The 72,089-nt window shown below is 34.7% G+C and overlaps 2 protein-coding genes across 2 annotated transcripts; both read right to left on the reverse strand.

Annotated features, from left to right (window-relative positions):
• Window positions 1-11,743: 11,743 nt before the first annotated feature.
• Window positions 11,744-35,810, reverse strand: LOC124353265. Its single transcript, XM_046803198.1, has 12 exons — window positions 35,562-35,810; window positions 32,194-32,290; window positions 26,395-26,508; window positions 26,212-26,358; window positions 26,074-26,175; window positions 25,838-25,990; window positions 23,977-24,112; window positions 19,883-20,010; window positions 17,693-17,815; window positions 13,928-14,092; window positions 13,473-13,703; window positions 11,744-12,486 (listed from the first exon to the last, which is right to left on the reverse strand). The coding sequence occupies exons 1-12, from the start codon at window positions 35,808-35,810 to the stop codon at window positions 12,359-12,361; spliced, it is 1,773 nt and encodes a 590-aa protein (XP_046659154.1). The 3' UTR covers window positions 11,744-12,358.
• Window positions 35,811-50,924: 15,114 nt separating this feature from the next.
• On the reverse strand, window positions 50,925-60,460 carry LOC124372648. The gene is made up of 5 exons (XM_046802221.1): window positions 60,322-60,460; window positions 55,448-55,577; window positions 54,026-54,126; window positions 51,246-51,366; window positions 50,925-51,124 (listed from the first exon to the last, which is right to left on the reverse strand). Exons 1-5 carry the CDS (start codon window positions 60,362-60,364, stop codon window positions 51,004-51,006), a joined length of 516 nt encoding a protein of 171 aa, XP_046658177.1. The 5' UTR covers window positions 60,365-60,460; the 3' UTR covers window positions 50,925-51,003.
• Window positions 60,461-72,089: the final 11,629 nt, after the last annotated feature.

Below are 72,089 nucleotides of genomic sequence, written 5' to 3' on the forward strand. Positions count from 1 at the left end.
TTATAGTGCGTGGTCTTGTTATACTGAATATTCCTTAGCATCAGGTCTGCAGTGCTAATATGTTATCACTGAGTTTAGGACACCTCAGTTATAGTGCGTGGTCTTGTTATACTGAACATTCATTAGCATCAGGTCTGCAGTGCTAATATGTTATCACTGAGTTTAGGACACCTCAGTTATAGTGCGTGGTCTTGTTATACTGAATATTACTTAGCATCAGGTCTGCAGTGCTAATATGTTATCACTGAGTTTAGGACACCTCAGTTATAGTGCGTGGCCTTGTTATACTGAATATTCCTTAGCATCAGGTCTGCAGTGCTAATATGTTATCACTGAGTTTAGGACACCTCAGTTATAGAGCGTGGTCTTGTTATACTGAATATTCCTTAGCATCAGGTCTGCAGTGCTAATATGTTATCACTGAGTTTAGGACACCTCAGTTATAGTGCGTGGTCTTGTTATACTGAATATTCCTTAGCATCAGGTCTGCAGTGCTAATATGTTATCACTGAGTTTAGGACACCTCGGTTATAGTGCGTGGTCTTGTTATACTGAATATTCCTTAGCATCAGGTCTGCAGTGCTAATATGTTATCACTGAGTTTACGACACCTCGGTTATAGTGCGTGGTCTTGTTATACTGAATATTCCTTAGCATCAGGTCTGCAGTGCTAATATGTTATCACTGAGTTTAGGACACCTCAGTTATAGAGCGTGGTCTTGTTATACTGAATATTCCTTAGCATCAGGTCTGCAGTGCTAATATGTTATCACTGAGTTTAGGACACCTCGGTTATAGAGCGTGGTCTTGTTATACTGAATATTCCTTAGCATCAGGTCTGCAGTGCTAATATGTTATCACTGATTTAGGACACCTCAGTTATAGAGCGTGGTCTTGTTATACTGAATATTCCTTAGCATCAGGTCTGCAGTGCTAATATGTTATCACTGAGTTTAGGACACCTCAGTTATAGTGCGTGGTCTTGTTATACTGAATATTCCTTAGCATCAGGTCTGCAGTGCTAATATGTTATCACTGAGTTTAGGACACCTCGGTTATATATAGTGCGTGGTCTTGTTATACTGAATATTCCTTAGCATCAGGTCTGCAGTGCTAATATGTTATCACTGAGTTTAGGACACCTCAGTTATAGTGCGTGGTCTTGTTATACTGAATTTCACCGTGTGCGGCAGTCAAATTGCATTTTAGTCTAGTATTCAAATTTTTGTGTGATACACATGAGATAAATTTTGTTTTATAGATTTTTTTACTGCCTAATAGTAAACAGTTGATTTGTAGTAATACTTGACCAAACATTCCCAGTAATGCATTCACATTGAAATGTATTTTGTAGATAAACGTTAATTTAATAAACCAATATAATAATCCATTTGCAAAAACAGATAATATGTTGTTTCGACGGAATCGAACTAAACATTATTGTACGTTAATAAAGTATTACATTGAATAAAAAATTAATATTTGATATATCAATGCATCGAGTTTTCAGAGGCCAGCACTAATAAAATTATGTTGATGAACAAATTTTTGTCACAAAATTCATATATACAATTTACAAAGAAGATGTATTTTTATCCGTTCATTTGTAGATCGCTCAGTTAATATATACTACTTTTGACTATATAATTATTGTTTATGTTGTGTTAACAGGTGCATGGAATTTATGAATATTTTGTAAGAATCTTCCTTGTATAAACTAGGAATTTATTCGATTTTATCAAATTCCAAAGTACATAGTGATGCTACTGTAACAGTGATTAAAAAAGGATGGAAAATAGAATGAACAATGTTAATATAGACAAACTTTTTTAATAAATATGCGAAATGTAATAGGAAAGCATCTTAAACTTTTGTACGCGATACGACAACAAAATTATTATTGAATAACAAAGTTCTGTGTATTACGCATAATTTTACAAACATACTTCAAAGTGGATCCAAACACGGACTTAAATACCAACGTAACTTGGAACCGTAATCTTACACATAATTAAGTCAACTCTAATAACTTTGGAACAAGAGCTAGATTTTATCATTCCTCAAACAGAACTTGTAGAACAACTTGCGGCCTTCATTGTTATGAAGTTCTGTGGGTGCTACACATGAGGGTATCTACTTACATTTGTCATCTTTATGAGATGCTATTACAAGCTCTAATTACCTTTAGGCCTAATTTTGCAAAGTTTGTTTGAAGGAAGATTAGACCTTCATTATTTCTGAGGAAACGTTTATCACCTGTTGGGCGCGCATCTGAGACTCCGCTTTAAACACGGGACCAAAGTGTAGGAGTGCTACATTGGCTGAGGTTTAGTGAAGTGTGTCACTCGTAGGGCTTCCTGTCTGTCCACGTGATAACTTGAGAACAAACTGACCGATAAACTTAAAATTATGCTTAAACCTTCTTTTCTTAATCACCGAGTTTGGTTATAGTGTCTGTCATTTCATGGGAATTGGCTGAGCGTGAGCAAATATTTTTACATTGGCCTTTGGATAACGTTAGAGAGATCCGAAAAAGCCACAAAATCTCTTTATTAAAATTATATAATATTTTAGTATTTATTTCCTTATAAGCTCTGTATTTTAGTACAGTTTTTCCTAATTAAGTAGTACAATTTTAAGAACTCAGTTTATTTGTGTGTGTGTGTGTGTGTGTGTGTGTGTGTGTGTGTGTGTGTGTGTGTGTGTGTGTGTGTGTGTGTGTGTGTGTGTGTGTGTGTGTGTGTGTGTGTGTGTGTGTGTGTGTGTGTGTGTGTGTGTGTGCTGTCTACCTCAATGTGACGGAACTGATCTTCCACTTGCCACTGTATCAAGCCGCGTACTGTCTAGGAGCTGACATGCAAATGCCTACTGTATGGTCATAGTGTCCATTAAGATCAATAGTCATTACAGAAATTCTCTCTCTTAATTTCTTTAAAATGCTCCTTTTAATTTACCTATATGTACAGCCTACGTGTTTCTCCAACGGCCAGGTGTATGTGACTCTATCTTTGATTCTGTACATGGAAGAAATATTAATGGCAGATACATCTATTACAGTATTCAATATACAGTAACATTAGGCACATAATATAAGTGAAACAATGTTATGTTTTGACGGCTTGCAAATCACGAGTATTCAACTAGTAGAACTATATTTCTAAATATATATTTGGAATATTTATACTTTTGTTATCAAACGATCCCTCTAAGACAGCTAATAGTGGTTTTTAACTAAATTTAGTGAAGTATTGTGGCTGTGATTCTGCGCTAACTTATGTACTATAAGGGTACAGAATCAATTCATCTTGCTACAAATATACTTGTTTGTAAAGTTTGATTGCTATCTTACATTAGGGATCCGCCACAGTTGTAGCGTAACGCCTCTCAGCGATCCTATGTGTAAAGTTCTATGGGCGTTGTTCTAAAACAAAGACACATTTCTACACGGCAACGAATAATTTGTTTTTAATTTTTAACAGTGTTCGGATATAAGACCTCTCGTTGACAAATGAGTTTACTTTCAGTCTGGATACAGTAGGCTAAAATATTATCATTGAAAATATTTATATCTACTTTCATCGTAATTTTTTAGTTTTTAAACGAAAGTATGCATGAAGAATAATTTTAATCGACTAAAGTAGGCCTAGCCTAATTAATGCAATAATATAAATTGTAATTTGGTTTCAGCATTTAACGCATATAAAGCAGTAATTTTACATCTTCCATTTCAGTTAAAAGGTCCTACCCAATGTCACCGTTCATAATGTCAGTTTACGCCAAAATATTCTGAACGTAGCGGAAGTGTCGTTGCGTCTCCATTATTTTACTTTGTGATGGGGATATTTTACTTTGTAATGTTGGTATAATGTATCTTTTAATATCCTCAACGTCTTGCCGAGTTTCGTCTTTTAAACAGACCAAATATACAAGGATTATGCCTTTTCGTTTCACAATTTAGATGTGACTATAGGTACATTTTTAAATATTAAATATTTTAAAATAGAAGCAGAATTATTTTTGTGAATATTAACAAATATTTTGATCAAAATTTATTTATTGTCAAACATAAAGTTATATTCGATTGCAATTTCATAACCATAAAACTTTTTAATCTGTATGTATATTACATGAAGAAATAACTTTTTAAATCATAGCAGTGCTTGAAAATGTTTTTCTTGTAAAGTGTACAACAATCAAATAAAATAAAATGGGCACGTATTAAACAATACAATAAAATAACTTCCTTTTTAAAGTTGTCCACTGTAGATCCGTGATTTTGCACTCATAAGCTTTACATTATTGCATTGAATTTTGTAATAGGTTCAATCAAATATACGAGTATGAAGTTAATATTTTTAAATATGCTAACTGGCTCTTATAGTTTTTAACACACACCATAAACAGGGAAAGAGCAAAACAGGAGAGAATGAGTACAATCGATGTCAGTGCACAGAACCATGAGCCCCAAACATCATATATCACACATACCAAGAACAGGGAAGGAACAGGACTGGAGTGATTGAATAGAATCCATGTCAGTGCACAGAACCATGAGCCCCAAACATCATATATCACACACACCAAGAACAGGGAAGGAACAGGACTGGAGAGAATGAATAGAATCGATGTCAGTGCACAGAACCATGAGCCCCAAACATCATATATCACACACACCAAGAACAGGGAAGGAACAGGACTGGAGAGAATGAATAGAATCGATGTCAGTGCACAGAACCATGAGCCCCAAACATCATATATCACACACACCAAGAACAGGGAAGGAACAGGACTGGAGAGAATGAATAGAATCGATGTCAGTGCACAGAACCATGAGCCCCAAACATCATATATCACACACACCAAGAACAGGGAAGGAGCAAGACTGGAGAGATTGAATAGAATCGATTTCAGTGCACAGAGCCATGAGCCCTAAACATCATATATCACACATATCAAAAACAGGGAAGGAGCAAGACTGGAGAGATTGAATACAAGTGATGTTACTTCACATAGCCGTGAGCACTAAACTTCACATATCACATACAACATGAAAGCAGCTAACGTAGTCCTTCTAACATATAATGATGGTAACTATCTGAAATCATATCATTCTTCAACATTACATACATAAAACTACAAATATAGTAAATACTATTACCATTGTACATTTCGCAAGCTATCGTTATCACAAAGCCTTACCAACGCTGCACTAACCTTGATATAATATCAAACTTTCAGTTGGTAATTGTATTTTTCGTCTGTACTCACTATTCCTATGTTGATTAATATGAATACGCAAAGTAAACTGCGCCTATCATGATTATGAAAAAATCACACTATCAGATAGTTATTGTTGTAGTATTCTATATATTCCGTTCGTATATTGATTGATAATAAATTCACAAAGGTAGCTGCACTCATCCTCATTATATAATATCAAACTGTAATTGTAGTACTATTCTGCACATTACATTCCTATATTGATGAATAATGAATATACAAAGTTAGCTGGGTATAACTTAATTATACAGTACCAAACTAATGAATGGTATTTTTTGTATTGGTGTATACATTCTATCCATATACATATCTAATAAATACACAAAGTCAGCTGCACTTATACTGATTACATAATATCAAACCATGTTTACTGGACAAATAAAAAATAGTGGTTAAACGAGACACAAACATTCCACATGTACACAATTCGACACCGTTTTTCACATGCACACTCCACATGGGATGTAGGTTGTCATAATATTTAACTCACCGTACTTTCAGCTCGTTTTGTTTTAAAAAAAATCTCATTCCATAATCTCGCCCTGGCAACCCGTTTTTGCCAGAGAGGAAAGATTAACATTTTTATTCTTTCCTCCCTAGTTTTACCCCCTTGTGGATTGGAACAATAATAATCTGCATAACAACAAACACCGTATGTCAATTATTTCATAATTCCAATAACCCTAGTCTGAATCGGATGACAACAGTAAGTTGAAGATATTCCATAATTTATATAACTATAAAAACTTTTAAATAAATATATACTGCTTTTACTGGAACCTGAAAGATAAATTCACTCGTAACGGGCTACCTCGTCTGTTACTGTTCGAGACAGTTGCTTTGTTGCTCTGAAATCTGACGTCATCACAGACTTGACTACTGCAAAATGGAGTCATGTTCATTTGAAGAGATATAATATTTCAGTGATGAAAAGTTCAAAACGAACTATTTGCATCGATTCGACATCAGAGGCCCCGAAAATATAGACTTATAGAATAACAAATATAGTGTAATCTAGGTTAAGATGTACTCTTGTCTTATCAGGTGCACAATGAGGATATCTTGTTTTGAGCTTCTTCGTCGCCAACGTTGTGGATTTTTTTCAGACGAACATTACTCCAGTTTCCAGGAGTCCAGACTGTGCAGACGCTTCACTAAGAGGAAGGTGAATTGGGCAACATTGACATTTAAATAATTAATGTAAAACTTAAAGTTCGAACAAATAAGCTGAAAATTTGGTATTTATAGCTACAGTTACATTAATGTAGTTCATAGAGATGAGAACAATAAGTGTACCAGAGACAGGAATTAATGACAAAGCTTATTTTGGTGCATACCATGTGCCTGTAGCTCTCAGGTGGTACTGATTCGATGAAAAGGTTTATCTTTTGGTAATAAGATAAATAAACAATTTCGTTAATTGTTGCAGTATCAAGATTTTGAGCTTAATTCAAACACTCATTTGAAATTTCGCCTAATATACAAAACCTCTTCAAAATATAAACGGTATTAAATAGATCCCAGCACTAACAAAATATATCGATTTTATATTGTTCTGTAGAGAGGCCGTTATTTGTAATACTTGTGTGGTTCACATGTACTGTAAAGTACATCGTTGCTACATTAGTTTTTGTTAGAATTATTACAGATTTTACAATTGAAGCATCGTCTTTTACAAAAGGCTCACCCAGAAAGGAATCGATACACAAAATGGGACACAGATTCATGTCTGGTTTGACCTGTAAATAACATGGATGGGTAAAAAAGTGTATGTACTCCATCATTTCTACAGACTCCCAATATTCAGAGAGACTCTCAGTATATTTCTAATTATAGTAGACTATGTATTTTATAGAAACCAAGCAGTAACTTTTACTAAGAGATCGTAAGTTTACTAAATTGCACTTTCCAACCAAATATCGATAAAATATATAGTTTTCCTACAATCAAAGCAGTCATGTGTACAAACAAAAATATTTGTTTAATTTGTATTGTCTTACATAATTCAATTCCAGTTCTTAAACAATAAAATTCTTTCTTATCTTAAATTTCAATTATGACACAATAAATGAATTTCAATATTCGTAAAGAAACTTTTATGTACAATTAATCACTGACATAAAGCACCTTACAGTAAAAGCGGAACATCATAAAGATTTCAATCTCTTAAATTTATTCCCTCATCAATACTCAGTTTGAGCTATGAGTGACACCCTTGTGCCACGACACGTTTACGTGCAGTAATTAACCACCGTGTGACACACGGCGTGACAAGGACAATGACAAGATGTCACAGTGGAGAGACACAAACAATGTGATTAATCAACACTAATGTCGTACCCTTGTGTCACGACACATTTACGTGCAGTAATTAACCACCGTGTGACACACGGCGTGACAAGGACACGGACAAGATGTCACAGTGGAGAGACACAAACAATGTGATTAATCAACACTAATGTCGTACCCTTGTGCCACGACACGTTTACGTGCAGTAATTAACCTCCGTGTGACACGGCGTGACAAGGACACTGACAAGATGTCACAGTGGAGAGACACAAACAATGTGATTAATCAACACTAATGTCGTACCCTTGTGTCATGACACGTTTACGTGCAGTAATTAACCTCCGTGTGACACGCGGCGTGACAAGGACACTGACAAGATGTCACAGTGGAGAGACACAAACAATGTGATTAATCAACACTAATGTCGTACCCTTGTGTCATGACACGTTTACGTGCAGTAATTAACCTCCGTGTGACACGCGGCGTGACAAGGACACTGACAAGATGTCACAGTGGAGAGACACAAACAATGTGATTAATCAACACTAATGTCGTACCCTTGTGTCATGACACGTTTACGTGCAGTAATTAACCTCCGTGTGACACACGGCGTGACAAGGACACTGACAAGATGTCACAGTGGAGAGACACAAACAATGTGATTAATCAACACTAATGTCGTACCCTTGTGTCATGACACGTTTACGTGCAGTAATTAACCTCCGTGTGACACACGGCGTGACAAGGACACTGACAAGATGTCACAGTGGAGAGACACAAACAATGTGATTAATCAACACTAATGTCGTACCCTTGTGTCATGACACGTTTACGTGCAGTAATTAACCTCCGTGTGACACACGGCGTGACAAGGACACTTACAAGATGTCACAGTGGAGAGACACAAACAATGTGATTAATCAACACTAATGTCGTACCCTTGTGTCATGACACGTTTACGTGCAGTAATTAACCTCCGTGTGACACACGGCGTGACAAGGACACTGACAAGATGTCACAGTGGAGAGACACAAACAATGTGATTAATCAACACTAATGTCGTACCCTTGTGTCACGACACGTTTACGTGCAGTAATTAACCTCCGTGTGACACACGGCGTGACAAGGACACTGACAAGATGTCACAGTGGAGAGACACAAACAATGTGATTAATCAACACTAATGTCGTACCCTTGTGCCACGACACGTTTACGTGCAGTAATTAACCTCCGTGTGACACACGGCGTGACAAGGACACTGACAAGATGTCACAGTGGAGAGACACAAACAATGTGATTAATCAACACTAATGTCGTACCCTTGTGCCACGACACGTTTACGTGCAGTAATTAACCACCGTGTTACACGGCGTGACAAGGACACTGACAAGATGTCACAGTGGAGAGACACAAACAATGTGATTAATCAACACTAATGTCGTACCCTTGTGCCACGACACGTTTACGTGCAGTAATTAACCTCCGTGTGACACACGGCGTGACAAGGACACTGACAAGATGTCACAGTGAAGAGACACAAACAATGTGATTAATCAACACTAATGTCGTACCCTTGTGCCATGACACGTTTACGTGCAGTAATTAACCTCTGTGTGACACACGGCGTGACAAGGACACTGACAAGATGTCACAGTGGAGAGACACAAACAATGTGATTAATCAACACTAATGTCGTAACAGCACCTCCACTGTCAACGCTCCGGTGCAGGACATTTTTGTCCTCATACACTTTTCCTCCATCAAATTCTGTATTTTATTCTAACTGTAGCTTCTAGCAAAGTATATCTTTAACACGTATTGAAGTTAAAATAGATGGATATATCGATGAATCTAAACCTATAAAACTGTAAAGACCTACATACTGAGTGATGTATATAATAATGACTTATTACACAGACTTTAAATTCCTGTTTAAGAAGTGACGATTTCACAATCGCAGACTTATCTAAATACTATCCACTTACCCATTTCAAATATTTACATAAATGGGGATTAAAATATCCATTCATTTGTCTTAAAAACTCATTCGGTTATTATAAAATCACCAACAAAGTTTATATTAGATAATCCTGAATGCAGTATAACGGGATTATTTTCCAAAAACGTACGCTAAAACAAAAAAAAATGGTTAATATGTTTTATAAAAACGAGCTAACACGTTTTATTTTATTGCGCTAGTGATATAGTTACGTCAATAGAATTTAATTTCACTTTTAGCTAGTTACTATGTAGCCTACGCACCGTGAAGTAGTGAGTAAATAAAAACAGTGTTTGACTCTTTACTTCCCTTGTTTGTACAAGTCGCATTAAACACAAAGTGTTTACCTGGTGGTTAATGGACAGATTAAGAGTATTTTTCATTCTAGATACTGTTTTTAGTTTTACATGTTATATTCATTTAGCATGATTGAGGACAAAATATTTAAGTGATAAAATAACGAGAAACAGTTGAAATTTAAAAATATAACTTAAGATAGTACTATAGTATGTAGCCTCAAAATCAAATTGACTAGGAATTACGACGGTCTAAATTTATTTTATTGCATAGCAGTATAAGACATTTCATCACCAATATGTTTAATCTGAATTATAAAATATATAGTTAATAATTTAATTAAAAGCAATCTAATGACATAAAGTACGGTTAACTCAAAATATTTGGAGCTATTATTCGGTTGTGCTCGGTAACAAAATGTACATGACTAGCAGTTACAATTTCACAGGTATTGCATTTGTATGAGCACTTCTGACTCGAGTAAAATTTCCTACGCCAACGTTCAGTTTGCCTTCTTCCCACGATCAAGACAAAAAACGTGTGAACAGAACAGTTGATTACATTTGACAGGCTCAGTCAATTAATAATACACAACTTTAGAGAACAAGATGGGATTTTTCACTATTTTAAAGACCAGTGGAGCGTAGCCCGGAGGGATTTTCGAAATAATAATAGGCCTATATTCATCTCATGAACCTCAAGAATGTCCATGTAAACTTTCTGAACATTCAGTTGATTTGTTTACGCATGCAAACAAAACAAAAAAAATCAAAGGCTCTTTCGCATTTATAACACCATTAGAATATACTCGGAAAATATATAATGTATTCTACTTTCTGCTGAGTTAATACGAGCATTTACTTAAGTTTTTTACAAAACAAGCTTGTAGAAAATCATTGAACTTTGAAAGTCATGGAATTACGTAAATTTTAAAAAAATCATTTATTCTGTTGGAATTTATTCTCAAATTGTGTAAGCGGAGAAACGATTAATCTATTTTAATGAGATAAATATATTCATTCATTAGGCTCCACATAAAAGGGACGCAGATGATACAAGGACTTTGTGACAAGGTGATTGAGAGAGGGTTACCGAATCAGGAGTTTATATTGATAATTAGTTTCAGAATAACAAAGAATCATTTATTGTAGTAAACGTGTTTACAAATAAGTTCTTATAGTAATATACATAATTCAACGACTATAACTTTATATACATAATGATAATAATCCTACGTTCAATTTATTTGTGTTATAGCAGTCCGTTTATTACACTAAGAATATTCAGTTTTAATAATACAAAAATTCAATGAGACAATTATGGGGCAAAATCATAATTCATCTGAAATTCTGAGAAAGATCTAAAAGTGTGTCCTTTTAATTTATAACGAGGTAGTCGAGAGGAGTAAAAGTAAAGGCAGTGCGTAAACAGGTTTATTATTATGTCTCATTTAGGTCGTCTCTAACTCGTAATTTTCACGGAAGACAACTCAGTCTTTCATACCTCATAAATATTTTATTACTGAGAGTTCCAACATCCACGTCTTTAAAAAAAGTTTAGTTGGAAACTGTGAAGGTCTTTGTTTTAAACAGGTGACTCAATTTAAAGTTTTTAATGTTTAAACAATTTTATAAAATACGGAGTTTCCACTAAGAATAAATAAATCTATTCTAAACACGATAATTGTGAAGGGTGTTTTTTTAACGGCATTTTAACATAGGCTGTTACATTTTGTCAGCTTTGTTTTGGTAAGAAGATTGCATACGAACCGAATAAAATCAGATTTATTTAAAACTGATCATCCCAAGTAAAGACAGACTTAATAATTGAAAAATTAACCCGACCATCAGGCCTAGGCCTGTCAGTGCGTGTGTGACACCATCGTGTGGGGGGGGGTGAGGGTCCGTAGCCATTCGAGGTTCAATCCAGACGGATCATAGTTAACAATGTGTGTCACAGGTACGCATTGCTACTCAGAGCGAACAGCCCTTGACTCATTGGCTGTTATCAATCTTTTATATCGTCATGGTACATATTATTAATCCACAAAGTTTCTTTTAGAGATCACGAAAGTTAAGGTTTGGTAACTATAAACCAAAACAAAACAACTCTTTTGTAACTTGGTTTGAAACATAACAACGTTATTGAAAAGTTAGAATAATAAATTCCTGTCTACCGTCTAACTGCAACTCCTATAGGAATTACTGTATTCCAATAAATATCTGTATAGGTAACGGTTGGCTATATTAGTTGGTCTAACGTTGGGCGTCTAGGTAACTACATGGATGACTGGGATTCTAGGAATGGTTGGGAGCATTGGTGCAAGGTTGCTGGGCATAGTCCAGGCAAAACCCTAAGTTTGCAACATCGTTTGGTGATTATGATGCTAGGGTTGCTAGAGAGGGTTGGGCGCATTGGTACAAGGTTGCTGGACATAGTCCAGGCAAAACCCTAAGTTTGCAACATCGTTTGGTGATTATGATGCTAGGGTTGCTAGAGAGGGTTGGGCGCATTGGTGCAAGGTTGCTGGACATAGTCCAGGCAAAATCCCCGGTTTCCCACATCATTAGGTGCCTCCACATTGTTCGTGTGGAAGACAATACGGAATGGCTTCACTGTGCCTGAAATGCAAACAATGCACATTTTAGAACGGATCTGAGATGTTTTAGTTTATATAATATCAAACATAAACAAATTATACAAATATAAAGTTACTCAGATACAAAAGAAAAATGTATTACTTGGAAATTTATAAAACTTGGAATGGTATTTTAATATAAATCAATTATTTGTAATAATAATGAGTGGTACAATTCTAAAACCAAAAATTTGATTAATCATTTCACATTACTTTCTAAACTTACCATAACTTATTAAAATAAATATTTAAACCATGATTCGAGATTGATTTAAATTCTTCAGACACTACATTTTAGGGTGCATTTCATGCAGGCAATAAATTAATAATGATCTAAACAAGTTGCATCAGGATTTATAAACATTAATTATATTGCTACATATCCACCTGCCAAATTATATTATTATATACAAGTTAAAATATTTTCTCTTTTTACTTGCTTTTCTTTGTTCTTCATGTGACATTGTTCTAATGATGGTTTAGTATACGTACTCACACTGAATTGACAAAGAATTCTGCAAAAACTCAAAATTATTTTGTTGATACACGTGTTTTATTACAATAAATATTCAAGGGGCACAAATTTATTTATTTCAACTCGTAGGTCTGGCTTTAGATAAATACGGGTACATTACAGAGGTAAACAAGACGGTAGTTTAAATAACAAGAAGGTAATTTCTTCTGGATCACTAAAACATAATTTAGTTTCAAAAGACTAAAAGTAAAAATTAAAGTAGCCTAAAGATATATTACTTTAACAGGCGAATTAAGGGCTAAAAAGTCTTATCTAACTCTTAACCTGGAGACTAACGGCTTAAAGGTGACTTCCGAACCATCACCAATGGCCGGGCAGACGGGCTGCTTGCAAGGAAAAGATCGTTCAGCGGTCACCCACCTATCTTACGATTACCGTTGTACCAACTACATTGCGCTATTGGCTACACTCTATGAGTAAACCAATATACTAACTGTAGACAGTTGCAGGGAATGTGCTGACTTCACTGTTGAGGGTGCCACCACAAAGTCTATCCACACAGCCAGTAGAGGTTGACGAGGGTACCCTACCCACGTTGCTGGTGCAGGGGATGATCAGCCAGTCAGTGTTGCAGGAGTTCGGCCCAACGCCTCCGATCATGGAAGTTACAGCGTTCTGCCCCAGAGTGTTGCCAGTCAGAGTGAACGAGTGTGTGCGATTGTTCACTGAAACATTCGGATACGGAGAAACTTTCACATGTTCCATAGAAAAATCTGGTGGTGGTGGAACCAGGTATGTTCCAAAATTCTTACTTTTTCTTCCTTTTAAGCCTCAACTTTCAAGTTTTAAGTTCTCTGAAATCTTTTACTTAACACTTACCTTTATGGCATCCCCAGTTATCCATTGAAAACCTGAGCATTATTATTGTACGGAGGAGGACTCTCCTTACCTTCATCAGGACACTGCATGTACTGGATGCCGCAGAAATTGCGCTCCATACGTATACAGATGCTGTAGTCCTGGTTGGACAGATGAAGACCGGTAAGAGGTTCGTAGTTGAAAGACTTGATTTGACCAGAGACTCCCGTAAAGTACTGAAGACAACCGTCTTCAGCTGCAACAGAATGTGAGAAATGGAGTAATATTTAACCTGATTGCCGGTCTGTTAAGTTAGGACATTTTTATTCCACCAAAAGAGTTTTCCAATCATGAAATAGCAGTTGCTGTAAATTCTAGAGAGTTGCATTTCAATAATCTTTTTAATTTAAAAACGCTGCAAGTTTGGGTGGCATATATTTTATACAACTTGAAAAAAACAAGGCAAGAGAGTCAGAAAGGTTCTATTTAAGTGTTGTGATTTTTCTTAACGACATTGGTTAAAACCGTATTCAAATCTACCAAGGATTGTCTATGTTATTACTTGTGTCCTAATTAATATTCCCACTGTACAAGAAGGTTAATGTTCAATGTTTACATTCTATATTTCATATTATTATATTCCATTTTACCTTATCACATAATAGTTTTGTACAGTTAATTACATAATCACAAATGTTTTTGTTACAAATTGTATCCTATAATATTAGCTATATGTGAAAATGCGGATATAGATGACGAAAAGCAAGAACAATATATCGAATATTTAATTACTTTAATGGTGTTTGAAAATGATAATGGTTTTTTATTTTTCTGAGAAGTAATAAACATAGATGTTACATTCGTTTTGCTATAATGGTAACACTTCTAGTTTATTCTTACTACTTCGGTTACTATTTTCTACTCCCACCTTGTGAATATAAACAATACGTGCAAACAGGTCAACGCTTAAATAGAAACTTAATCATCTGTGCGTTGGTAAAACTTGTGCAAGACATTAAATTATATTTTACCTTGTATCGACTTGGATAGTAGATATTAATATTCAGACATCCAAGACGATATAAATTATTTTTTGATTACTAAGCTCTGACTGAATATTCAGTAAAATATATTACTAGATTTTAAATTATTAAATATTATCTGGTTTGTCTTAAATAAAAATCACAGTTCTAAATTAAAATAATGGATTTATATTAAACTTGGAAAAATTAATAAGTTCAATGTTTCAGAATTTTCATCACTCTATTTTCCACAAAGAATTGACAAACCATTTAGTAATTTCAAAAGGTCCTTTGGCAAGATATAAAAATATTAATCAAATATATCAAACTAAAAACCAGAGCTCTCTTCTGAAATAAAATAACAAAGTTTTCAAATAAAAATCACATACCACTTGGAAATAACTAAAATAAAAATGTTCACTTCTAAGTTCACTCAAAATTCAAAAATAAAAATTTAAACTTCTCTTTCCACTAGTTGATCCTTAACTTTCAAGTCTTTGCAATTCAGATTACAACTCTCTCAAACAATTATTAAAGTTCAATTAATTACCAGTTAATAATTCACAATAAAACAGTTCCAATTAAATATTAATAAATTACTAAATTTCCAAATTTCAATTAAATTTATTAACAAAGTTCAATTTTAATTCACTTTTCTTGCAAGTTTGAACCAAATGTAACTTGTATGATTCTATTATGCTCTATGGTTCATCGAGAATTAATCATGCAGATTGCTTTGTAGTTTCTACGAATTAAATTTTTTCCTATAAAAAAGACTAAAAAATTAATTTAATATTAGATCTGGGAGACTATTTCAATATAACGTACAATAAATTTGAAGCTTACCTCAAAATCCCTCGCGGAATAAAATTTAGAAACACGGCGCACTGTAATCAACTTAATTTACGAAAATAACCAAAAGAAAGGCGAAAATTATGAGTTGGCGCTTATATACATCCCCTTCCCACCAATTGTGATGGACATCCGCGGTGTTCTCTCGTTGGCCCAGCTGTGTCCAACTAGGAGAACAATAGTCGTAACAAGACAAGTTCTAATCAATTCAAGGCAGTGAACCGCCTTCCTAACAATTTAAAACTACCAGTACTAACTTGCCAAAGGATTACATATTCGTTTTTATCCTAACTTCTCACAATCTAATTAAAAATAAATCCCAATATTTGTTCCCAAAATTTTCATTTATTTTAAGTTTTAATTAAAAAATTAAATCAATGTAGCCTTAAAAACGCTACATACCTACAACATTTATATCTGATTGTGTGGCAATATATAAATATAATTTTTTTCAACCGTGACTTGTCATGTGAAGTGCACTATATAACAAGAATCGTCGGGAACGTACTTTTACATTTCGATACTTCAAGTCATTATGTATTGCTTTTTAATAAGTACTACTACGCCTATTTCAGTAGGTTAGTTGATACAAGTTCTGCGTAAATACAGTAGAAACATCGTTACCGATTAATTATTCATCATTTCTTATTAATAATGTCTTTACTATGTTTTAGTAAGGAATTGCGGTTTAAACCTATCTTTGTTAATGTATCATTGCTTTATTTTTACTGTGACACATCTTTGATCTTAGTGAACTTAAACTGAATCTGTGCGAGTTAGATATCTTGCAAATTGTGCACTTCACAATCAACTGAAGATTACACACATCTTGAATCAATCTCAAAGCTTTTATGATCTACAGAAGTTGATTGATCTTGCCTCCAGTATAGAACAACTGGTCTTCCCAGCACTATATCTGTGTAAGAACTGAAATATAAATAAATGTTGCACCAGAATGCGTGTCCTCTCAGAAAAGGCTCTTTTGTATTGCCAAGTATTTATATGGTTCCGGAATCTGTTGGAGTGACTGGACTCATATTTTCTCCAGCGGAGTATCGGTGGGGTTTAACCGCTAGTTTATTACAACTAGGGTGGATTTGTTGTGAACTTTACATGAGATCGGTGGGAAATCCCTCAGCCTTATTCCCGGAATCTTCATATCCCAACATCTCGCGTCTTGTTGTAAGTTCGGTCAATTGAAGTAGCCTGCTGATGATACAAGTTTTGTTTGTAAACTACTTCACGAAGTAATGTAAGTTTTTGGAGGTCTGCGCTATTCTAGTAAATTTCAACCATGACTTGCAACTCGGAACACACAATTACTGGAATAAAGTGAACTTACCGGTTATCGTTCTTTCTGTGGCTACTCCATCAATATTTCATGGAGCATATTTGTACTACAAAGAGGATCGTGAAATCATCGTCAGAGATACTATTGGATATACCTTTATAGTTTTTTTATTATTACGAAAAAATTGGTTTATTACTACATTTCCAACAAGTTGCTAATTGCATCTTGAGAGATTTACACATATTAACGACTGGATCACACTGGAAGTGCTCACCCAATGTTTTAAGACTGTGTGTCCCGCAGGAACGAGGTTTCTCTCATGAGCTCCTACCATCTGTTATGAGACGACGTGTACCAAGCCAACGTCTTCTATGGTGATCTACTACTGGTCCACGTATTAAGTTCATTTATTGAAATCGCTGAATCTTTATACTTAATCTTATTCGACATTGGAAAATAATTGGTCATTTGTGATTAGACATCAGAAGTTTTCTGGTAAGGCTCTCCCCAGCCGGTCGGTAAGGTTTTAATAACTACATAGAGTACTCTACCTTTATAAGATGAGCTGCAAGGTATCTGGCAGACTTTGATCTTCCAGTGGCGGGACATGGCAGGGCCACTGGTGACCACTGTAAGAGTGCGGAAACTGTGTTAAGTATGTGGTTTTAGAAACCTACATAGAGTACTCTACCTTTATAAGATGAGCTGCAAGGTATCTGGCAAACTTTGATCTTCCAGTGGCGGGACATGGCAGGGCCACTGGTGACCACTGTAAGAGTGACAGGGCTAGTGCCTAGTCCGGCATCTACATACACTGCAACACGATACGTTTCAAGGTGTAGTAATCCAACAATACATTACCTACTCTAGTAGAATAAATGTTGTTATCAACTAGTTTTTTGTATAATCTGAATATATCGTGTGTGAAAATTCCCTTTCACCCCCCCCCTTCCAACAACAAAACAAACAACAACCGGCCCCCCTTTGTCCGGTTAAAAATATTACATTGTATTTATGAGGTAGATAACATATTGAATGATATGGTTCACTTGAAATACTATAGTTATTAGACACGTTAATATTAATCCTAATGTTATTATAAATACGAAAGTGACTTTGTTTGTTTTTTATTGTTTTCACACGTAATGTAATGAGCTGATTGTACTACTTGCCGAATATTACATGGACATTCTTGCGGTTCCGGTGACGAACGTAGACCCACTCGTATTTCGAAAATTTCTCCAGTCTACGCCTCAACTGTTCTTTTTAATCATTTTTTATTTTTTTCATTTATAGTGATTAAATATATATGTATACTGAGAGAGGAATAACCAGTTTTGAAACACAAAATATTAAGACCGAATTATACTAAAATTACTATAAATATAAACGTTATAACATATTTCCTTAATCGTGGAAAGAAGGCAATCTCAACATTGGCGTAGGAAATATAATTTACTCGAATCAGAAGTGCTCATACAGGTGCCAAACCTGCGAAATTGTGTGCGAAGCCGAAGCCGCGGGTAACTGCTAGTATTTATTTTTAGATAGGCGCGCAATGGCACAAGCTATATTAAACATGTATACCAAAGATTCTTAAATTAAAGGAAAGTCACTGGCTGATCTTTAGCGAAGCCAGAACAGAGAGGGAAATATTTCTGTATGTCTGCCTGCACGATAGGCCTATCTCAAAAGTAAACTGATCTATAGACTTGAATTGTTGTTGGAAGCTTTAATATAATATAGACCACATTGCGTTCGTTGTTTCGTATGCCACAATGAGATTTGGCTGAGAGTTAGGGAATATTTTTATATTGGTCTTATATTTAACCAGGACGGCAACGAGAAAATAATGGAACATGTAAACAAACTGAGAGCAATCTATGACACTTTTATATTTTTTTTATGTTAACACGTGTATCCAACATATAGAACATGGACTTTTGGTAACTTTGTGTTCAGACTTGAATTGTTTAAACACTGCCATTAAGGCCAACTTAATGAATAAAGTGCATGTGGCAAGATATCTCTTTTATACTTTTAGATGTAGGTATGATTTCTAACCTTGGAATTTGGTTTCGTATCATTGATGCCTATAACATAGCAGGCAAAACAAATTCTTCATTTGTTTTCTGGGGGTTAATTCAATGCGAATTTCGAGTTTAGCCTCCTTTTGAGACTCCAAGGTGCTGCTGAAGGGATCCAAATGCTGCACGTAATAAGAAGGTGAACTGGAGCTATACTCAACATTCGCATTCGCATTATAGAAGTATCGTTGTTGGTTAGATTCTATAATAGTGGTTGTGTATCATAACACTTATTAAGTGTAACTCATCCCCAACAAAAGCTTGCCATTTTCATTAGATTTTAAATAATAGAATATCTGAAATTTAGGATGTTCCTTTGTATTATGGTAGTAGAAGGTTTTTTTGTGTACCAATTTTAACAGCTTAGTGTGCTTTACAACATTAACATAAATGGCATTTGTAAATTCTGAACTTTTTAAATACTGAAATAGTGGCAAGTACTAAGTAGTATTGCCGAGATACTCTACTGTTTCGATCTTACTGGATCCTCTCAGACAGCCGTCCACTCCAGATTCCTGGCGTGTGTTGTCTGTGCCAGTGTCAAATCTCAGACAATGCGCTAACAGCCAGATGAAATAACGTTCTTCTATGAGGTTACTGTACATACCACAGGAACCTCATTTAGTGGCGATTAACTATCTTATTTATTAAATCCAATATTGTCTTTCGGAACCTGCTGACAGGTCGTGTATCCAGAACCACTTTAACCAGATGCTTAGTTAAAGATTATCGAAACAGTTTACAATTATTATTTTTAGAGTTTTGTCATATTCTAAGGTAGTACTGAGACTCACTGTGATTTCCAGAGTTAATGCCACAAATCGCAGGAACAGGACTTCCTCCTGACACAAGAAACTGATCGTTGTTACAGATGTGATTCATCGTCTCCGGTCCGTCGAGTACAAAATTGTCAAAATCCAACCTAAACATAATAATCCCTAGAGTAAATGAATGACACAATATCGTATACACAAATTATATACAGATATTTTATGCGAAGAAGTTTCGTTAGCTAAACAAGTCAGTTTTAAAGCGCTGCATCTACACTCATAGAAGATTAAGAGTTTGTATTTGCTTTATTATTAATTAAATCCTTATTACAGTTATTTCAATAAAATTTACACATTCATAAGATAACTTCACAACAAGATAACATTTTGATCTATAGCACTTTTTAAATATTAAGTTATTATAATAAACTTAGTCGAGCAGTTAATATAATGTTTTCTAAAAGATTTACAATGATCAGTATGACATTACTCATGTTTTAAGATTTAACAACTCAAATTGTGTTTATAACTAATTATATTTATGTAATATGCACATGAGACAGCACTGAAAATGGAAACGAATGATAATTATGTTATATAATTTATTTAACTCTTGATACATGTTAACTATACAATCATGGAACTGGATGATACAACGAATATAAAGTGAAAATCTATTTGTTTTACCTCAAATTACTAATGTTTATATATTTTGAAGAATTTAAATTTATTGCTGTACGCTGATATTAGTTACACTAAAACTATCTTCAAATCAAAGGTTTCTTACTTTTAACACAGATATTTATGAACTTATAACTAATGGAAATACACTACACTAAACATAACTTTTTAGTTGATAAAAAACAACCTCTGATATAAAACAACCAAACAAAAAATTATTCGTAATAATAATTAAAGGAAATAATCCGTGTTAAAATTCATGCACATTCAAATAAAATATCGAATAATTTTTTTTTTTTTTTTTTTGCTTTTAAATCAGTTGTTTATTTGTTAAGATATTATGGATAAACTTTTATCCACACACGTATCATCTCCACATGCTGTATCATCTGCAAAAGCAGTAAATCTTTTATTAAAGTAGCCCATTCATAAGTCATTCATATATACCAAAAATAATCGTCTCCAAAACGGATCCTTGGGGTACACCATGTTTTCATTTTCTAGTGGTACTATACGTTTTCCCAATTGTAACACATAGTTTTCTATCACTTAAATAACTTATAAAACACTTATGAGGTAAACCTTGCACTCCTGCCATCCATAGTTTATCCAATAATATTTCATTGCCGTGTCAAAAGTCTATGTTATATCAACAAAGCAGCGCACTTGTTTGCCCATTACAAACATATTCCAAAAAATTAAGTAAAGCATTTTCAGTACTAAGATTTTCTCTAAAACTAAACTGATTTTTACTGAGATAAGTCTGCGATAAAAAATGTATTAGGTGTTATTAACTAGCTTCTCTAATACCTTAGAGAGCACAGATAACAAAGATATAGATCTGTATCAGTTGGTTTGTTATTCATTCTTTCCATGTTTCAAAAGAGTCTTTAAACGGACGTGAAGTTCTACTTCAGTTATACCTTTATTAAATAAATATGTTACAATCTGTACGATTTGTAGTGATATATTTTCAAGACATAACTATTGGTGTTGTCTATTCCAGGCGATTTGTTATTTTGTAGCCTACATATTATTTCTAGCACCCCCTACTCATCTATCAGTAGCATAAAGAATGCACTTGACGAATAATTTGTTGGAAATGTACATCATACTTATTGTTGCCTTTAACACTAGTAATTGCGCTTTGGACTACCTCCGGAGCATTTAAAAAGAAATTATTAAATTCAGTAGCTGTATCAACTATATTTGTCAGAAGTTTCTATCCAAGTTTCAAATACAAGTGTTTCAAAATGTTCTATTGACGTGACAACGTCTTAAATTAGGTTGGGGCTCGGAGTCACTCATGAAAAAGTGTAACGCCCGGAACGTTACGATGCCCGTCCAGTGGGTCCGCCGCACGGAATCCGCACGGGATAAAGCAGATAACTGTGGGTCCGCCGCACGGGATAAAGCAGATAACTATGTTTATTCGTGAAAATGTGGAGTGCTTAGATTCGTCATTTACAACAACTACAACAATAAAGGTAAATAATTGTACACTGATATTTCATTATCGTAAAACTATGATTGATTGATTAATTGTTAGATTGACACAAAAGTTGAGAAACTGAGTTTTTATAGGTTATGTCATACTATTGACAAATGTTGATAGTGTTAAGTAAATTATTAGTTTAAATCACTCTCAAACAATCGTAATTCAGTCGATTGAGAAGAAACAGCGCGTATTGCTAGTCAAACATTTAAAAATAACAAATTATAACCTCTAACCTGTCATAACAGTGCGACCAAACAAACGAACTAAACCGACCAATCACCACACGCGGAGTTAGAATTTAACTGTGTTTAGCAAGAATTTCAAATTCCAATTTTAGTAAATGTTTTATTCAACTTTACCATTTACAATATCAAATTTTAATTAATTTCAAATTATGTACAATGTTTTAGTAAACAAAATATATTTCTATAGTTAAAATTTGTGCAATTCTTATTTTCATTCAATTTCTTGTTCCTATTGTGCAATTTAATAATATTCATATCAATAAATATTCTACCGAGAAAAAGACGTTGTCACGTTAAAATCTTCGCCCGTAAAACCGACTTTACAGGCAACCATAATTTTTTTTCTCTCCAAACAATCCGTTAACTATTTTCCATTGCACTCGGGAATCCCCAGCACAATAATAATAATAATAATACTTTATTTCCACCATTTACAAGACAAATACAAAACAATTTACATTCTTTGGAAATACACTGACGAAAAACCAGTAGCTGGTCGGTCAGCGTAACAAAAACAAAACAATTTACAAAATAAAATAAAAAGAGTTCTTTCCTAATTAAAAACAATACACGAATTGGTTTAGATAATAATTTTCTTTGGTTGCCCTTATATTATATTTTAATTTATTTCTAAATGACTAAACGTGGTAAAGAACCACGTGAGGTGTTTGAACGTGGTGGTCTTGACCTCTCAAACAATTCAAGGAGGCGGTAATTTACATTTGGGCAAAATTTGTATTTTGGGCATAGCCTACCTTAAAAAGAAATAAAAATAGATTTTTCTTGCAATTGTCAACCAACATTTATTCTCATTTATTTTTCTATAATTTTTAAGGTTTCAAGATGGAGGTTTTTAAAGTTGCATAAGTATCCAATTGAACCGTTATAAGTGGATATGTTTACTGACATAATTTTGGATTAACTGTTTCTTGTGTTTGACAGTATTTACAGGTTCTAGGCTTCAAGGTCGTAGAGTATCTAACTGTTCCGAAATTGTTCCGATTGTAACACACTTCTAATATTGAGAGTTGTTCCATTACTGTTGTGCAAATTAAATATATAAACTAGTAATGCATCTCCATTTTGACATTTTTGACAGCCGCATGTGAAACCCATCTTTCTTCCGACTGAGCTGGAAGGTATATTTATTCAAAGAGTAATAAGATAATAAAATAATAGACTGGAAGGTCAATGTTAAATGTAGGTGACAAGATTTCATTTCAGTACACTCTTGCGTTGTAGAACCTTTCTTAGGTCACTGGAGTTATTATTACTGTAATACTACTATGAAACATAAGTTAATAGATAAAATCTTGAATCTATCATTAGGTAAGACAACGTGAGAAATATTTATTCTGTAGACTTAAAATGTTGCATGAAATTTCATTCCTAAATATACAATAATAAGTTTACATGATGGTTCATTTTCAATCATGGAATTTGGCTCAGCGTCATTGAAACCTCTCACTCAGTACGCTACCATAATTTCTCTTTTGTCAACTGCAGGGATGTAAAAATTACCTGTTTTTAATACTGTCTGTCTACAGGATATATTGGGCATGAAATGAGTTGTAGATTTGAAATTTTGCTATCAACCTCAGCGAAGTCTTTTACGCAACTCGTGTTGCAATGAACCCGTAGGCCTACCTAGAATTAACTCTGTAACTTATTATAACTTATTTAGATGATTTTACCTGTATTGACATATGTCAGGATGTGCTTTGTAGATAGTAAGTTGACACGAGCCAGATCCATCGTAGAAGCTCGGATACCCGGGGTTCACGAAGTACGAGCAGTTCTGGTTGGTGGACTGGCCGCACGTCGCCATGACTGTGGAAAATAACACCGTCAGTTATTGTCATATCCAAGAATTTTGGAGGAACTCAGGAATTAACGTATTTTTCTGTTTTAATCATACTTGTGTAAGTAAGAGAGATGAATCAAAAAGCTGTAATAGGCTTAAAAGCTTTTCATATTTAATAATACTCGTACGTAACTGAGATGGAAAGATACTTTAAAGCCAGATGATGAAACCTACAGCTAATTGCTCACTCCAGCTGCTCGATTCCTAATGGACTGCTGACGTAAGCCGACTGAAGTAATTCCGTATAGAGTGCGACAGGCACGCGTGCACTTCCTCCTTAACCCTCTCTAGGCCAGCAGATGATATTTAATCTCACGGATAATCAGCGAACAGCTACAAGAGTGTCTTTATACCCAAAAAATGTAACTTATATATACAAAATTCCAAAATATAAATACTAATCAACTTTAGGTCAACTTTAGTATCAAAATATTTGAATAACTAACTTTTGAACATCCTTAAACTTACTTTGTTTACTGCTGGCAAATCACTGCAGTCAAAGTAGTAAGATAAATGTTGCTAATAAATAAATATAACTGTATAGTGTTTCTTTTTAGTTACTGACAATTTATTAATTTCATCATCAATTAAATTTATTCCCCTATTCAAACTTGTTCGTTAGTTTTTGGTAGTTAAACTTCAAGTTAATTCTTAATAGTTTGAATTTTCTTATTAAAATGTGAGTGAAACTGACTTTTTTATGTTTATTTCTTCTGCAATTTACTTTCTATTAGGAATAATAAAAACTCAAGATCCGAACTAATATGATATCCAACGTATCCATTTTTGTTATATCTTATAATGAGAGGTATATTTTCAAATTATTTTCAAATTCACCATTTTAAAATCTTTCTGAATTATATTAATGTGTTTGAAAACAAAACTCACAACAGCAACCGTATTAAAATTGGTGATTTTTCAACTGTTTTAACGGGAGCTATCCTGGATACTACTTAATCAATTTTGTAAAAATATATACAAAACCTAAGAAATAAGAAAAACAAAGAAGTTTAAAACAATAAAACTCTTTATAGTTATATTTTACGTCTAAAAATTAACTTGATTTCCACCCTCCTAATTATCTGGCATTAATAAATATCCAGATTTTATTTTATACATTCTGATTGTAGACTACTTATAAGCAACATAAAAAGTGCAACATTTTAAAAACTATATAACATACCTCCTGATAGTCTTTTCAGTACTAGTATTTCAAAAAACAAATTCTTTTCTCAATTGATTTTATTATTAGTACCTTAATTTAGTTATAAAAAAACCCTTTGTTTTTATAATTCAATAAATATCAGTCTTTTGATATAATACTGATATTTATGGTTTATAAACAATATATAGATAAATAAAACAATCAATGATAGTAACATTTTGGGATTGTCAAAATAAAAAAATATATAGATTTAAAAGCACGATGTAGTTCAAGCTTCATCATTTTAGCAACTTTCTAGGATACAACATAAAACTATTATTTGCCAGGGAAATAGAGAACAAATAGAGACTTGCTCCCTATGAACAAATGAAGTCTAATTTTTCGCGTACATTCACGCATTTATGAAAATAAAAGATTCGTTAAATAATCTTCTATGATAGTAAAATAAGTTTCCTAACCAGTTTAATCGTAAAAAATTGAAGATTATACTATTAATTATTAAATACTAAAATACATTAACACTGACACAAACAACAGACTCCATAGCTGCTGGCGCAGGGGCCACTAACAACACCACCTCGCTCCAAGCATTCACTCTCGGTCAGACAGGTGCCATTGTCTCCTGATGCCGCCAGGCAGGCCTTGTTGTCGAACTCCACTATTGTGAACAGCGACAGGACTGTAACACATGACATTGTTTAACACTGACACAAACAACAGACACTTTATAGCTGCTGGCGCAGGCGCCACTAACAACACCACCTCGCTCCAAGCATTCACTCTCGGTCAGACAGGTGCCATTGTCTCCTGATCCCGCCAGGCAGGCCTTGTTGTCGAACTCCACTATTGTGAACAGCGACAGGACTGTAACACATGACATTGTTTAACAGTGACACAAACAACAGACTCCATAGCTGCTGGCGCAGGGGCCACTAACAACACCACCTCGCTCCAAGCATTCACTCTCGGTCAGACAGGTGCCATTGTCTCCTGATCCCGCCAGGCAGGCCTTGTTGTCGAACTCCACTATTGTGAACAGCGACAGGACTGTAACACATGACATTGTTTAACAGTGACACAAACAACAGACTCCATAGCTGCTGGCGCAGGGGCCACTAACAACACCACCTCGCTCCAAGACACCAACACCACTCTCGGTCAGACAGGTGCCATCCACTATTGTGAACAGCGCCAGGACTGCAACACGTAAAAGTTTCTCATCAATTGAACTATATGAACTACACTGAAAACCAGATTTGTATTGAATTTCACATAGTAAGTTGTGAGCAATGCTTTTGGTTTATAGTGTAACAAAATCGTTTAGCAGTTCAAAATTTTCACTTTGTTGTTGCATTTAACTCGACTCAAGTTTGTCTATTACCATCCCAAGAAAATATAATGGCAACAAAATATTTTAGGTACCTTATTATAATAATATGTTTACAAAAGAAACCTTAATGAGATATGTAATACACACACACTTTACTATCACTTAAATAGATGTAATCTCTCGAATAGATCCTCAGCTCATTGTAATATTGAAGATTGAAATCTAAATTTAGACACCAAGTCACATTTCGAGGAAATTTCATCAGTGGGAAAGCCGTTCAAAGCGCTTTCGCTGAAGTATTTTAGTAAATAATCAGTTCCAAGCTTCATATTTCCTCCTCTTAAAACTTCTGCTCATGTACAATGGAATCACTGTAAACGATGTCACAAATATATACTTATAATTCCATTGTGAGTAGCCTAAAATTTTCCTTATAATCAAGATACATTTTTCTCACGATCAATATTTATAAAGTATAATACACGTATTTTGATTGGCTTCTTTACAGAAAAGTGAACCTCGTCATTAAATTAATAAAAGATCACAAATTGTTGTAGACATTTTTATACTTTAAGTATAGTTTTTCATTCATACGATGAAGTTTATGCATATTTCTATTTTCAGAATATTAAATATGAATTTGGGTGACTATAACCACTTAAATATATGAATGCCATTTATAAATTATAGGCTCAAGTATTCATTTAGAAATAAAAATTAATATAGCAGAGGTTTAAGTTAGTTTTTATTGTTTAGAGTGTATCACCCAGTTCTAATAATATTAGTCTTACTAAACTACTTGATTCATAAAGTTTAGTGCAATGTCGTAACAAAAAAGTTTTAACATAGGCTAATCGTTCCAATAGAAGCAAAAGATCTTGAATAATATTGTTTTTTTTTTTTAATTTAAAAGTACCAATAGACTTCGTAGCTGCTAGCGCAGGGGCTGCAACAGCTGGTTGAATAACAACAGATGGTTAATTAAAAATTCTAAAAGCGTAAGAAAATGTTGTAAGTTATATTGAAAGCCATATTCATATCGCGTTAAGTAACACGGAGAGTAACATGTAGTATTATCGGTTCGCTCTTACCAACAAATACAACGGCAAATTTTTGTATAGTACGTTTAGTAGCCAAAAAAACTGGGTGATTGTTTAGCAATGATTACAGTTCTTAGTAGTCCGTGCATTACGATAATTGATGACAGAACATATCATGAAAGAGTAAAGTAAATATCCTTAGAATCTTTTAATGCTATGCAATCTCTCAAGATGTAGGTTAATGCATATTGTGTAACCGACAACAACCTGAGATCATTAGATGGTATAAGTAATAAAGATTTATATTATTAATTCACACAAGCTGAATATAAAGCAACATAAGTTATCATACTGTGAGTTTCAACACAATATTTGTATCATTATTAGTGTATTAATATTCCTTATAGTAATCTTTGTTGACAATCTGACAAGGACTTGAAATCGTTTAGATATCTGTCCGTCTGTCCATCTATTTGTCCGTGTGTGAAATAACATTTGATAGGAAAGTCATAGAGACTTGAAAATTGGTATATGTTTCCCTCTGGGACCATGAAAAACTATCGATTCTGGAGTCCAACGGTCAAATGGACCAATAACCCTCGACAGAGAGTTGAGATGCTGTATATAGCTTCATCTCGTCCCGAAGAAAACCCCTATTACCCATATTCAGTTTATGATCCTGAGGGGGACTGTCCGTGTTTGTGTCTGTCTGTTAAATGTTGATTCAATGTGAATGTTGAGTTTAGTTCCAGTTCACCTTCCTCTTAGTGCAGCGTCTGGACTCTGACGCTGTCTCAGAGTTACTGTGTGCACTCTCAGGACCCCAGTGCACTTATGTGCAGCTGGTGAGACAGCGAGTCACCTATTTTACACTATAATTTATAGGCCAGAAAGTTATTTTTCAAGGATGGATATCTCGGACGATATCTCAGCCTTAGTTAGAAGGTCTGTTTTTAAAGATTTGAATATATTTGTTATTATTTATTTATGATAATTTACTATTTATCTTCAATCTCTTGTTTGGTTTATTACATATCGTGGTAAAATTGCCATTTATCGTTTATTTTCTTGTACATACAAAATTATAGCCCTCATTTTTTATTTCTAATTACATATAATTTATAAAAGTAAGATACTTTATAATTTTACGACTAAATTAGCAATTTCATTATATTCATGGACTAAAATATGGATTATAACGAAAAAATAATTATTTTTTATATTGAAGAACAATCAATATGTAATAACATATGTATAGTATACCCTTACACATATCACAGAATACACAACAATATGTATATGTATATACATACATATATATATATATATGTATATGTATATACATATATATATATATATACATACATATTGTGGTGTATTCTGTGATATGTGTATAAAGGGTATAAATAGTATACCCTATTATACGCGCTATATGAGGCATTTGAAACATCTGGAAATTAATTATAATGTAATGATTACAACCCTTTTGAGAAAAGATCCCTTACAAGGCCACAGGCATTTTGTTTGTTTACCAATAGCTCATTTCGATCTTCATGTGTGGTAACCTATAATAATCTTGTTTTTTACAGCAAATGTATGCCAAGGTATTTTCTAATGTTCATTTATCATGAGAAAGAATATTATATAGTATAGTAACTGATGGAAACGTTTAATATATATATATATATATATATATATATATATATATATATATATATACACACATCTAGATATAAACTACTCTCCAGATAACTTTCTAGATATATATATATATATATATATATATATATCCAGAAGTTTTTCTAACTTAATAGGTGCTCTTATATTCTTGATAAGTATGTCCATTCTATTACATGTACCTCTGTGGATACATAGGATACAAGTTTGTCATGGTGGAAATGTTGTTGTCTCTAGGACTCTACACTACGGTTATCATAGAGTGTCCGAGCTAAAGTTATTTTAAAAGGTACTGTATTCGCTAAAATCTATGGAATTTTATGATTCTGCCTCCACTCCATTCCGATAATCGGAATTCATATGCTTTCCTCTGTTAGCATATGTTAAGTGTTTCAAATATTAGTTTAACCTCAAAGTGTCTAAAGCACCTGTGTAAACCCAGCATTAGTTCTGGAGACCCAACTCTTTCGGTCCGGTTACTCCCTCCAAGGAACTTTATCTTCTACTTTAGTTGTAGAATCTCCTTGCCTTTTTCTGTAAATATCGATATTATTACCACAATCTTGATTATAATACGATTGTTTGGGATTGTAATACGTTATTTTGGTTTCAGTGATTTATTTAACTTTATAGTGCAATCAACTTTAGTAGAGTATTACTCGTACTCTTCAAATGAGAGTGATGAGGGTCGACTGAGGAATTAGAGTAGATGGAAGCTGTAGACAACATTTCAGATGTATTGGTTCCTGTCCTTGAACTCACTTTTAATTTTGATTGATTATAATGTTTTCAAAATAAAAATCTGTTTCCACATTTAAATCATGATCACAACACCCGGCACAGAAATTACCTTCTTTCACATCGATTCAGACTCAACCTTTTCAAAAATTCAATTTTGTATTTTGGTTCTAAACTCTACAACTCATTTCCAAATACAAAAATATGTGAATAGTTTGTAAAAGTATTTAAAAGCTTGCTTGATCACAAAGTCATGTTACAGTCTCCACAAGGCCCTCGTGATACTCATGCCCCGATGAGACCGATAGTGTTTGATAGTAAGGATATTTTAAACATTGCTCCATTTCTGTAAGATTGTTACAAGAGTTTACTCTGTTATACATTTAGATAGTATGCTCTATCATAAACAGTTATTTTAAATTTATTTTATTTTTTACTTATTCTTTATACTCATGTTTTAACTTGTACAGAAAATCTTTGTGTTGTGTGGATATATTATTCTTATAGTTATGTAGATAAAGGTTTAGTCAAACACAATGGATTAGATATTGATAAGAAATGTAGACAAGAATATACAGTATTTTTTACATGTCACCATGCATTATTTAACCCAACAATTATTTAATCACTAATCTCGAAATCAATGTGAACATTTTTCAATGTGGACTGTTAATCGCTAACAATCGAGGTATTTTGTGTAATATTGTATCACGTGATTTTATGCGTTACAGAGCAAATGAGACAACCACGCTGGAATAATTTAATATTCATGTAATCCATTACCATACAAATTGAGTGTTTTATTTTATAGCAGTTCATTTATCATGAGGATGAATTTGTATTAAACAAAACAAAACAGCTATTCCAACACGTCTGTGTTATACTGTAAATGTCACACATGGGAATCAGTTTTAGGAATATTATTTCGCTGTACATAATTTTGAATAGTATTTATTTAAAAGTATGTGGTTTTGTTTATTATAAATGACATTTTAATCCATGTTGGATAACAGTTTTGTTGTTCTTGGTGAGTTATTATTTGACTAGAACAAAATTATTAGTTTAAGTATATGTTAGGCTTAAAGGTCTGCAAAACTTTAGCTATTAATACACCGATCAAATCTTCAAATACTTAAAGGTTTTAAAATATCTTAATACAGTTTTGCAGTTTTTATTGATTTTCAATCGATACCTACTAAATTTTATTCAGTTACAAGGAGTTGTAAGTTATTAGCGGAATGTAATATAACCTATAATCCTTTAAATGCCCCTACCCCCTGTATTAATGTAATATGAATTTTAAATTAAATATCCCTAAACACCAAATAATTTATATGTAATAGCCAAAATGTATAATTAAAACAAATGGGATATTGTTTAAGAGTCCTTCTATCGCTATGTTTTTATTAATAAATATCAGATCTATATCAACATATTTTAATACGTCACATGTAGAGATGTCATATAGTTGTTCTCGGCTTCTTTACCAGTTCAATTAATCTTAAATGTTTTCGTTACCACTTAAGTACCCATAACACCAGGTTAAATATGTTCACTAACGCTCAGCTACATTAAGCTTAATAGATTGGTGAAACAAACACGTTCATAAACGTAAATAATAAATATTTCCAGCTCCTTAAGTGATCCGCTTCGCTAACCCTCAGCCTGTGAGAATACAACAATGTTTTCGTTTGTATTTCATTAGCTTTATGCAAAACATGAATCTCATTGGCAATCTTTGAAACACAAATGAGAAACCTAACTAATTTTAACTATTATGTTTATTCCATTTTAGGCATTTGTCTATGATTATATAGTTTTTTCCCCTAACAGTAACAATATGACAATAATAAGTTCATATGCTCTGCTATTTTAACGAGTAAAGTTAAGTGTTGTTTCATAAGTTTAATGCTGTGAAATTTGTTTATACATATAATGGTTTGTTCCACTCATTAATCTTCATATATACATTTATTCGGATGGAAGTTATATTCAATTAGATTAATTTTTTATGAGATTCATTATTCTGCTATTAAGTTCATCAGATTTGCATAAACAGTCGAATTGGGTGGCATATCAGTCACTAGAGATACTTACATCGTCCACTTCTGTTATTTAGTGATGCTGACTGCTTCATCGGACGACGCCTTCTTACGACAGTTTTACGAGGTGGTTCTTCTTGGAGTGATTGGATCTGAAAATGTTTTCACATCAGTATTTTACCGCTTCAATTTGCAGTTAAATCACTATTGTATTAGGAAATAGGTTACCTATTCTTAAAAAAAATAGTATCGGTTCTTTAGAACAGTGAACAATCTTAGTTTAAAGTGTGTTAATGACAATAGACTATATATGAAATGAAATGAAATGAAAATTCTCTTTATTTTTTCAGGCGAAGTTAGGACTACATAGTCCTTTCTTACACTTAACCTGATTATTAGTATATGTAAGTACAAGCCATTTGTAATCTTCAAAATAAAAATTAAATCAACAGTGTTTAAAAAATAAAATGAATATTTGCTATGAATTCTAAAACTAACAACAAATCACTTAACAAAAAAAAAAACAAGATTGCACTCTTAAATTTATACTGTGTATAAAACTAATATTTGATTATAAAATAATATTAATGATACATTTTAAACAAAAACTTAGTCAAAATATACAACATTACAATTAAAACATTCTATTTTTATAAAAATTATTTAATTACACTCACACATTCATTCATTCTGTCTGCAACAAACCATGACTAGCGATCCTCGGGCACCACGGCCGCGGACATCCGCTGCAAAAAATACAACTTAACAGCCGAAGCAAACCGATCCCGGCTCTCCAAAGATTTTAAAGGATCTGGAAGAGAATTCCACAAACGGCAAGCAGACACTACAAATGATTTATTAAAGACAGTCGTTCTGTGGTGGGGGATTCGCAACGTCGACGAGCCAGTGCGGGTGTTCCTTACGCCTTCTCCAATAGCAATGTACTCAAAATCGTTTGTAAAGTATTTTGGAAACCCGGTTTTAAGGATAGAAAAAAGTAAAATTAGGATTCGGAAAGCTCTTAAATCTTGCAATTTTAACGTTGACATTAGTACATAATAAGGTGAGATATGCTCATCTCGCTTTATATTAAACAAAAATCGTAAACAATAATTTTGGATTTTTTGCAATCTATTATTCAAAACCACAGTCATGTCATTAACCACGGCACAACAGTAGAGGAAGTGGGGAAATACGAGTGATTTAATCAGTAAAAGCTTTATGTGGTGTGGTAGAAATCGTTGCATTCGTTTCAGCGTATGAACTGCTGCAAATACCTTTTTACAGGTACCTACAACGTAGTCAGTCCAGTCCAGCGTTTTCGTAATTGTCAATCCCAAACTTCTGACACTACTACAGTATGCCACAGCCTCTCCGTTTACCAATATTTCACGTACATTGTTAAAGTCAACTGTATTCAAAAGTCTAAAATGCCCAATTATTATGGGTTTAGTTTTGTCCGAGTTGAGTTTCAGTCCGTGCTTTTCAGTCCAAAGTACAATCTGTTGAATGTCCAAGTTATGTTTTCAATAGTTTGGTTAATTTTACTAACACTGCTGTGAGCATATATCTGTAAGTCATCAGCATAAGAGTGAAACTTCGTATGTGTCAGTACCTTGCTTATATCGTTAACATATAGTGAAAAAAGTAAAGGGCCAAGAATGGATCCTTGTGGAACACCACACGTAACAGGCTTCCAGTCAGATCTAATGTCATCAATCATAACACACTGCTGTCTTCCACCTAGATAAGATCCCATCCATGTAAGAACCTCGGTGGAAAATCCTATATGTCTCAATTTTTCTACTAATAAAGTGTGATTAACAGTATCGAAAGCTTTAGAATAGCCAAACTGTACTAATACAGTGCACTGCCTTTGATCCATGGCAAACCGGATGTCATCTGTAATTCTCAATAAGGCAGTTTCAGTACTGTGATACTGTCGAAATCCAGACTGATAAATGTTAAGAATATTTTGCGATTGTAGAAATTGAGTAATTTGGCAATGCACTATTCGTTCAAGACCTTTAGATAAAGCAGGCAAGATGCTGATAGGCCTGTAGTCTTGCGGAAAAGCAGGTGATGGGATCTTGTTTAGTGGACGGATTTGGGCAATCTTCCATATATCAGGAAAAATACCAGTTCGCAAAGATTCATTAAAAATTAAAGTAAGAGATGGAAGTATAGCGAACAAGACACGTTTCACCAGTCGAATTGATATGTCATCAGCACCAGTTGCATTGGTACTGATTCTGTTGATTACATGCAGGACATCCAACTGCATCACTGGCTTAAATTGGAATAGAGGATATGCATGCTCCGTGGGGGGCAGACTTTGTAGTTGGTTGATGTAATTTTGCAGAGCAACATTATTATTTGGTTGAGAAATTAAGAGAAAGTAATCATTTAAATCATTCAAGGGGACTTGGACTGGGACTGAAGAGGGCTGCTTGCCAAAGCCTAACTTTTTCACATTACGCCAAATGATCGTTGAAGTCTGTTTCTTATTAGCAAATAACGTGTTGATGTATCTCAATCTAGAATTTCGAAGGCTCTGCTTAACCCTGTTTCGGAGTCGGCGATACTGATCCATGGCCACCGCATCACCAGTCCTCCTGGCTTTCCGGTAGACTGCGTCTCGTTGAGCCATTAAATTTAAAATTGCTTGAGTGAGCCAAGGCACTGGGCGCCTTTTATTCACTCGTTTTTTTAACAATTGGAGCATGCTTGTTGAAGAGTGACAGAATCAATGAGTTTACTGTGGCAACCATTTCATTAACGGTCGACTGAGTTTCTACAGAGTGCCATGGTGCTTGAAGTACATCTTCTAGGAAGACATCCTCATTCAAACGCCTAAAATCCCTATATTTCAAGAATCTTTCAAAAGGCTTAGGCGTTTTATAGGAAAGCACACAGAAAATAAGATCGTGTTTTGAAACTGCAGGGATTGGAAGTTGCCCTTTGTGAACAATATCATTAAGATCGCTAACTGCTATAATGTCTAAGAGGGTGTGGGATTCAGCAGTGTGGTGTGTAGCGTCCAGTGGTACAATAGTCATGTTGCAACAATTAAACATAGTAGTCAGTTGTTTGTAATCATTGTTCTGTGTTTTCATGAGTAAATCAGTGTTCATGTCACCCATGATTAGGACACGACTGTAGCACGGCATCAGGCGCAAGAGAACATCCTCAAAGTCAGTCAGATGTCCAATCTTAGGAGGGCGGTAACAAACTCCCAGAAGTAGGGCATCCGAACCAGACAATCCAATTTCTAAGAACAGATATTCTGGTCTAGCCGAGTACTCCTGAGGTGAAGCATCCAGTAATTTAACCCTTAAAGTTTGTCTGGTGTATACCGCAACACCCCCCACCCCCTTTATTGATTCTGTCGTTTCTGTGGAGGACGTATCCACTTATTGATACCTCACTACTGGGAATACTCGGCTTTAGCCATGACTCTGATATTAAAATAATGTCAAAAGTTTGCTGCCGAAATATAGCACTGATATCGTCCACGTGCCCCCTCAATGACTGAGCATTAATATGGGCAGCTTTTAGTTGTTTGGGATAAGGGGACAGTTCATGTAGCAGGACTTGAGCGGTATCAAGCGGAGGAGTGGATGGGGGAGGTGAAGGAGAAGCCGGGTCGGAGTCACTGTCAGCCGCCGACATCCCCACAGCTGAGCCGCGACCGCCGCGCGCCGCCCCGCCACCAGACCACGCTGCTAAAGACACACATACACACACATTCATACAATCCTTTCATTTCAACACAATACATCACTATGAAAAAAATAAACAAATATTCCATGTTAGATACGAAGAGAACAAAATACACACAGCCTTGCACTCCATAGATAATACCAATAAATATATACAGTGGTACTAAAATAAAATAGGAGAGAGAGTAAATAAAATGAACATTAAATAATTGATACCTGATAAAATTGAAATAGTATTAAGTGTGAAAATGGTATGTAAATAAAACAAATTGAAATAATAAACTTTTCAAAAAGTTGTAAACAAAATACTACTTGTTAAACATGAATAAATCAATTATTACGTATACTGTATACAACATATATAACACTAAAAATTCCTACAAATAATATTATATTGTTGTCCTAAAACTTAATTATACACACATATACACACACTCACTACTAAATTACTAAATTTAATACTGCATACAACCTCGCAAGAACATGGTACCTGTATGCCCGCAATATATATCCAATGCCTGCTAAATATAATCTTGAACCCAAACATACAAATACACACACACAGCTCTACACCCACACATACAATTAAAGAAAAATATTTACTTATTTTTAAGACATTAGACATAACACATTAATCTACTATCCTAAATCGTTACATTTAGAATTTATGTCGTTATGGAGATGAGGAGAGGGATAAAACACTAATTGTCCAATGACCATGTAGCCGAGCCCTTTTTCTTCTCAGAGGTTACCCAGTTAATGCGGCCGTCTATGGTCCAGACATTTCGCGCCCCATGCTTGGCGATCGCCTGCTGGAGCAGCTCTCGCCGATGGAGCGTCAAGTCCTCCCTAACGGTCACTGGAGTCCCCTTCAACTTCTTCTTGTTATTGAAGACCTCCCTCCGTACACGGTAGCCGACAAACCTGACGATGATGGGCCGTGGTTTCGCCGGGCCGCGGTCATCAGGTCGGCGAGCAGCTCCGACGCGGTGGGAGCGATCTATGTCGGCCAGGCTAACACTGACTCCCAACCTCTCTTTAAATAATTTTACCATCATCTCATCTGTGTCCTCTCCCTGTTCCTCCTTCACACCAAACACCCTCAAGTTGTCGCGCCGCTGATATTGTTCAAACTCATCAGCCCTCTGAGCCCAACCCCGATTTACAAGTGACAGCTGTTGCCTAAGTCCCGCCACCTCTGCCTTTAATAATTCTATTTCTGCGAGCGCATTTTGGACGGTGGCGTTGAGAGTGGCAGACACTGTCTAAGAGACCTGAGTCGCCACGAGCTGGACAATGCGCGCAATAACGCTGTCGTCTGATAAGGCAACCCGGACGGCAGCTATTGTAGCGGCCTGCCTGCTATCAGGGCTATCTGATAAGGCCGGGTCGGACACAGCTCGCTGGGCAGGTGGCTTGACCTTGGACCCTGCTCCACTGCCACTACGCGTCTTGACAGGCGAATGGTTAACTGACATTTTTGATTTTATCAAGTAATTAATATCAATTGATAAGTAAGTTCACACTATTGTCTTACCCTTACACACCCAAAGGTCACACAACCACTTAGTCAAAAGTCCAACAAAGTCTAACTTTTTACCACTAAAATTTAATATTTAAGCGGAGCACAAACGAAGCACGTGCGTAGGCTACTCTATCATACTCTTATCTCCAAGTAATATATATGCACCAAGAGAGTGCTATTGTGCAGTGTCATCTCTAGGGTTCATTCTCACCAGTGTGGACTATATGCTATTGGTGTACTCTCAGGTAGTACTTGAGTTTTTAAAAGCCAGTTCACTCCCGCACATTTTAATTTTAAGTGCTTTATGCGAGTTTTTGACAGAAGAGGGTAGATTTCAATTTCAAACGATGTAACATTTTTTTGTACCATAAAACACTGGAAAATGTCTCAATCCTAGCGTCCTTATAAAATGTTAATTACCTCTATCTGCTGAGGTGTTTGACTGGTAATGTGACGTTGTTTCCCCCCTCTGCTTCTAAACTGGGATAGGTGACTGCGGTGTTCATTCTGCCCGAGTTGTTGTGACGGTTGGCCGCCTGACGCCAGGGATAGCGCCAACAACAACATCCCACTCATCAGTATTACGTTATCCAGCTGAAATAAAAAGGAATAAATACATCATTGAATAAATAAAACAGTCTGCAGGTTGAGTAAGAAATATTTCAGATATGGAAAAGTCACAAGATGTTTTCCTCATCTATGCAATAGTTACTGTTGGACTATCAATATCTCTACATAAAGCCCTCACTCATCACTAATTCTCCAACTTTACTATGTACCAAAAAAATTAAATTTGGTACCCATTTATGCCTCATGTCTTAAATATAAAACCTATAGTCTTTTCATAAAAATCCTGGATATACTGGGAAAATTTATTTTGACACATTATCGTGCCTTATTCTTTCAAAATAAAAATAAAAAATCTTTTATGAAGGTTAACCACCCATAGGATATGAAAATGGAGTTATACACTCCCCCTTATAACTACAGGTATGTTTTTGTTTTTAAAACTTCCCATAGAAATTTGAAATGTCACAGACGTAAACTCCATAGACTAAAATAGAAAAAAGAAGAAATGTAACAAAAATCAAACATTCACAGTGGTTGAAATATTGCAACACCTAGAACAACTATAATTTTTTCAATATCTTGAAGAAGAACCCACCCATAGGGATTTACATGAGGTTGTGACCTCTGAAACAATTATAATTTTGTTTGTATATCTTCCCAGTGACTTTGGAAACATTGGATTTGACATTCTTCATTACCTAAATATAATAAAAAACCATTTTTGTTGGGATTAACAAACCATAGGGGATAGGTTAGAGAAACTAAATCGTTGTTTATAAAAATCCAGCTGGCCTAGTAAAATTACATTTACACACAAGAGTATGTATTAACCCTTTGTCTACCGATTAGTACCGGACGTACCATAAACCAAAAGTATATTACAATGGCCGGAAATAGTTACCTTTGACCGAAGTTGACTTTCCAGACCAACTTCTTTGACCTATACATAATAATAAAGTGGCCAAAATACCTTTTACTGGAATAAAATACGCTTTTTTACCAAAGCCTAATCTTTAGGACTAACGCTATCGCAACTACGCCACAAAAATTACAATAACCAGTTATTATTGTTAAAAGTGGGCTTTTCAGAAAAACTTATTATATGTTTTCTTAATCATAGCAGCAATACAAACGCTACTACGGCACCGGAAGTAGAATGATATCAATGAACGGAAGTAGATTTTTTTTAATTATTAATGAATGCATCAATTTTCTTGTTAAGAGCAACAATTTAAACGTTACTAGGACACCGAGAATACCATAGACTTTGAGAAAATTAAAAGGGCCGGAAGTATAAATTTTTTATTCAAGTTGGCCTCTTAGAGCAATAGCAATATATATATATATTTTGTGCTACATATATATATCGTCCGTAGAAATAATGAAAACACTAGTATTGCGTGAGTATAATATTGGTCCAAAACAAAATTGCTTCTTCACAAGCCTAACCTTTGTTTATCTTTTGAACCTCTTAACAATGAACACTGTCGTAAGTTAACATTGCCGATATATTGAGTTAAAGAAATTGGATGATAATTAATGTGTTTGTAACTTAGGAGTAAACAATATCAACTGTCTCTATATGACAAAATTGGTGGTTGAGCCACACTCACTATTTCATAGCGTAACATCAAAGAGTCATTTTAAAGTGATTTGTGTATTTCGGTATATCAGATTAAGTTACGGACTCAAATACATACTATGAAATATATTATAATTAGATTGAAACACTAGTCTAAAGTAGGCAATATAATATATGTCAGTCTGAAATTTAATGATAATGATGTACAGCTACTTCAAGCAACGCGTTACTAAACTTTAAATTCACCAAATTCATGGAAATTATTGTACATAGCACAAAACGTATATTTCAAATTTTTCAACATTGATGATTAGTATTTGACATTAATAACATATTAATTGTATTAATAAATTTCAATTATACTGTTTGATGAATTATGTTAAAACTCAATTTTATAATGCAAGATTATATCCTTGATATGTATCTTCTTACACATAAATTTGTATTTATATACCATGAAACTTTCATTCAGATGATCCTTCAGATATTTAAAACTGTGGATGCTCACAATTAAACCTCTTTATAAACGGGCGGATACTTCTATTTCCGCTTGAGAATCTCACAATATACATAAATTTCTTTCCCAAAATCGTTATCATATAAAAAATAAAGACAGCGAAAGGAAAGATAGTATTGAATTACCTAAATGGAATTTCTGACTGGGAGTTAGTGAGTTTAAAACAAGAAGATGTAACTCATTAGCTTGATATTCGTTCAAGCAGAGTCTTCAGAATTAAACAAGTTTAAATAAAAGAAGTGTAATAGATAAAGTTTTTAATTAATGAGAGTCGAGTCGAACAATTTTAAAAGTGTCCTCTTTTTGGTTCTAGAGGAAACAAATTATTATTAGAAAGATTTAGATAGAATGATCTATTTCCAAAATTCTTTAAAAATATATTTTATTTTCATTGCTTTACAATTGATTTAAAACTTTTTTACACATTCTCGTTCTTATTAAAAATACAGATATTTTAATATTAAAATGTGTACTCACGTGTTTTATAACTGCTCACACAATGTAATGGTGTGAACCTAAATCACCACACAGGGTCACAGTACCAATTGCAACAGGTTTAAGTGGTCAAAGGAATGCGCGTCTGCTTATCAGACTTCAAAGCGAGTTGCCGGCTCACAGATGTCCGATCCCCTTTACTGATCCCCTTAAGCCAAGTTGATAATTTCTAACCCCTCGGCCGCTTGAATGGCTAATGTACCTAACCACATATAGAGGATTCCACTCTCTATAAATTTGGTAATAAACTGAATGACAGAAGTATTAGACTATGCGAAAATACTTGATGAATAATTGTACTATAAAGACTATGTTATAGCAAGAGATATTAGTAACTAAGCAGTTTTGGTTCTCGGCAGATTTAAACTGGATTTTATACTATATCACAGACTGCACTATCTTTAAAAATACAATTTATTATAATTTCTAGGTCTCAGAACTCACATTTTGTGGAATTACATTTATTCTTTTAACTCAACACCACACTGACAAAGAACATAATATTCATTATACTGTTCCCTCTGAAAGAATATTATCGGAATCTGACCTACCTTATCGGCTAAAATCATGATCAGTATTTAATGAAATCTAAATTCAATTTATTAGTAAACTAAAAATAACAAAATCAGTTCTCCTATAACTTTTTCTATATGTAAAAATTATACATATATTTTAATGACTAGTATTTAAATAACGAATTGAAAGAAATACATAACTTAAGAATCTTTTTTAAGAATACCTTAATATTCCTAGAAGAAAGATGTAACAAAATTGCGACAATAACAATTTTATTAGTTCGTACGTGTTCTCCATTGATGTGAAAATCTGTGCGGTACATTATCTTTGTTGTACTAATGTTTCTAATTTATTGAGTGTACAACATTAGAACAGACAACAACAAGAAAGACTGAAAATACGATACTTACTTATAGAACTGTAAACTAATTCGTTATCGTCCTATAGCTGTTCATGTCAATGATTTCCCTCTGTTTCAAACACATATTAGGTAGTATATACTTTAAACGAATAAATATTCTAAGCTTTAACACTGACGTAGTAAAAATACACTGCTCAGAGGATTATTTTGTACTGAAAGCATAGCAATGTCGGGCGGGAATAATGCACTTGTTGGGTGTGTCCCCGCCATATGTTTTTATTACGTATTATTCTGCAGCGTATATCTCTTACCTAACTCATATAGTTTACACCAGGGGATATCTATGTATATATATTCAGCGTCCATTAAATCATACAGTTTTATAAGGATGTTTTGATTTAAAGTATAATTGTTGGGCTCATGATAATTTATTATTCATGAGTTTCATTCCGTATTAATATGCTGCCATTATCCGTTCTATAAATATATTTTGTGTTTTCTCAAAATGTGCACGCTATTAAGCATTGTATTTCAATCTTAAAGATTATGCAATGTATTGCACCTACATCTACATTGTGTAGATATAAGCGCTATATTTTCTGTATTGTTAGTCTGACACCATGCCGGTGTACTGCACAATACAATTATCTGTATTTAAACCGTTGTACAAGTATAACAGTACTCCTTACAAACTACTACTTTGTTTTTTATATATCTAACTTTTTTGACGTATTAGCATGTTAATCGAAGTTCAGTACGTTAATTTAAAATAAGAACATTGGTAAGAAAGTAATATCATAAATAAAGAGAGATAGGAAACAAAGTAAGAAGGTGTTATTTCACATACATTTTATTTAAATAAGAATTTTAAGCACGTAGGTCGATTTTGCACTTCTATTTTTAATGAAATTTTACGAATAAATCATTAAAAATCACAAAGATTTCGTTACGTAGAAAAATCCCCTTAACTTCCATAAAATTTCACTATAAGAGATAATAAAGTAATATAAGACAGAACAAAATGGATCGCCATTAAACTGACATTACGTTTTTGCTGTCGTCTCAACCACTAATACATTCCACCTGAGACAGCTCGACTCAACCATTGATACATACCACCTGAGACAGCCTGTCTCAACCATTGGCACAGGCTACCTGAGACAGTCTGTCTCAACCACTTAAACAGACTAATATGACACAGGTCTTCAAAACCACTGATACATACCACCTTAGACAGTACGTCACAAACACTGATACTTACCACCTGAGACAGCCTGTCTCAACCACTTAAACAGACTAATATGACACAGGTCTTCAAAACCACTGATACATACCACCTTAGACAGTACGTTACAACCACTGATACATACCACCTGAGACAGCCTGTCTCAACCACTTAAACAGACTAATATGACACAGGTCTTCAAAACCACTGATACATACCACCTTAGACAGTACGTTACAAACCACTGATACATACCACCTGAGACAGCCTGTCTCAACCACTTAAACAGACTAATATGACACAGGTCTTCAAAACCACTGATACATACCACCTTAGACAGTACGTTACAACCACTGATACATACCACCTGAGACAGCCTGTCTCAACCACTTAAACAGACTAATATGACACAGGTCTTCAAAACCACTGATACATACCACCTTAGACAGTACGTTACAACCACTGATACATACCACCTGAGACAGCTCGTCACAACCACTGATACATACCACCTGAGACAGCCTGTCTCAACCATTGACACAGGCTACTTGAGACAGTCTGTCTCAACCACTTAAACAGACTAATATGACACAGGTCTTCAAAACCACTGATACATACCACCTTAGACAGTACGTCACAAACACTAAGACACAAAAGCCTGAGACAGCTTGTATGAATCACTCAGGCAGACCAACCTGAGACAGGTTACCTCAACCACTGATACATACCACCTGAGACAGCTCCGCTGGGACACAACAGCTTTAGACAGGTTGTCTCAACCTCTCAAGAATCTCAAACTGAGACAGGTAATTTCAACCAATGGGAGATGCCAGCTTTAGACAGGTAATCTCAATCATTCGTACAGAACGAACTGAGAACTGACAGAGCATCTCAAGACTAACGAAACAGATTAGTTTAGTCATTACGGAATTATAATTAAATTACTAACGCATTTAACTGAGTTCGGTAATGATAATATCAAACAATTGTTCTCACCACTCAGAATCACTGGTATTCCACGTACTTGCCTACTGTAATACAGGAGCGTTAAATCAATCCATTTTCCTCTTTTCCACACTATTCCTTAGATAAGTGACACGAGGAGATACTCCTATATCAGGTGCTACTTCCAAATAATTTGATATCTTGGAAAGTCTCTGATTCTGAGTTCTACAGTAATGTAGGAGAACGGAATAGTTTTTATTGGCTTATTAATAGAGAATTTCACAGAGAATTAATTTAAATATATATAAGTAATTTAAACGCTTTATTCCATTTTTGAGATGTTTAATAGCAATATGGTTATAGACTTTAAGTGTGTTAAGGTAAAATTTGCAATCTGAGAAAAATTGATCATTTCTCATTTTTTACACTTTTAATATGTTGAGTATTATTATCTAGTACATACACTTTACTAATATATTTATGTAATTTTATATCAAGTAAAGAAGATAAATTAAGGCCAAAGAAGTTCTTTCCTGTCTCAAAATATTATTTTTACATGATAGATCCTTTTCAATAGCTTTATCACAGTATTTCTTAAAGTTTTCATTTATTATTATTTCCAGTTATTTAATTCATCGGACAGTTTAGAATAATTCTACTAATTCATCAGACTGATTCAATTGGAACTAACGAGCAACATGGTATCTGTTGTCAGAACACCATTGTTGTGTGCTGATGTAAATTACAGTTAATGATACTTCATGTCCGTACCTTGCCACACAACGAGACAAATAATGGAATGGGTTATTAGAATACTGAGGTCAGCTAAAAACTGTTGTTTGTTCGATTTTACAGTTCCGCCTCTTTGGCCTAAGTTAAGTCGTACTTGAAATATCTTGGACTAAAAAATACACGAATTAATGATTAATTTCTTTATTTTTACATGGCTACAGAGGGGAAATTAGAGCCACATGTTCCTTTCTTACAATTAACCGTAAAACAAACCAGTTACTTAATACACAACTCCAATAAATAAAATCAACTTAAACCTGGCTACTGTTTGAAATAATTTAAAAATAAAACTAAAACAAATATTAATAGATACATGCCGAGTTGTCACTTTAACATTCCATAAAACTACACATTACAGCAAAAATTTCATAGTTCTTGCCACAAAATACGAGCTACACGCAACAAAAAAAAAGTAATGCAGCACAAGTGCCTTTTTTTCTATAATTTATCTTATATTTTCATTTGTGTGCTCGAATAACAGACATTCACGTTGCTTAACATTGTATTATTTTTCAACTCTGTCATTAATAGTGTTTTCTATTGTACATAGTTTGGCTTTTTTAGTAACTAAAAGACCACTTCTTAGTATAACAAAAAATTTTGACACGAACGTCCAAAACAGGTTCTAAAAATGTAGAGTGAAAAAATGTGGTGTAGTGATTTTGGAAGTTGTATTGGACAAATATTAAAGTTTCAGAGCTTTTAAGAGAGTAATTATGAGAGGGAGAACATGTAGCGAGGTGCTATTACTTACCATAATGGCAGGAGCGGTACGGGCGTGTGAACTGAGAGGAAACCGTCTTGTCATTATATAAACTCGGCGCGCGTGTCACAGTGAAAGTAATAAATAAGCTTTCTTGGATCTCTTCCCGTTAAACAAACTAGTAGCTAGGACTAGCCAGATCTAACTAAATTCCTTTTTCCCTTTTCAGGTTAAATTTACGCTCAGATGAGAATAAGCGGTTTAATGTTACCCATTTAGAAATTTGCCCTCAACGGGAGTTCTGTTCGACGGATTTTCTCGATAATATATACATAGTTATAACAGTCTTTTATAACGTAAGTCTATTATAACAGTTATTTTTCCATTCATCTTCCTAACGGCGTAAATAATAATAACTAAAATACTTTTCAGAATTTGTTAAAGCAATGTTTGAAGACATTATGTTTACTTTGATATACTATGAGCTGAATGTCACACGTCTATTTGATATTTGTTCAACAGTTTCTTTCAAGTACTAATTACAAGGCAAGACTACAGCATACCACAGGCTTTGCTTAAGTTCCATTTAAAATGTCAAGTCTACCGCATTTTATAAGGGTTCATGTTTTACTATGTCATGTGTTAATATCTTTATATATATATATATATATATATATATATATATATATATATATATATATATATATATATATATATATATAGTCTCTTAAAGCAGTTCAAAAGAAAACTACAATTATTTCGTACAATATTTCGTTGTAATTAACAACTTTTTCAAGTACACTTAATATACACAGAATAAAATAAACAAACAAAAGAAGAAACACCTGATAATAAACATTCTAAATGTAAATACAATTTTGACATGTAAACAAGTTTTGATTAGTTGTTAATTTAACAATAATAACATAATATATTATAATATAATTTTGAATTTAGGTAAATTTGTATCACAATTTAATTATTCAAGTGGAAAACAATAATTTAGCGAATGTTTAGTCCATATGGTTGTTTCGATTTTAATATAAGTTGGTGTGCCAATTCATTATTCCTTAAATTTAAATCATTTCGAGAGCTGTTTTAATTTTAATATTATAATTATAATTTTATATTATTTTTTATTATAATTATAATTTAATATAAATATAATTATAATTATATTTATTATTAATATTATAATAAATATAATTTTAATATAAAAAATTATAATACATTTATTCTGTTTTTTCTTCGCTTCCATTATCGTTACAAAAAATTTTAATATTTTATAATTTTTACTAACACTCAAGTTCCACAGAATGGTACGCAACCTCATCGAGCTCGTTTTGCCCATTTAAAAATGAAGCTTTTTGCAACATTTCCGGCCTATATGTTGGACATTTTGCAACATTTTTCCACCCTACTTATGTTTAACAAATAATTGTCATTATTGGAACTAAAGTTATAATGCAGTATTTCAATTAATTTAAACTCTGTGAAATTGTTATCTTCTAAGCGCCAAATATAGCATCATCAGATCTTAAAAATAAAATGTATAAGTCCTAAAATGTATAACCTTTTTGGTTTTTAAATTCTTTCAGAGATTAAGCTCATTACATATTCTGTTATTATGGCTCGGAAGAAGACCAACATGGTCTACATGCATCATGTATTTTTCCAAACCTGGTTAATCAATGGAGGCAATATATACTACTAAGCTAAGACATTAGTACTTTCCCCGTCCGTCTTCAGGGATCTCTTTGCAGATTGCCAAATTAGTAGTATAAGTTATAATTTACGGATATTATAGCAATGTCAAGATCCGAATGGCTCGAGAAGCAGCTTGGTAATAGTTTGGATTTAGTGTAATTCGCACATTCACGGACGGTATTAATAATGAGGTAAGGTTCACAGTTTCTGCTGCTTGGGTGGACTAGTTTAAGAGTTGTCTCCCGTACGCTTTCCAATAATATATCAACAAGAGACAAATGTAATGTTGATGTCTTGTGCCAATTTGCCCTCTATCTCTGAAATTGCCACTAATGTAATATAGAATTGGCAACCACTTGTAGTGGTCAGATCAAATGGCATTGAAGATATGCAATGCGATGGCTGAGGCTTTTGTTTTGGCAGTTGGTTTTCACGCCTTTAAAGTGGATTAAGGTTAAAACATCCTGAAAAAAGGAAGTGCCAATATCCTCACTTATTCTTTGTGTGCAGTGGGACTATTTTGGAATATTGGCGACCAGATTACGTACAAAGTTTGGACACATTACTTCATTGCCTAAGAAAGTCACGATTAGTGTTCTCCTGATTAAATATATGAACTTCAGTCGGAAGAGTAAAGTAATGACCAACAGAGAAATGTCAGGTAATTAGTTCTAACATATTCCTTCTGGCAAGCGGGTGATGTAACAGTTTAGTGATTTCCAGACCACATCATATTATTTCTTACTTATTATTATTATTATTCATATTTGGAGCGTTTAATATTGCTGGTAATGTGAGGGAGCATTAGTTATGAAATTAAATATTCCTCTGTCATCTCTTGTCTTGTATAACTAAACCTGCTAGCCCTTCCCATTAGGGTTCACTTTTGGCTGGTTTATACCTTCCACTTGAACCTACACTGGGTCCATCAAAAACCGATGTGTCACTAAAATCTGGGCAACCCTATGGATGTTTATGAGTGGCATATGACTAACAGCAAAGATATATGGAGATATTGGGGTGTAGGGGTGGATCGATAGTTCTAGTTTGCTGCAGGGGATGACAATTGCAGTCGGTGGATTTATTTAAGAGAACAACAGAAGTGGTAGCTCTGTAACTGCCTCAATGGCTAAAGATGTTATGTGTCTCACTTACATTAATATAATTGTAGTATGACAGAGGAAGCTGTATATACCTTATACTGTAACTGTATACATATATCACGAATAGAAGCCAGTGAGTTCAATTTGCGAATGCACTGTCAGGGAAGGTTAAAATGACCTACGGTGTCCCACAAGGATCTGTCCTTCGGCCGGTCATATACCTTGTGTGCGTCAACAGGTTGAACTCATCAATCCTGACGGGGAAAATAGTTCATTATGATGATAATACAACTCTGTGAATTAGAGCTAAAACAAAACATAAAATTAGAAATCAATCATTTTTAGCCCTGAATTCATGTATTCAGCATTTTTCCGTAGTAAACCTGAGGGTCAAGAGTTCCAAATCAAATGCAATCAACTTTTGCCTCCAGCAACGAGAGCCCGAGGACCTCGTCGCTGTGATGGCGGATAATTTCCTAGAAGAAACTGAATCCACCAAGCTCCTAGGGATGCATCTAGATCAAGGGCTGAGCTGGGATAATCATCTGTTCTAAGGTGTCTTCAGACATTTATGTCTTACGAAACCTTGCCAAATTCTGTTGTAGATATACTAAGGATGGCCTAATTTGGCCTTGTGTATCCTTATCTGACACACGGCTTGACTTTATGGGGCAGTTGCTCTAAATGCAAATTTTAAATAGTATTTAGAAGGCAAAAGAAAGCTTCCCGAATCATTTCAACATTTAATTTCAGAGATTCTTGTAAGGATTCCTTCAGGGAGCTTAGATTTCTGAATTTACCATGCCTGTAAATCCTTTAGGTGGCCCTGTACTGCCGATTCAAGTGTTACTTTGTCCAAGGTAGGAACGTTCACCAATACAGGACTAGAGGCAGGGAAGGTCTGCCATCTGAGGTTGGAGTCAAGCTGATCAATAGACTCCCTGAGGAAATTAAACACTGGAGTGGCTTTAAACAATTCAAAGCTCGGCTACGACACCTCTTGGTATTTAAAGTGTCTACTTAGTTGACGAGTTTATAAATAGCCGCTATGATGCAATTCAAAAATAATATGATCAATCATCTGGCTCTGATACAAAGTGTACCAAGAACGGCTGACAAGAGTGAATGCCGTTTGAGTGAATGAAAGAAATTGTGTCTGTGTGAGTGAGTGAATGGGAGTTATTTGTAAACATTGTATGCGGTGACTTCTGTGTATAGAGACCAAAAATACTGACGTGTGTATTTTTCTAATTGTGAAAAATTGTTCAACAATAAAGATCTATTATTATTATTAATACAGCGTCATTTCCTTAAAATTCTTTTGTGTTATCGGTCAGTACCCAAAAGGGTACATTGCTTATGTTATTGCAGAGCATAAAATAATAATAATGCTATCAGATGGCTGTCTATCTTAAAATTTTCAATATTATTAGCATTTAACTTATTCCGGGTGGGGGATGTTCCAGTACCCCAGCTTGCCTGGAAGGTGCAGAAAATATCTAGTGGTAACCCCAATTTAGATCATCCTAGATACGCCTATAAAAAACAGGCGACATCAATAATCATCATTATTATTATTTATTGTTGTTTTCTGGGAAATTAATTACATGTATTAACTATGAATGGCTAAGTTTAAAGATATCATTAAGTCATCCCAATATTCTGTGTCTAAAAATGAGGTTATAAAAGTTCCTTAGGATTAACATTATTTTCATTTCGGCTCTTAAGTGAATGCACTGCACAATTCTTTAGTTTTCCACATATCCTTTACAAGTTTCTGGTAAAGTGGAATTAGCTTATGAATTGGTTATTTAGTATTTATGGTTGGTGATGCTTGTCCGAATTTTCAATAACATATGTCCTGATAAAACTTACCACACGTTACTATCATACTCGAAACTATGATTATATAAAAATGGCTTCTCCTACCTCAAGTTATTATCAACAACTAGGTCGGTAAGAACGGTTCTTAATCATTATCAATACTTATTTTATAATTATTGCTTTCAAGAAAACGTAAGCATGTAATGTAATTAAGAATAATAACACCAAATTGTTTAATAGACATAACCTGGATCTGTCAGTTTCATTTTTACTGCCAAAAAATGTGAAAGGGAAGTAGTACTTTTATTTCGGCCAAGAACTTAAGCATATACGATCCAATTCACTTACATATAATCTAGATAAAGTGCTCATTATCTTACGCATCGGTAGACTCACACAATAGCAGGAGACACGAGCTTGTCGCACTCCCCGGCATTAACAGAGACAATGAGACAATTACAAGCAAACTGATGAAAGTGTTAGTTCTCCCTTTCTCCGCCAGATGGAGACAATGTCAGTGACAAACAGACCGTCTCCTGGACGAGTGCTTACGTAACGGAGTCATGTACCTGACAGCAAGGTCATTCACAAGAGCTATTGTAAGTTCATGAACGGTTATTAAGGGCTACGTGTTCAGTGTCGTAACAACGCGTTGCATAACAATGGCAAGTGATTCAAATGCAATTATCGAGTTACGTCTGTTAGACTTCTGCGTCAGAATTCCGCAGCTGAGGCCTCGTAAACCACGGCATGCATAAGGGAATAATCCAAAGTTTGACAATAGTATATTTGGAGATAATTTAATGTACGAATTTGCATTAACCATGCATTATTCTATGTGTGTTCCCTATATGACTCTCTGCACATTTTATTAGTTACTTATGTATATTTTCATATCACGATTCGTTTTTGTTTTTTAAAAACTTCAATTATTTTGTAAACTTAATTTGTACATAACTAAGATTAATACTTTAGGAATAAATTAGTGATAGAAAGTTTTAACGAAAAATAATAATGTTAAATACTCTTAGATGAACTCACGGTGGTGTTTAGGGTGTTTGTATTAATTTTACACTATCGGATCTTTTTTGGATAATTGTTCTAGTAAACTTTCTACGATATGCTTATAATTCAGTTAAGGTAGAGTATGAGTATAGATAAAAGTATATGTTTATTTATTGAGGGACTCTATACAATTGTTTAAGTGATTAAAAGCCAAGCCATTTTAATTGTATTCATACATTTGTCATAAGGTACAGTCAGCTGGCAAAAGCCTTTTTATTCTTCACTTTCTTCCGTCTTGTTTCCACACACGACTCTGGGACAACACTTTGGGAAGTTTAGGCTGAGATCAAATTCTAAGTACGAGCACCCCGGGGGTAGTTGGTTGATGGTGCACCTAGAAATAACATCACACAAATTATTACAAACTAACGTCGTTTAATTATATATATATATATATATATATATAATATATATTTACACACGTCCTTATCAAATTATAAATGGTTCTTACGTACTTGGACACCAAAGTGAGGCCTCCACCAACACATTCCTTGTGAACACATTCGCCGCTAGGCTGCCATTGGTCACCCGGAGCATGTCTGGACCGATCCTGGGCGTCCACACACATCACTGCCTCTGATTCAGAAGGTTTATCAGCAGATACCGCATACATTTATCAATGTATAATAACAATTCTGAAATATTTTATCACGACAGTAGTCTTTTTAGAATTTAGTGAAAAAATCCGACATTTCATGAGTTTACCAAATCAAACTTTTGTGAAATCAATATTTTTGTATCATTCTATATTTAAAAACTCTCTTCAAATATTAGCCAAATCCCATACAATTTAGTATATTATTACTTTTTAAGTTTCTAATTAAAATAGTAGAAATTTTAATTTTAATTTGTAGGATCAAACCGTGTATCATGCAACAAAATAATCATGAATGTTTGGGGTTAAAATTATTCGAAACAATGTTGCTCACAAAATTGTTATTTTTAAATAGTATTTTTGATCTTTTTGAAATTATATTACTTCATTTTGTTCTGATAATAACGACAAGTAGAAAATTTTTCTTTAAAGCAATATGTTGTTTTTTTATATATCTTAATGCATTCTTAGAATATGAAAAGTTGATTTGATTGTTGGCTATGTTGCTTACATCCTTAGCATTCAATATTTATAGTTGAGTCAGCGATTTAGTAACCATGCTGGGGTTTTTCTACTGATCTTGGACACAAAAACAAATAGTTCAAAGAACATTGACATCGTTTGATTTGTTGTTTAATTTTTTAATTAATGACACAATTAATTAATACTTTCAACTGTCAATAAGTACCATTATTCTACCAATATTGTAAAGCTGTAGTTCCTACACGAGTAAGTAGAAAACATTTAAAGTTCTTGTTTTGCAATAAAATATAGGGTTTTTTTTTAACATTTTTGAAATTGGTAGCCGTGCTATACTTTTAAAAAAAATTGAAGTTATAAACTTATATTCTTATGAACACTAAAAAGTAGATAAAGTTTTTAACCTAAACTTACTTGTACGGTTAGCACTTTTGAGTTACTAATTTTGCCCCAGTTGAACTAGTTGGTACAACTGCTGATTAACCCATAATTATTGTGAAGGATGTTTTCGTACATTTGCCATCGTGTAGTGACACAATACATATATAAAACTTCGTTTTGAGATCTGCATCTGATCTCTTCCTCAAGTAAATGACCAACTTAATACATAACTACAATCCAGGTTCAATTACACAAAAAACATACCAGAGCTTTTTGATGCCCATAAGTCAGGAACCCCAACAGCCATGTTGTGTGTCTATTACACGCACACTAACTTTAAACCACGCACTTAATAAAAACAGTAATTATTAAAACTGAAATACAGAAATAGAGGTCAAAACAAATCACTGGCAAATCCAACAATTACTGGATATCATTTTACATACATACATCATCCTGAATGCGTATAATCTCAGTGGTAACACGATCCCAAACCGCGGTGGGGCAGCCGACTTTTCTACACATAACGTAGAGCAAACATGTGAAGAGTTAAATCAATACACTTAACATGCATATTAAATCGTATATCTTTTCAAATTAAATAAAACGGTTAAATTAAAAATATAATTTAACAATTTTATTGAAATTTATTTGAAAAACAGTATGTCGGCCAAACATCGATTCAATTCCGCATAACAAGAACTGGCCACATTTTCCATAGCTATATTGTCCATAGCGACGTAACAAACCTTTAGCCATTCACAATATAGATGTACACAATCAAAATTGTTTAGAAAATTTTATACTATCAAAAGTATTAATAAAATTAATAAAAATTGACTGGAAAATTTAATAGATTAAAATTGAAAAGATTGAAACTGCACACCAAGTACTGTAGTTCTTCAAACAAAAAAACCCGACAGGTCTTAATTTTAGATAAATTTCATAATTTCTACTAACTTATTACCAAACGTAAATTTCATGGAATAATGATTGTTTTTCTCGTTTGAATCCTCAATTTTTCTTTTATAATCATTGCAAACATTAAAAAAATCAATATTTATCTGACGAAATTTACAAATGTTTCTAACCATTATACAATGGCTTTATATTGAAGAGAATTAACCTGTTTATTGTGTATTGTTAAATAAAAATACGTATAAATTGAAAAACCGATGGTTTTAATTATTATAAAACGTTAATGATGTATTGCATGTTTAACAAACTGGATTTTTTATATCTGATATTACTAAACACACTGCTGGTAGACTTTTTCATTAACCACTATAAAATAGAACATTTTCCTGCTATTCAGGAAAGAATTATATTAGTACCTTACCACAGCAAAAGACTGATTTTATAATTGGAAGTTGAAGAAGCATTAACAATACCTGTAGCTCTCCACTATAATTGCTTCCTCAATTTCGTTTATACTTGTTCAAAACATGAAAAACTCATTTTAAAAAGAGCGTTTTCTATTTTGGACAAAACTATTTATTATTGTTTCCTAACATTATTATATCCAAACAATAGTTATTGCCAAACACAATTTAATATTTATAATTGATCAATGCTGTTCATTTTTGTATTGATATACGAAGTAGGTTTTCAACATGAAGTAGATAGGAATTTAAAGTCCTAACTTGTTCTTTCAGTAACGTTACTTTTATTTCACTTCACTAGATACATTGCTTAATATTGCTATGAGTCAACATGGAATTTCATTTTGCAATTTCGTTTGAAATGCACACAGTTATGCATAAACATTAATTTAAATACCTGTCTCATCACACAGTGGGTATGGACAGCAGCCTGGAAAATATTTTGTAGAATCTTCTTTAGAAAGTGTGCATCCTCTATGGAGAGTAACGTTTGGGCACCTATCAAATACAAATTTGAAATATTTACTTGATATAGTAATAACAGTATTCCGTACTAATAAAGCACTTAAGATTTTAGCAGCTATAATCAGCTTAAAACTCCTCTAAACGTTTCCAGGTGTACAATGAGTGTCCTGTAAGATGGCGCAGGGATATCTAAAACATTGCTGCATATGTTCATATGTTTTTTCTGAATGAAAAAGGAATAAAATGTAAGATTTGATGCGTTTTAATACCTTAAAATAGTCCTTAACTTTACGAACAATACAATTTTTAATAAATAAAATTCAATAAATGTTATACAACCTGAAAAAATTAATATTTAAACATGATTGTCATTTTTAAACCTCATAAGGTATACGAATATACTAAAAAGAGCACTTTATATACATGACTTTGAATTCCAAGCATTTAGTTTCGAGTACAACAATCAGCTAACCATTAATCAACATTTAATCATAATTAATACCTCGATTACTGTACTTTTGAAGGGGTATGACGCATATTACACCATTTACTATTCCGTTAATATTACATTCCGTCATAATGAAATACATTTGGGACCATAATCCCAAAAATACGTGTTCATCTAGACGTAACTCATATTTCATTATTGTTACACATTGCTAATAAAATCTCCAGTTTTTAGTTATTAGAGTTTACAAACTTTTGTACAACCGTCATTCTGAAACACAATAATTGATTTCTTATAAAAATAAGAAATTCTTTGGATCAAATATTTTTCAAATATTGAACTTTATACCTTAATTTAATTTTAAAGATATAGTTAATTCCATAAAAACACAAACTGTCAGATGTTTGAAAAAGTAAGCAAGATAGGCCTATGCTTTATATGACATTTCTCACATATTTTTACTTATAAATACATAAATATACACACAAACACACACACACATATGCGCGCGCGCGCGTACGTGTATTACAAACAAAAATTGATTGATTGACAAATACTTGCGAAGTTTACACCAAACTAACGTTTATTAAAATTAAAACGTGAGATCTGATGTATTCAAAAATATTCAATTTCTTTCCTATGTACACTAATCTTTAATATACGTTTACCATATATTAAATATCAAAAATTTTTGTTATTCTTACCACGTAAACATTTTATGATATTTAAAACATATTTGTATTATGGAGATTAAACCTGTATTTTGCATTAAATAAAACACGCTGTGTACAGCACTCGTATTTTTAGTACATAAAATTGTTGGCTACATAAAAACTTGAAAAAGTTGCTTTATTCATCTTTGCTCAATATTTAATGTGTAACATTTTAGTATTTTCCACAACTTACCTCTCAACGATCACCTGGTTATCACCTTTGCACCTGTGCAAAAGACATTGTCCAATATTTGACCAGCTCTCGCCCTTCTTGAAGTCGTATACTAGATCGTTATAAACACCTAAGCAGCTGTCAGAATGTGCTGGAACAATGAAACATAAAATCCAGTGTATTCTATTATTTTTAAAGCATAGGCTTAAGTATAAATAATACGCTTTAATACAATAAACATGGAAACGAAGTTGGATGGCGCAACAGTACAGACGTTTTTAGTAAGTTTCTATTTAAATTCATTTTATGCAGTTTTAGTACGATTTAATGAAATAACTGTGATCTTAAAAGTTTATGTGAGCCACAATATAGCGCTGTGTGGAATATACAATAAGGCATGTGATTCCAAGCAGTAGAAATCTTCGTGTTGTGATTTGGAAAGGATTTTCACGGAACATGTATTAAGAAGTAAAGCCGATATTAAGTATTTTTCTACTGCTTCAACCGTGTGGAGTTTGCAACCCATGTGGTGGGGAAAGGCGTAAAAGTATATCGTTTGAAATGGAGGCTGAAGGTATGCTTACACCAGAAGACGTTATATCTGCTATTAAACACTTCACAAATGAGCATAAATACTCAGTTAAGGAATCCAATAAGTCTTATTAGTCTATGAGTGTAAAAATTGACAAAAATACAAATTCATTCAGAGACTAAACTGGGTAAATGAATCAGTATTTGGAGAAGATGGAACACCTCACTGCTGAAAATTAGATGTTGAAGGATAAAATTGAAGTGCTAGAAGATAGATTTGATGAAGGAGAAAAGTATTCCAGAAGGAACTGCATGGAAATCCAGGGTATGCCAGAAATAAGCAATGATGTGGTCCAAACTGTCAAAGTTGAAGAAAAGGAGTTAGGAATGGACATACAAGATACAATGATTGATGCCTGTCACACGCTAGGGAAAAAGACAATTCCAAGTAACCACCAGAGATTATTTTAAAGTTCGTTCGAAGACTTGCCGATAACATGCTGACAGTGAGACGTGCTAAAAGAGACATTTCATTCTCTGCCAGACATTTGAACCTGCCACTGGACAACATGACCTGTGTGAACGAGTCAATCAGCCAGGCGAGGAGGGGGTTGGTAGGTATGGCGAGGAAGATAAAGAATGAACTAGGATACAAGTGGTTGAGGGTGAGGGATGGAAGGATTGGATTACAAAAAATACCCTACATTCAAAAACGAATGAGACTTACAGGTCCGGTGGATTAGCGATCTTTGCACAGCAGTATCACTGAAGTTGAAATCCCAGTACAATGCGAAACAGCTTGTGTATTAATACTTGCATTAACATTATTAAATTATCAGGTGTGTAGAAAAGTTTTAATATTTGGAGATATAAATATAGATACCTTAGATGATAGATCAATTATTGATGATTATACATTTACCTTAGCTAAAAATGGATATAATAACTTCTCACTGAACCAACTAGAGTTACGCATAATTCTAAAATATGTATAGATCACGTACTCGCAAAAGTTTTAAATAAGAATAAACTCAGAATCGATACCGGAATCGATATTGGTGTGACCGACCACTGAGTGATGACCGCTCACTTACGTGGAGCGACAGATACTGCACCGGCGAGTGACTCACTCAACTCGAGGTTACATAGTAAATAAGGTCACTTATCGAGTAAATAAAGAGGAGCTGATAAGAAGTCTTAAAATGGCGGATTGGAGCAATGTAAATAGACAAACAGGCTTTTGATGTATTTTATAAAGTACGTTAGTCATTTTTTCAACTCAAAAGAACCTAAATCAAATATTAAATCATGTCATAAAACTGAAACCACTGATTACTTATACTACCTGCAAAATGTATTAAAATTAGAAACACTTACTAAAACGGCTAAAAGAAAATCCCCAGGATGAGGTAAAGAAGTGTGAATTTAGAGAGTATAGAATAAATTACAGATTGATATTCGAGCCTTGAAAACAATTATTATTCCAAACTATTTAAAATCATAACTATAATTCGAAAAACATTGCAATTTTATATACAGTATAACGGGCTAGAAAAGAACTATGATAGTACCCTATATATATATATATATATATATATATATATATATATATATATATATATATATATATATATATATATATAGGGTTTATTGAAATAAATTAAATTCGGCTATTGCCATTTATACAAATTTAATGAATGTAAATAGAAGTCATTTGACAGGTATTTGGTCTTCCGATCATATGTTAGTTTGGTTATTGAACACATGTGTGAAAGAAACGGCCAAATACAAAATAATTGAATCGTAAAAAGTGAGGGCTCTGTGGTGTAATGGTAGCACATTCACCCGGCAAGTGAGAGATCCGGGTTCGACTCCCGGCGGAGCAAGTACTTTTTGCGATTCAATGTTTATTGAAATAAATTAAATTCGGCTATTGCCATTTATACAAATTTAATGAATGTAAATAGAAGTCATTTGACAGGTATTTGGTCTTCCGATCATATGTTAGTTTGGTTATTGAACACATGTGTGAAAGAAACGGCCAAATACAAAATAATTGAATCGTAAAAAGTGAGGGCTCTGTGGTGTAATGGTAGCACATTCACCCGGCAAGTGAGAGATCCGGGTTCGACTCCCGGCGGAGCAAGTACTTTTTGCGATTCAATGTTTATTGAAATATATATATATATATATATATATATATATATATATATATATATATATATATATATATATATATGGTAATATAATAAATGAAGCCGAACGAGTGGCAAACTAGTTTCATAACTATTTTTTGTATGTTGCGGGGGAAATAAATGAAAAAGAGACCAAATAATGTAGATCACAATGAATAAAAAGTTGTTTTGATTGACAGAATGTAAGTAGGTCAATGTTTTTGATCCTTGCAACACTAATGATCTTTTCCGGGTCTTGATGGAGTTGACACGTTATTGATAAATTTAAGCTTTGAAACGGGACAGTTTTCTGAAAGGTAAAAGGATCTATGGTTATACAAATATATAAAGAAAGTCTATGAATTGTTATAGTAACTATAGACCAATATTTCTGCTGTCATACTTTACTAAGGTATACGAGCAAATTACTAAACAATAGATTGAACAATGGAAAAATGTTTTAGCACTATTTTTAGACATTACAAAAGCGTTTGAATAATAAAATACGGAGTACCTCAGGGGTCTATATTGGGTGCAACTTTTTTTTAAATATATATAAATGATCTATGTAGTGGGAAATGTTAGGGTAGAGTTACATCTTTTGCTGATGATACTTGTTTATGCTATGACGAAAATACAGGAGAATAAATTTAAGGTGAAGTAAATCTTGACTTAGAGACTTTGAGTTTGTGGTTTATAGAAAACAAAAAGATATTAAGTCTTAAAAAAACAAAATATATTCTTTTTTTTCCTTGAATTGAAATATGCTTTTCTAAAATGAAATTATGTACAAATGCTTAGACTGTATATGTAGTAATAGAGAATGTAATGAGGGCTCTGCGGGTTGGTAGAAAGTGTGGAATCACTCAAATATTTGGGTTTATGGTTGTATTAGAAGTAAAATTGGAAAACACATATATCGAAATTTAAAACAAAATTAAAACACATACTAAGAATTTTTTATTTCTTGCAAAAATATATGTTATAAAAACCTCTTAAGAATGTTACATTTTTCTTTAGTTAAAAGCCGATTAGAATGTGAAAAATTATTTGGAGGGAGGACATACATAACAAATTTGAAAACTTTATTTACTACTCAGAAACATTTTTTAAGAATCATTATGAGAAAAAGGAAGACTGAATCATAGTTCCCATTTTTTTACATAAAGGCTCTACATCTTAGGTATATGTATGGCTATAAAATATTAAAAAATATTCTTTTTGAGAATTAAGAATAATAAGTCTTTAAATGAATATACACGGAGATTAAGTAATTCAGGAAATTTGCTTATGCCGAGGACTTTAAAAACATTCTTTGAAAATATTTTTCTATCTGGCATCCAAATTGTTTAACACTAAACCGAATGCAATAAAAAAATTATCACTTAATGAAACAGTTTTTGAAGCAAATTAAAAAATGACTTTAAATTGGAAGATGTTGAAACATGTACAATGAAACATGTAAATTCAAAAGCAGAAGCAAGTGTTACCTTTCTCTAGAGTGTATTGTTATTTTATAACAATATGTTATAATGATTATTTCGTAATAATACAACTTCAAATGTCTGCTTTGGTCAGTAATACTTGTAGTGTAAATTTGGAAGAGGTCTAAGGAATGTGGTGACTTATTTGGAATATAAGCTCTGAAAATCTCTGAAAATATGAAATAAAAAATAGGATGCACAAATTATTGTTAACCTTTAGTTGTATCATATATTTTTTCAAATTAAATATTTGCATTGTGATGGCTGGAATACTAATAAGGATGTGTATGTATATAATGGTCCTCCAAACAGGCTATGCCTTTGAGGTTAAGTTTCTATTTGTCTTTTAATCTATCATATCAATGTATATGTTCGTATGTGTAAGTGGATATGAATGCTTAAATCTTGTAAGATGTAAAAAACGTAATAATAATGGTAAAATTAAATAATTATTTAAGTTTGTGCACTATTATAATTAATACACGCATACAGTACCTATTTAATTTACAACATTGTAACATTACTACATTTACATTATGTAATTTACTACATGGTTATATTATTATATTTAAAAAAATAAAAACTAATAAATTAAAAAAAGACAAATACTTTTTTGGAGGTTTTTCCAAATCATATGAAATATTTTTATTGTGAAATAAAGTATTTTGAAATGTTTATAAAAGTAACCTATTTCGGAATTACTTACCAATTTCTAGAAGATAGCAAACCATAACTAACACTAATAGCATGTTAAACCCTTTACACTGTTTGGTAACCACAAAGCCATGCCGTGTCTGTTTGTTACTTGTGCTAGTTTGATGTTACTTGACGGCGGTGTATTGAAGACACCCCACTTGTACAAACATAATCTACAAACAGACAACAACAACAACTGATGACTTTCTCAGCATGTAATCAAGTCACGAACAAGTGATCAATTTATAATAAATTAATCAACTAATACATTTTCCACCTATAGTTTGAACGGAGAGTACAAACCAACAAACTTTATAGCCAACTTTGAGTATTTCAACTTTGTTTATTTGTATTTTTGTTTTCGAGTATTTATAACATATATACCTGTTTTTAATACAATATTAGTTATTAAATGTCTTTCGTCTCAAAACAAAACAAAATATTTATATGAGAAATAACTTGAAATAATTTAAATTTCTGCTTAGGAACTTAAAACAAGCCAAGGGTGAATCTTACCCCTTAGACAGTAAAAGAATGTGGTAAGCGTTCACCAAAATATGTTTCGTGTCGAACTTAGATTTCTGTTTGTGTAATTTTGTAGATTATAGATTATTGGCCGTTATCAGTACATTATATACAGGGTCAACACACCTTGATTTTAATATCAGGACAATCCAGCATTCCACAAAATATTATTTTCATTGGTTACAACAGTTCATTAACCTTTATCACCTAACTATACTCAAATTGCATTTTAATTGTCATTTCAAAGCAAACTATAACTATTGTAGTACACCCTAATGGATGTTATAATCTGTGCAAACAGTTTACAAATACTGATTTGTGTCATAAATTCTCGTCACTGAGGTTTGATGTTCTCTCAGAAACTGAAGATACGATGTTGGTGTAACACGTCTCAAGCTCAGAGTGCTCCATCACCGTGTGACGCTTCCAATCACTGTGTGATTGATAACATGAGCGACTCCATGAGATCACCTCACAGTTGGTGTAACACGTCTCAAGCTCAGAGTGCTCCATCACCGTGTGACGCTTCCAATCACTGTGTGATTGATAACATGAGCGACTCCATGAGATCACCTCACAGTTGGTGTAACACGTCTCAAGCTCAGAGTGCTCCATCACCGTGTGACGCTTCCAATCACTGTGTGATTGATAACATGTGCGACTTCACGAGATCACCTCACAGTTGGTGTAACACGTCTCACGCTCAGAGTGCTCCATCACCGTGTGACGCTTCCAATCACTGTGTGATTGATAACATGTGCGACTTCACGAGATCACCTCACAGTTGGTGTAACACGTCTCACGCTCAGAGTGCTCCATCACCGTGTGACGCTTCCAATCACTGTGTGATTGATAACATGTGCGACTTCACGAGATCACCTCACAGTTGGTGTAACACGTCTCACACTCAGAGTGCTCCATCACTGTGTGACGCTTCCAATCACTGTGTGATTGATAACATGTGCGACTTCACGAGATCACCTCACAGTTGGTGTAACACGTCTCACGCTCAGAGTGCTCCATCACTGTGTGACGCTTCCAATCACTGTGTGATTGATAACATGTGCGACTTCACGAGATCACCTCACAGTTGGTGTAATACGTCTCAAGCTCAGAGTGCTCCATCACCGTGTGACGCGTCCAATCACTGTGTGATTTATAACATGAGCGACTCCATGAGATCACCTCACAGTTGGTGGTAACACGTCTCACGCTCAGAGTGCTCCATCACCGTGTGACACGTCCAATCACTGTGTGATTGATAACATGTGCGACTCCATGAGATCACCTCACAGTTGGCGGTAACACGTCTCACACTCAGAGTGCTCCATCACCGTGTGACGCGTCCAATCACTGTGTGATTGATAACATGTGCGACTCCATGAGATCACCTCACAGTTGGCGGTAACATGTCTCACGCTCAGAGTGCTCCATCACTGTGTGGCGCGTCCAATCACTGTGTGATTGATAACATGTGCAACTCCATGAGATCACCTCACAGTTGGTGGTAACACGTCTCACACTCAGAGTGCTCCATCACCGTGTGACGCGTCCAATCACTGTGTGATTGATAACATGTGCGAATCCACGAGATCACCTCACAGTTGGTGGTAACACGTCTCACACTCAGAGTGCTCCATCACCGTGTGACGCTTCCAATCACTGTGTGATTGATAACATGTGCAACTCCATGAGATCACCTCACAGTTGGCGGTAACATGTCTCACGCTCAGAGTGTTCCATCACTATGTGGCGCGTCCAATCACTGTGTGATTGATAAAATGTGCAACTCCATGATATCACCTCACAGTTGGTGGTAACACGTCTCACACTCAGAGTGCTCCATCACTGTGTGACGCTTCCAATCACTGTGTGATTGATAACATGTGCGACTTCACGAGATCACCTCACAGTTGGTGTAATACGTCTCAAGCTCAGAGTGCTCCATCACCGTGTGACGCGTCCAATCACTGTGTGATTTATAACATGAGCGACTCCATGAGATCACCTCACAGTTGGTGGTAACACGTCTCACGCTCAGAGTGCTCCATCACCGTGTGACACGTCCAATCACTGTGTGATTGATAACATGTGCGACTCCATGAGATCACCTCACAGTTGGCGGTAACACGTCTCACACTCAGAGTGCTCCATCACCGTGTGACGCGTCCAATCACTGTGTGATTGATAACATGTGCGACTCCATGAGATCACCTCACAGTTGGCGGTAACATGTCTCACGCTCAGAGTGCTCCATCACTGTGTGGCGCGTCCAATCACTGTGTGATTGATAACATGTGCAACTCCATGAGATCACCTCACAGTTGGTGGTAACACGTCTCACACTCAGAGTGCTCCATCACCGTGTGACGCGTCCAATCACTGTGTGATTGATAACATGTGCGAATCCACGAGATCACCTCACAGTTGGTGGTAACACGTCTCACACTCAGAGTGCTCCATCACCGTGTGACGCTTCCAATCACTGTGTGATTGATAACATGTGCAGCTCCATGAGATCACCTCACAGTTGGCGGTAACATGTCTCACGCTCAGAGTGCTCCATCACTATGTGGCGCGTCCAATCACTGTGTGATTGATAAAATGTGCAACTCCATGATATCACCTCACAGTTGGTGGTAACACGTCTCACACTCAGAGTACTCCATCACCGTGTGACGCGTCCAATCACTGTGTGATTGATAACATGTGCGACTCCATGAGATCACCTCACAGTTGGTGGTAACACGTCTCACACTCAGAGTGCTCCATCACCGTGTGACGCGTCCAATCACTGTGTGATTGATAACATGTGCAACTCCATGATATCACCTCACAGTTGGTGGTAACACGTCTCACGCTCAGAGTGCTCCATCACCGTGTGACGCGTCCAATCACTGTGTGATTGATAACATGTGCGACTCCATGAGATTACCTCACAGTTGGTGGTAACACGTCTCACACTCAGAGTGCTCCATCACCGTGTGACGCGTCCAATCACTGTGTGATTGATAACATGTGCAACTCCATGATATCACCTCACAGTTAGTGGTAACACGTCTCACGCTCAGAGTGCTCCATCACCGTGTGACGCGTCCAATCACTGTGTGATTGATAACATGTGCGACTCCATGATATCACCTCACAGTTGGTGGTAACACGTCTCACGCTCAGAGTGCTCCATCACCGTGTGACGCTTCCAATCACTGTGTGATTGATAACATGTGCGACTTCACGAGATCACCTCACAGTTGGTGTAACACGTCTCACGCTCAGAGTGCTCCATCACCGTGTGACGCTTCCAATCACTGTGTGATTGATAACATGTGCGACTTCACGAGATCACCTCACAGTTGGTGTAACACGTCTCACACTCAGAGTGCTCCATCACTGTGTGACGCTTCCAATCACTGTGTGATTGATAACATGTGCGACTTCACGAGATCACCTCACAGTTGGTGTAACACGTCTCACGCTCAGAGTGCTCCATCACTTTGTGACGCTTCCAATCACTGTGTGATTGATAACATGTGCGACTTCACGAGATCACCTCACAGTTGGTGTAATACGTCTCAAGCTCAGAGTGCTCCATCACCGTGTGACGCGTCCAATCACTGTGTGATTTATAACATGAGCGACTCCATGAGATCACCTCACAGTTGGTGGTAACACGTCTCACGCTCAGAGTGCACCATCACCGTGTGACACGTCCAATCACTGTGTGATTGATAACATGTGCGACTCCATGAGATCACCTCACAGTTGGCGGTAACACGTCTCACACTCAGAGTGCTCCATCACTGTGTGGCGCGTCCAATCACTATGTGATTGATAACATGTGCAACTCCATGAGATCACTTCACAGTTGGCGGTAACATGTCTCACGCTCAGAGTGCTCCATCACTGTGTGGCGCGTCCAATCACTGTGTGATTGATAACATGTGCAACTCCATGAGATCACCTCACAGTTGGTGGTAACACGTCTCACACTCAGAGTGCTCCATCACCGTGTGACGCGTCCAATCACTGTGTGATTGATAACATGTGCGAATCCACGAGATCACCTCACAGTTGGTGGTAACACGTCTCACACTCAGAGTGCTCCATCACCGTGTGACGCTTCTAATCACTGTGTGATTGATAACATGTGCAACTCCATGAGATCACCTCACAGTTGGCGGTAACATGTCTCACGCTCAGAGTGCTCCATCACTATGTGGCGCGTCCAATCACTGTGTGATTTTATAACATGTGCAACTCCATGATATCACCTCACAGTTGGTGGTAACACGTCTCACACTCAGAGTGCTCCATCACCGTGTGACGCGTCCAATCACTGTGTGATTGATAACATGTGCGACTCCATGAGATCACCTCACAGTTGGTGGTAACACGTCTCACACTCAGAGTGCTCCATCACCGTGTGACGCGTCCAATCACTGTGTGATTGATAACATGTGCGACTCCATGATATCACCTCACAGTTGGTGGTAACACGTCTCACGCTCAGAGTGCTCCATCACCGTGTGACGCGTCCAATCACTGTGTGATTGATAACATGTGCGACTCCATGAGATCACCTCACAGTTGGTGGTAACACGTCTCACACGCTCAGAGTGCTCCATCACCGTGTGACGCTTCCAATCACTGTGTGATTGATAACATGTGCGACTCCATGATATCGCCTCACAGTTGGTGGTAACACGTCTCACGCTCAGAGTGCTCCATCACCGTGTGACGCTTCCAATCACTGTGTGATTGATAACATGTGCGACTTCACGAGATCACCTCACAGTTGGTGTAACACGTCTCACGCTCAGAGTGCTCCATCACCGTGTGACGCTTCCAATCACTGTGTGATTGATAACATGTGCGACTTCACGAGATCACCTCACAGTTGGTGTAACACGTCTCACGCTCAGAGTGCTCCATCACCGTGTGACGCTTCCAATCACTGTGTGATTGATAACATGTGCGACTTCACGAGATCACCTCACAGTTGGTGTAATACGTCTCACGCTCAGAGTGCTCCATCACCGTGTGACGCTTCCAATCACTGTGTGATTTGATAACATGTGCGACTTCACGAGATCACCTCACAGTTGGTGTAACACGTCTCACACTCAGAGTGCTCCATCACTGTGTGACGCTTCCAATCACTGTGTGATTGATAACATGTGCGACTCCATGAGATCACCTCACAGTTGGCGGTAACACGTCTCAACGCTCAGAGTGCTCCATCACTGTGTGGCGCGTCCAATCACTGTGTGATTGATAACATGTGCGACTCCATGAGATCACCTCACAGTTGGCGGTAACACGTCTCACACTCAGAGTGCTCCATCACTGTGTGGCGCGTCCAATCACTGTGTGATTGATAACATGTGCAACTGTCCATGAGATCACCTCACAGTTGGTGGTAACACGTCTCACACTCAGAGTGCTCCATCACCGTGTGACGCGTCCAATCACTGTGTGATTGATAACATGTGCAACTCCATGAGATCACCTCACAGTTGGTGGTAACACGTCTCACACTCAGAGTGCTCCATCACCGTGTGACGCGTCCAATCACTGTGTGATTGATAACATGTGCAACTCCATGAGATCACCTCACAGTTGGTGGTAACACGTCTCACACTCAGAGTGCTCCATCACGTGTGACGCGTCCAATCACTGTGTGATTGATAACATGTGCAACTCCATGAGATCACCTCACAGTTGGTGGTAACAACAGAGTGCTCCATCACTACGTCCAATCACACATGTGCAACTCCATCATCACATGAGTGCACCGTGTGACGCGGTCCAATCACTGTGTGATTGATAACATGTGCGACTCCATGAGATCACCTCACAGTTGGTGGTAACACGTCTCACACTCAGAGTGCTCCATCACCGTGTGACGCGTCCAATCACTGTGTGATTGATAACATGTGCAACTCCATGATATCACCTCACAGTTGGTGGTAACACGTCTCACGCTCAGAGTGCTCCATCACCGTGTGACGCGTCCAATCACTGTGTGATTGATAACATGTGCGACTCCATGATATCACCTCACAGTTGGTGGTAACACGTCTCACGCTCAGAGTGCTCCATCACCGTGTGACGCGTCCAATCACTGTGTGATTGATAACATGTGCAACTCCATGATATCACCTCACAGTTGGTGGTAACACGTCTCACGCTCAGAGTGCTCCATCACCGTGTGACGCGTCCAATCACTGTGTGATTGATAACATGTGCGAATCCACGAGATCACCTCACAGTCGATGTAGGACACAACATGAACTCTACTGATCGTAACTATAAATAACTCGGTTCCGTCTACAATTTATAAAATTTCTGTAAAATAATGAAGAGGGTGTGCTTTATTGTCAAACTTTTAATACATCAGAGGGCCATCTGTTCGCGATCCTCATTACCATAAATATTGCTTCAACAATGCCTTGAAATCTCATCTATTGTTGTTGGAAATATTATTTAACATTGGTTAAGTAATCGTTATAAATCCGAACAAAATAAAATAATTGAAACTAATATTTCATCTTTCGGAGCGGTCTTAAATATGTTCATTCCAGCTCAGAATATAATAGTCCAGACTGATTTAATGTGATTGTTTCTATCCTGGAATAAGACCCGTTCAATTGTGCAAAGACTATCAATGTTTTAGTAAGGATGGTGAATCAACGATTTCTGTGCCCCCTTATGTTCAATGTTGTGTTCAAGTACGTGTCAAGGTCATATATCTATGTAGCCTAGCCATAGTGCTATGTGACATTGCATTTAACATTAATAAACATTTATTACTCCTGTAGCAATCTCTGCATTCATCCTGCCACGTCTCTGTGTTGTTTTAATTACACAGCGAGGTCGACGTAAAATATTAATTACACTCAGTCAGTTTAAAATGCGCGAATAATGTTTTCTTTCAGTAGTAGTAATTTTCATGCATAAATATGGAATTAAATTTGCAGCTTCTAGCAGTCGGAATATTCTGTAGAGGGAATGAGGTATGTTATTCCATCATCAAATGTAATATTATTTAAATTAATTTTTCTACATAAAAGTAACATATATGAATATATACAATATACAGCAGAATTATGAATATTACATTGTAAAGGTTGACGACAGTAAAAGTTTCCTCACACATACTACAATAAAATAAAGACATTTCTCAGTTAATTGTAATAATCAGAAATTCCTGTTCAATGACTTCACTGACTTTAAACGATTCGTTAAAATGGTTCTGGGGATAATTTTTGAGTAAATTTTTAGCAGACAGACACAGTTTTTGACAACTTTTAATTATTTCATTTACCAACGCTCAGTCGATATTGCAGTCCAAGATTTAAACTGAAACAAAATCAAAACTGCCAACGTTAGACAGAGAAGATATTTTTGTACGAGTTCTACCAAATACTGGGAAATGTTACTTTCCAGGAACTTTTCTCTTTGAATATTTCTCTGAAGTTACTTCTACCCCTTCGAAGAAACAATTTGGCTTCTATGCTTTATAGAGTTTTGCCTTTTCTTTTAAATCTACGTGGCTATAAATAGCTCAAAAGATATATTTATTTTATTTCTTTATAATTTTTATTCCAAAGCAGATTCAACTGCACTAAATAAATAACGCAATACAATACAAATGAGAAAGTATAGTTACAAAATAAATTATGGCAAATTACAAATGTACAACAGATCATCTAAAAAACATATACTCTCATTTGAAGGCATATACTATTATCTTATGAAAATAAAAAAGACAATTGGTAATATAATTATACATTGTGACTCCTTTTTCTATAGTAGAGTGTTTATGGCAAGAATTAAATAACTTGAATAATTAGTGTTTTACTATTTCCATTGCTTGTTACTGTGTTTGAATTGTATTAGGAAAACTGTTACAGAGTATATCTTTTATTGAGTATTATCTGCTAATAATAGCAAAATATTTCTATTTACAGTTCTTAATAGGATAACTTTCTTATATTTCGGAGCATACACATAACACATCACTGCAATAGTTTTGAAATTATAATTTCTTGCGAAGAAAGCTCCCAGTATATTATACAGCGATAGTCAACTAAATATACTATCCGTTCTTAACCCGTACAGTCTAACTTAGACTGAGGGGAACATATTGACAACGCCACGTTACCACTCGAGTTGTTAAGATATTTTTCTAAATCCATATTATCTCTTTACATCTTATAAAGAGGCCTACACAGTCTCTTTACACAGCGACTTCTTAGCACTATAACCACATCACCGTTTCATAATCAAGTTAAACTGAACTATATAGAATTGATTGCAAATATTGTGAAGTGTAGTATTAGTCTCTTTACAACGTTATGACGTCTACATGCATTGTCTTAGTAACAATTCCAGATGATGCTTTTGTTGTAGGCCCTTTCCTGAGCCGGTGAAAACCTGATCTTACAGTTAAATAGAATCCACCTAATAATTCAGCGAATCTTAAAGACTTCCCAGCAATATATTTGGAGGATCTGTACATTTCATGTATTGTAACTTACCACCTGAATTTGAACATGAAAGTAGTACACATAAAGAAGCTATGGTAGGAAGCATTGGTTCAATGTGAATGTTGAATTTACCTCCAGTTCACCTTCCTCTTAATGCAGTGTCTGGAATATAAAGCTATCAAAGACTTATCTGAGGTCATGTTCGTCTGGATAGATCCTAAAAATAATAGGAAGGTAAACTTAGTTAAACTTTTAAACTTAGTGCACTTGTTGAGACACCTAGTTGAGTATTATATTTTATACTCTAAGTATATCTAATGTCAAAATAATGTAAGGTGTTCATTTATAGCTTCTTTGTTACCTTCTATTTTTGAGTCTCCTCAAACGAACATGACCCAGAATCCAGGAGTCCCTAGTCAAGTATGTGACAGCGCCAGATTCTAGACACTGCGTCAAGACGAATGTGAAACTCATCGTTCACATGAAAGTAATATTTAAGACCATGAGCTTCCTGGCCATCAGAGATATAGTTCAGTGGTGGATGTCTGATGGCTCCCTGGCGGTTATCATGAGATTCTCAACTTTTGTTAGGTAATGGAATGAGATAGAAGATTTTGATTTCATCCAATAAATTACTATTACTGAGGTCCCCACCGAGAGTACACACATGTTTAATTATACCAGTCCACTAGTTACGAGAGATGGAGACTGTTAAATAGATGTGAATTTTCTCCCAATATCTATAAATGACCTCACAATGACCACACCACGTCGCGCGTAACAAGCTTCGCTGATGTTGCTTGACAAATTCCAAGTCCATACCTACACGTGTACCTATGTCCATGTTAAAATGTTGTAAGATATTACTTAGTTTGATTACAGATTCTGCATTTTTCGCTGCCATCATCTCCAATCGGAATAAAGGTATATTCCACATGTGGCTGTCTCCTTGCAATATCAAATTGAATATGCATTATGTAAGATGTTAAATTTTAACATCACTGATCAGACAATAACTCTAATTTTTGTATCTTAATATTATCGTAACAATTTCTAACATTTACAAACTCCGTAATTACGAAATCTTACAAGGAAAAATTGAACAATCATATAAATTTCTTTCTAAAACCGCCGACTAGATTTAGTTTAGACAATCAATTCGAAATTATGTTTGTGAACGTATTTACTTATAAAGATTGAATGCTATACTTGAAAGGCATTGGTGATCTTGAAACCTTAAAAATTATAGAAAAATAAGTAGGATGGGTTTTGCTTAGAATTACATTATCAATTACTATTTTATCAAATTGGCCGTGAAACGGTGGACTGTGGTACAGGAGCAACACCGAAGACAGCCGCCCTGAGGTTATGTGGACCGAAAGCCTGGGGGGGGGTCATGGGGCAGTGGAGGGACTACCTGGATACGTAAACGGCTAAATACAGATCAGTTGACTTTTCTCAGAAGTACATTACTGATATATGGGAATTACCACAATGTTTCCAATCACAGAGCTAGTTCAACTTATAATTTTTCGGGTTTAAGTTTTGGCATATTATTTATGAACAAAAAAAGAAAAATTATTACACTAGACCATTATTTATGAGATTATTAATAAAAATGTTCCGCATTAGGTATGAAAGCCTATAACTTAATCAATTATTAAGTTAAATTTTCCGAAAACCTACGTTTTATTCACTTTTGTAATGGTATTTAAAAAATATAATAAACTGTGATATCAAATTTCTTACTTGCACTAAGGTATATTATAAATATAAAGGTTAAAGGTGACCTTAATTCTTGTAAGCTTAGTATTTGAAATAACAATTTACTGATTACTCAATTACAACCATTTTATTTTAATAAGTTAGGATACTTATATCAGTATAATTAATTACAAACCGGAAGTGCCTAGATAAGAGTTAAGTGAACAGAACAGCCTTTCATCTCCAGTTTCCATTAGTCTGTTAAGTTAATCCTGTAACCTTTAAAGCGTTAAAAGGTTTGTCTACGTTGAAGGAGATAATTATGAGGAAACCCACTTAGCAAACTGATTTTAATTTATGAAAGCAGTAATTCAAAGTGTTTATACCTAAGACAAGTAACAATGATTTAATTCAACATCAGTTGAAAATTTTTAGTAGTTGTAATGCTGATATCTCTGAGTAATTTAGTGGAAAAAATTTAAAAAATGCATGTTAAATGGCAATGATTTTGATAAATAGTTTGATGTTATATTACCAACTTTGTTTTCATTCTTTTACTAGTGAATAGTTTTGTTACGGGACATATTATATACAAATAATGTATTTTACCCGTATATCCGTCTGATTTCTTGCTATACCTGCATTATTTTTTATCAATTAAGACGAACTAATGAAATGATGCAACAATTTAACTGTGAAGGAAAACATCATCAAATAAACATAAATCAGTAACTCAACGTTTCTAGATATCGAATCTGATCTCTTCCACAGGCGGATAACTAACCTAACATATAACTGTAATTCAGGTTAAAATAAGTAGGTAGTTATGTAGTAGGTAATTTGTATTACCTATGAAAAATTTAGGATAACCTGGTTTGAGGCCTTAGTATCTGCACATTGTAATATAGCAACTACAATAAAAGTCACGATAAAATGTGTTATTTATTTCTTTATGTTTGCATAGGGCCTATAAAATACACAGAGAGATATCATAAATACAGCTAATTAACTGCGATCTCTGTTTTGGTCAGCTGAATTGACGGCGTACGTCTCTGCA

This window comes from Homalodisca vitripennis, chromosome 1 (assembly GCF_021130785.1).
Source record: "Homalodisca vitripennis isolate AUS2020 chromosome 1, UT_GWSS_2.1, whole genome shotgun sequence".
NCBI classification, from domain to species: domain Eukaryota; kingdom Metazoa; phylum Arthropoda; class Insecta; order Hemiptera; family Cicadellidae; genus Homalodisca; species Homalodisca vitripennis.

Coding starts and splice junctions, on each gene's coding strand:
- LOC124353265 (XM_046803198.1), bottom strand. CDS start 35,810: ATGTCGGCGGCTGACAGTGACTCCGACCCGGCTTCTCCTTCACCTCCC. Junction 14,093..17,692: donor TTGCAGCTCATCTTATAAAG/GTAGAGTACTCT, acceptor ATTCTGTTGCAG/CTGAAGACGGTTGTCTTCAG. Junction 13,704..13,927: donor CATGCAGTGTCCTGATGAAG/GTAAGGAGAGTC, acceptor CGAATGTTTCAG/TGAACAATCGCACACACTCG.
- LOC124372648 (XM_046802221.1), bottom strand. CDS start 60,364: ATGCTATTAGTGTTAGTTATGGTTTGCTATCTTCTAGAAATTG. Junction 51,367..54,025: donor CCCACTGTGTGATGAGACAG/GTATTTAAATTA, acceptor CTTCTGAATCAG/AGGCAGTGATGTGTGTGGAC. Junction 51,125..51,245: donor GGCCTCACTTTGGTGTCCAA/GTACGTAAGAAC, acceptor TGTTATTTCTAG/GTGCACCATCAACCAACTAC.